The sequence below is a fragment of the Glycine max genome, chromosome 1, assembly GCF_000004515.6.
Source record: "Glycine max cultivar Williams 82 chromosome 1, Glycine_max_v4.0, whole genome shotgun sequence".
Classification (NCBI taxonomy): Eukaryota; Viridiplantae; Streptophyta; class Magnoliopsida; order Fabales; family Fabaceae; genus Glycine; species Glycine max.
Genome location: NC_016088.4, coordinates 26,250,259 through 26,322,347, shown reverse-complemented (window position 1 = coordinate 26,322,347; position 72,089 = coordinate 26,250,259). Strand labels below are relative to the sequence as shown.

Genomic DNA, 72,089 nt, shown 5'->3' with positions numbered 1-72,089 from the left:
CAATCGAGGCACGCTTTGCACCGTCGTTTTACAATGACCCCCGCGACGTGTTGTTCAAACTTTCCTAATGTGGATCGATGACTAACTACCTCACCGAGTTTGAGCGTTTGGTGAACCGTATCATTGGTTCACCTCCTCCCTTCCTCTTGAGCTACTTTATCTCTGGCCTCATACTAGAGATACACCGCGAGGTTCAGGTGCTATAGCCTTTATCTCTCCCTTAATTCACAATGCTCGCTAGACTCCAAGAAGACAAGTTGAATGATTGACGGAACGGTACCAGACCTCCTCCCTCCCCTTTTCCCTTCTTTGCCACCTCACAATCTCCTTTGCACTCTTCTTCCCCAAATGAAACCCTAACCCTAAACCTAAGCCCTCTTTTGTCCAACTCACCCCAGAGGAGATGGCCTTATACCGCGAGAAAGGCCTCTATTACAACTATGATGAGAAGTGGAGCTCCTCTCACCGTTGCAAGGGTCGCGTCTTATTGTTCATTGCTGACCCTGATGACCCTGATTGTGCCACCCTCAATAACCCAAGCCCTGCCCTACCTCCTTCCCCTAATGACCCTTGTCCCCTCGAGCCCACCCCAACCAACCCCCACATCAGCCTTTATGCCCTGGTTGGCCTTCCCGCTACTGATACTTTTCGTGTTTATGGCTACATTAAACACGCTTGTATCACTATTCTTATAGACAGTGATAGCACTCATAATTTCGTCCAACCATGAGTGGCTAAGTTCCTTAACCTTCCCGTGGTGGACACCATGCCCCTTCGTGTCATAGTCGGCAATGGCTCAGTCATGGATTGCCATGAGTTGTGCCATGAAACAGAGATACAAATCCAGAGTCACACTTTCACAATGATGTTGCGTATTTTACCACTCAGTGGAGCCGATGTCATTTTGGGCGTTGAGTGGCTTAGAACTTTGGGCCTAGTAGTCACTCATTACACATCCTTTGCCATGAACTTCACCCACTTGAGCCAACCCATTCATCTTCGTGCAGATGTTCACACGGAACCTTCCCCAGCCTCAGCCCAACAGATCCGACGGATGATCCATACCCATTCCACCTTAGCTTTATTCCATCTATCCTTGTTACCCACTCCCCAACCCGAACCACCCGTTTGCCCAATTCATCCTATTTTCGCCATTGAAGACCTTATACTCCAGTTCCACACCATTTTCCAAGCACCTACCACCCTCCCTCGTCCACGCCAAAATGTCCATCACATTAACCTCCCCCTTCCTCAAAACCCATCAACGTTCGTCCATACAGATACCATTATTTTAAAAAATCTAAGATCGAAAAGCAAGTAACAAAATTACTTCAATCGGGATTAATCCAACCCATTCGAAGTACTTTCTCCTCCCAAGTGTTACTCATGAAGAAGAAGGAGGGCACATAGCGCATGTGCATTGATTATCATGCTTTGAATCCCATCACCGTGAAAGATCGTTTTCCACTCCCGACGATCGACGAACTCCTCAACGAGCTAGGACATGCCTCCTGATTCTCTAAGCTTGATCTGCGCCAAGGGTTTCATTAGATTATAATGGTGGATGAAGATGTTGCCAAGATGGCATTTTGCACACACCAGGGTTACTGTGATTACCGTGTCATGCCATTCGGGCTCTACAATGCCCCTTCGACATTTTAGGCCGCAATGAACAGTCTACTTCATCCATTTTTGCGTAAATTTGTTGTGGTGTTCTTCGATGATATTTTGATTTATAGAGCCACTCTCTTTGATCATCTTCATCATCTACAATTGGTCTTTCATACTTTGTCACAAAGTCAATTCTACCTCAAGCGTTCCAAATGCTTGTTTGGTTAGAGAAAATTGGAGTACTTGGGCCATGTTGTTTCTGGCAGAGGGGTACAACCAGATCCATCCAAAGTTCAAGCTATCCTCGACTGGTCCATTCCCTTGAACCTAAAAGACTTACGCGCTTTCCTCGGCCTCACTGAGTTTTACTACAAGTTTGTAAAAGGATACACAGCCATAGCAGCTCCACTCACTGCCTTACTATACAAAGATGACTTCCACTGGACATCCACTTCTCAGATGGCCTTCGAGCAACTCAAACTCACCATGATGGCAGCTCCGGTTCTTGCTCTTCCAGATTTTAGCATGCCATTTACTCTGGAAACCGATGCTTCCGGCATCACCATGGGGGTTGTGTTGATGCAATAGGGCCACCCTATTGCCTTCTTCAGTAAGCCATTATGCCCCAGACTTTAACATGCATCCACTTATGTTTACAAGTTACACGCCATCACTATCTGCAAATGGTGGCAGTATCTGCTCAAACACAAATTCACTATCCTTACCCATCACCGGAGTCTCCACGACTTGATGTCACAAATTATCCAAACACCAGAGCAACAATACTATTTGGCCAAACTCCTGGGTTACGATTATGATATTCAATATAAATCAAGGGCCTCTAACGTGGTTGTGCACTCTCTTTCACGCATCAACCTTGTGCAAGGTGGTCAATGCCTCATACTCTTTGTCCCCAATTTTGTCTTTATAGACCAATTGAAACAAACCTTGGTGACAAGTTCCACATTTCAATCTCAGTTGGAATCAATTTGATTGCACCCTTCAGTCAATCATAATTAGTGTTGATGTTATTGTACCTCAGTCAATCATAATAAGTGTTGCACTTGGGCCTTATTAGGTCTTAGTCAATCATAATTGTTATAGTTGGGTCTTGTAAATCATAAGTGTTACACTTGAGCCTTATTGGACCATAATCAATCATTAGTGTTGCTCTTTGACCTTGTTGAGTCTTGGTCAATCATAAATGTTACACTTGGGTCGGTCAATTATAAGTGTAACAATAACATTTGGGCCTTATTGGGCAATAATCAATCATAAGTGTTACACTTTGGACTTATTGGACAATAATCAATCGTAAGTGTTACACTTGGGCCTTATTGGTCCATAATCAGTCACCAATATTGCTCTTAGGCCTTATTAGGCTTTGGTCAATCATAAGTATTACACTTAGGCCTTATTGGTTCATAATCAATCACTAGTGTTGCTCTTGGACCTTATTAGGCCTTGGTCAATCATGAGTATTACAATTGGGGCCTTATTAGGCCTTGGTCAATCATAAGTGTTACACTTAAGCATTATTAGGTCTTGATCAATCATCAGTCTTGCTCTTGGGCCTTGTAAATCATAAATGTTACACTTCAGCCATATTGGGCCCTAATCAATCATTAGTGTTGCTCTTTAACCTTGTTGGGCCTTGATCAATCATAAGTGTTATACTTGAGTCTTATTGGACCTTGGTCAATTATAAGTGTAACATTTGGACCTTATTGGACAATAATCAATTATAAGTGTTACACTTGAGCCTTATTGGTCTATAATCAATCACCAGTGTTGCTCTTGAACCTTATTGGGTCTTGATCAATCATAAGTATTACACTTGGATCTTATTGAACCCTGATCAATCATCAATTGACTTTATTGGGCCTTGGTAAATCATAAGTGTTACACTTGAGCCTTATTGAGACTTGATCAATCATTAATGTTGCTTTTGAACCTTATCCGGCCTTAGTCAATAATAAGTGTTACACTTGGACCTTATTAGGCTTTGATAAATCATAAGTGTTACACTTAAACTTTATTAGGCATTGGTCAATCATAATTGTTATAGTTGGGTCTTATTGGGTCATAATCAATCATTAGTGTTATGCTTGGGTCTTATTAGGGCATATCAATTAACGGTGTAACATTTGGGTCTTATTGGGTCATATTGTATTCTTAGCTTTATATTCTTATTTTTTTAACACAACACTTCATATTGTATTTCTAATGTTATATTCCTATCTTTTTATTACTTGTAATATATGGAATTTTTTTATATTTGTAGGTTTAAATTATATAAATAGTGTTTATCCACTATTAACATGACTACATGTAAAGTGATATATAAAATATATATTAAATAATTAAATAGTAGTAATCATGGAAAATTGGAAATAATAATATTAAAATAGCAACTGAAATTTAATCAGTTGCTAAATTGGTACAAACTCCATATTATCCTCTATGACAGATTCCCTTTTCGGTGGCTATCTTTAGATTCAAAACAAGCAAAACAGTGACCAAAATTAATTTGGTTGCAAGAAATAGAAAATGTTGGCGAACGATGACCAAAACACATGAAGTCGCTATTTCTAAGTCTCCGCGGTCGAATTTGAATCGATCGCGAAATCGAATAAGACTTCAATTGCAAAACCAATCATAATAGTTTCCAAAAAAAATTAAAATTTAAACCTTTCGGCGACAGAATTAGCAACTTCTTGTGGTGCCATTGAGTATGTTGATCGCAAAGGTGGTCACTGAATTATGCAAATTATAATTTTTGTAATCAATGGCTAATTCAGTCGTTGTTTGTCACCAATATGTTTCGATTGCTAGTTATTGTCGCTAAAATGTATTTTTCTAATTCAAGTCACTTTGAATGGTCAAGATGTGACTATGTTAAGGGATGTACTTGATATAATTGCTCAAGGTGAAATTTTTTGGGAGTAAAGAGTCAGCATGACCTAACATGGTAGTTAGATATGAGCATTTATAATTGTGACTTAAGAATGATGTGTTACTTGATGAGTGATGAAAATACTTTGATGTCTAATGATTGATGGAGTGATTGATGACAATGGTGTATGATTATTGAACCGTTATGTAATGGTTAATAAACTAATGATTATTTAGAGATGTCATGTTATGGGAATTCTAAGACATGTGCTTTATGTATGATTTCTTCATATTGTGTTATATATCTAATGATAGTAGATCATGCTTTAATTTTTAAGTTTTATCTCATTTTAGTATGTTTGTTTTTGGTAAGCTTACCCTAGCGTGTGAAACATGTGATTGTGACTGTGATGATCTTGAAGTTCGTGCTCGTGGGAGCAAATGATTAGGAGGTGGATCCTTCCTTTGGAGGCATCATGGATGGGCATGCTTGGATGTGAAGATATGGTCTTTCTAATGTTTATTTCTTTAAGGAGTTGTATATGTATATATAGATGTGCATTGAGTTGTTTTAATGTTTTGTGTTGAAGTTGATGCTTTTAGCTTAGGGGTTTTGAAAATGCAAAAAGTTCAAAAGTATTTTCATAAATAAATTAATACAAGAGATTTAAATGAATTAAAATAAGTCTTCCGATTAAGTTAGTTCCTAAGTTCATATAACGACGACGAGTTGTTGATAATTTATTTTCACACCTTATTTTGTAAGCAATTATCTTAACTTTTCTTTAGAATTTTTGTTAATAATTTTAGTTTTTTATTGGAAAATTGTATGAAATGGTTTATAAACTTTAAAAGATAGTTTTTGAAGTTTTGTGTAAATTTTGATGTTTCAAGAGTAGTTTCATTATCATCAAAGAATGAAGAGCTACAAAGATGATCTCGCCATAGCGAAATAAGCTTTTGTTGTAGCAAAATAGGACACTTAATTAGCTGGAACTAATAAAGATTCACCATGGCCCAGATGCACTTTGCCACAATGAATCCACAAAGTTGAAGACCTTGGAATTAAGAGAAACTCGCCACAGTGAGTTGTCCACCACCTTATCAGATAAAGGTCCACAGGCATGAAGATTAAGTGCAGAGTCTTTAGTTCATAGGTGTAGTTTGACAACGACAAATTATGCTTTCGTTGCAGCAAAAATCCTCTCAGGCATAAAAATTGAATGTAATCTCAACTCTATTTTAAAAGTTTGTAACATCATGTGTGTAGACTTTTGGTTCAATTGACAAATTTAGAAATAGAATTTCAAACTTTCACTCTTTATTCTTTCTTCTATCTCCTTTTTTTTTACTCCATTGTTGATCTTTTGAGGTTCTATTTAAATCTTTCATGATCCAAATGAGCTAAAATTCATAGTTGCTGAGTGATTAAAGTAGAATTCAAGTATGTAATCTCTAGTTTTTTTTAATCAATTCTTTTAGTTAATATGATCTTATTTTAGTTCTATGCTTAGATGCATGTTAGGAGTGACCAACCTAGCTTTCAAGTATTTGGATTGTGTGAAAACAAGTTCAAATCGTAGATCTAAATTGAAATTGTGCAAGGCCTTGATTGCCAGAAATGGATCAAATACTTGTATTTGTAGAGATTCACTGATCTTCTTATGAGTTTCTAGGTTTGAGTCACCTAAGAAATTAAGGATTTGACTTAGAACTCGAGGATTAAATGCTAAGGACTTAGGAATAGTCATTGTAGTTTGGACCTTGGTTTCATTGAACTAGGAGATTGATCAGGAACACATTTCATATGAAGAATTCTATGGATTTCATCTCAACAACGTTTTGATCTATTAATTTTGATTTCGCTCCAAAAATTATGTTTGAAAAACCAAAAACACTTTGATTTTGCCATAGCAAACTGATGCCTTGCTACAACGAAACACTTCTATTCCAAAAACTAAAACTTCACACATTCGCCACAATTGAATTGACAATTCATTACAACAAATTAGTGTAAAATTTTGTTAATTCCTTTATGTTGCACATAGTGTTTGTGGATATGATAACTTTTATACTTACTATTTATTTTCTACAAATTAAATTGGGTTCACTTGCCTATTATGTTTCAAGCACAACAATAGTTACATTTATGGTATTAGAGTCAGTTGTATCTTTTGGGAATAAACCTATGGGGAATAGGTCTGTTGTGTAGCTTTGGTTGTTTGTTTTGTTTTGGGTACCATGCCAAAGTCGAGTATGATGTTTTAAGGGTTCTGGTGTATGTTGGATCTCTAACTTGAGTTAGAACATCCTTTGTTTGTATTGTCTATTCCACTAGAAATGGCTACAAGGCGATTGTGAGACAGATCACCTCAAAATTGTGTTTGGGCACTAAAGGTGGGAGACAACAACTTATTGAAAAATATGTCCTTGGTCTCCTTTCTTGTGTGTTGTGAAATCATTTTCATGAAAGAATAATTGTTGCTTGTTGAAACATATTCAATTGATTCTTTAAGGAGATCATTGGTATGGTGTTTGTTGTGTGTTGAGTACAATTATTCCTAGGAGAGAATAAATGTAGTTGCGAGTATGTCGTACGATCTTAGTATGATCCCTAATTAGTTTGCGTCATAGACACTCATAGCAAGATAGAGGTGTTATAGTTCTTCGTGCGAGAACCCTTGAGTTTGTGATGTATTCATTAGATGGTTTGTGATAAATAAAGAATTGAGTGAGGCTAAGATTCCCTAGATTGAGAGTTAATCTCAGATACAATATGTCAAGGCTAGTAAACCTTAGGCCAGTGTTGTATGCTTAATGAGATTTCCTTTTTTATAACTTGTGATGTTTTATGATTTTTTTCATCGTTATTTCCCTACATTTATTCATTGTTTAAAATGTTCGATGTAGTTTAAAATTAATTTTCTTTTGAAAATGAAGATGTTTTATCATTTTCTCCAAAGTGGTTTTACAAAGGTTTTGGATTTATAAGTCTCATTTTCTATATATGTTGTTGTGTCTCCTTATGTAAACATGTTTTAACTTGTTTGATGTTGTTTAAAGTGATTTCTTCCTTGAGAATGAAGATAATGATTTTAACCTTGTTTGCTCAAATTGTTTTGTAAAGGTTTGGTGTTTAAACTCATTGTCCATTTATGTTGTTGTGTTTTCTCTCAATGGTAGCTTTTTGTTTTCAAAATCGGTTGGTTTTATTGTTTCAATTCCAATGTATTCCACTTGTTTCCCTATCCTTTTTATGCAAAGCAAACTATCTCTTTTGATGCATGATTTATGTTTTATAACCCTATATGTTCTGAAATCATTTTCTGAATTTGCTATAGTTTTCTTTTTTCTCTTTACATTACCTTTAACCACTTTTTGATTTGAAAGTTAGTTATGGTTTATGCGATGTTTTTCTATAAAATCTTTTAGAACTTAATTCGAAAGGTAGGGAAGCATTTTAGTGATTTCCTTATTTCTGATAGAAAGTTTTAGTGCTTCCTCATTGGTGGAAATCAGTTTTGAAAGGTTTATTCATTTGCATACATTTCTTCAATTTTAGAATTTTGTTTTTCTAAAATACTAAATTGAATTCAAAGTTGTTCTTAAAAACAAAAGTTTGTTCCTTTGGTCTTGTTTTTCTAAAAGTGGTAAGGCCTTTCTTAGACCTGTATCTTTGATTAAAAAAAAATGTGTTTTGCCATCTTTCTTTAGTGGTAAAATGGATGTTGAGGGTTTCGATAAAGTTTCATGTTGTATTTAAAAAAATTCATCATCCTTGTTTTCACATGAGCTACGGTTCAATGAACATTTGCATGTTTTTGTTCCTCAATTGTATCTTCTTTTCCTTTTTTGATGAAGTTTTATGCATAATCATTCTTTGTTGTTTTTCAACTAACCTTTATCTTAGAGGATTCATCTGTTAGAATTTTAGTAGGATGTTGTTGTGTTCATGAGGGAGTACGAGATGTTCTTGTCAAGAATACACCCATAGTTGTGAGATGATGTCAAGCCTTTGTTTCAACCAAGCTGAGTTAGAAACTTGTAAGACTTTGATCCTTAACCCTTAATACTAGATTTTGAAGTTAGTCATGAGATGATTCCATTAGTGGTGTAGTCTAGAGGGTAAGTGTGTTAACTTTTCCTAGTAGCTAGTGGTAAAAGGGGTCAATGCTTTGAGTGATGGCTAGAGCCCGGTAGTTTCTTAAGCTAAGATCTTATACCTTTGCAAAAGTTGGTATATCAATTTGGTGTAGGAATGGATACCTTAGTAGGGATTATGATTAGAAGAGTGAAAATAGTGTTTTGGGGTAAGACCTTATATGAGAAACTTGGCAAAGATTAGAATGAGTAGAGTTATAAACCTAGGAGGAAACCTTGTTATATCTAAGCAATGACCTACCTTTCCTATGTTTTTGAGAAAACATTTTGGGATGTTTGTTAGACATCTTATGGGTATGCCATTTGAAAACCTAGTGCAAAAAAAAAAAAAGCTTTGACGTCTTAGATCATGTTGAAAGTTTTGACTTATCTATGTCTTCATGTGATTTGAAAAATCTTTGGAAAATGGATCAAAACACGGTTTATGTTTTAAAACTTGTTAAACGTTTTGTGAGTGTAAGTATACATGATTTTGATGATGCCAAAGAAGAATCAAACAAGGTTGCTTCAAAGGATAAGCAATGCTTCAAGATTAATACAAGATTGCTTCAACAAACAAAGCCTTGTTTCAAGATTCACTAAAAATCAAGCCTTGCCTCAAAACAAAGTGTTTCCAAGACATCCAAGGCTCTAGGTAATGTTAAAAAAGGTTTTGAATTTGAATTTTGAACATGTAATCGATTACCAGTTGTTTGTAATCGATTACCAGCAACGAAACTCTTGAAATTCAAATTTAAAAGTCATGACCCTTCAAAATATAACTGTGTAATCAATTACTAGAAACCTGTAATCGATTACCAGTGAAGAATTTCAGAAAAAGCTTTTTGAAAAGACATATCTCTTCAAACCATTTTGAAAAGGCACGAAGGGCCTATATATATGTGTGTGTCTGACTTCAAAAAGAAAGAGAGAGATATTTCAAGAGAACTTCATTGCCAAATGCTCTCTCAAAAGAAACTCTTGGGCAAACACTTGCAAATCCATTAAGAGTTCATCCATGGACTTCAATTGTAATATCTTTCTCTTCAAGAGAGAATTCCTCATCTTTCTTCTTTATACAAAGAGATTGTTTAAGGGACTGAGGGTCTTTTAAGTTGTAAGAATTCCTGAACACAAGGGATGGGTTGTCCCTATGTGGTTCAGACTTTGTAAAAGAGTTTTACAAAGAGAAAGAAAAATCTCAAGTGAGTTGCTTAAGGACTGGACGTAGGCATGGGAAGTGGCCGAACCAGTATAAATTGAGTTTGAATTTCTCTCTTCCCTTATCTCATTTATATTATAACAATCAATTTTGTCTTGCATGTTTAAAGAACATTATTAAATTGATTGCTGCTTATACTTCTGCATTTTGAGCCTATCATTTAGAAGGGGGTTAAAAGTTTGTTAGTGGGAAATTAATTCACCCATTCTTAAGATAATTGAGGCCATTTGTCTAACACGTTTAAGTTCAACCCTTTTGTGTTTTAAAAGCTCTCTTTTAAAAAAATGGATTTGCATGCTTTATGACAAAATGAGTTTTCATCTTCATGAAGTTGTTTGATTCATGTTTTGGAAAAGAAAGAGATTTGTGGTAAAGATCATGGTTTTATGCAAAAAAAAAAAAAAGTTACATAGTACTAGCAAGATAGAAAGCTGGTTAGAGACATTCTATATGGTGAGAATTAAGATTGAGAAATTTGTGTGAATCACTCGATGAAAAGGGTGACTTGATCAAACGAAAGATCATGGAGGAAAGATCAAGACCTCCAAAGATGAAGGAGTTGTATGTTTGGTGGCAGGTTGTTACACAACTTAAGAGTTGTTCAATAATAAAAAGTTATGACGCATAAAACACCATTAATTGAATAGTAATATGCCCTTGCTAGTTTTCAAAGTATTGTTAAAGTTATAGGTTTTTATGAAAAGATCAAAAAATGGATTTTTCATAGTTAATGTTTATGTAGATGCCATAAATATAATTGGAACTCATGAAACTCTTGAAGAGTTTTACTTAAAAGAAGAGTTTGAGATAAAGGGTGTAGGAAGGACAAATTTCTACTTGGGATTACAAATTAAATATTAAAATAGTGTAATTTTTGTTCATCTAGAGACTCATATAACAAAAGTGCTTAAAAGGTTCTATTTGGAGAAATCACATTCGTTGGCATTCCAATAGTTGTAAGGTCTTTATATGTGGACAAAGATCCTTTTAGACCTCAAGAAAAGAATGAAGAACTACTTGATTTCGAAGTATCATATCTAACTGTTATAGGAACTCTAAAATATCTTGCTAATTATACATGACCTGATTTAACATTTTCTATCAATTTATTTACAAGATTTAGTTTTTCACCTACACAAATATACTAGAACAAAGTGAAACATATATCATAGAAGAATAATGGATATATATAGGATTATTTTATTCAAATTTTTCCAAGTCAAATATAATTGGTTGTGAAGATGCATGTTTTTTGTAAATATAATTATATGCATGTTATCTAAATGTGGATTGGAATTTTGTGATTTATCTTCAAGAAAAATGACATTGACAATTATATGTGAAAATAATGTTGCATGTATTGTTCAACTGAAAGACGAATATACTAAGGCAGAACATATTATTCCAAAATTCATTTCTGAACTACATGATCTTCATGGGAATGATGATATAAACAATCAATAGGTTTATTCAAGTGGAATATAACAAATCTTTTTATAAAGTCTCTGCCAAGGAGAACTTTTGAGCAACTAGTATACAAGATTGAACTTCATTGTCTTAAAGATGATTGTCTACATGAGGGGGGAAATGATTATGTTTTGGACTCTTTTTTCCTTCCCATGGTTTCTTCCTATTGAATTTTTTTGACTAGTTTTTTAATGAGGCAATATACAAAGACGTACTAAAGAATGATGTATTCTTTTTCCTTCACCGGGTTTTTGTCCTATAGTATTTTTCCTAGTAAGGCTTTAATAAAGTACATCCCGTAACTAATTGACATCCAAGGAGGAATGTTATTATGAATAATTATTAGTGTTTATCCATATTCTAGTGGCTATCCATATTCCATGCACATTATGAGCAATTATATTTCTCCTTAATTTTATTAAGCTATTTACAACCCTTTCATTATAATTTGTACTAATAAATAGGCTAAGCCTATTGCATAAATGAGACACAAGAAACTCATCTTTTCCCTTATTCTATTATTCTATCTATTCTAATTATTTTCTCTACTTTTAAATTCATTTAGTTTTAAGTTTACTTTTCATAATAAATTAAAACTTATAATTTATTTAACTCTTTTTTTCCCAAATGATGTGTAAAGGAAAAATATCACAAAAAGGGAGGTTGAATTATGATATTAGAATTTTTAAAAGTATTTTTTTAATGAAAAACAAAGTTATCATTTGAACTGTAACTTTGCAAAACAATTTTTTTTTTTGAAACAAAATCAAATTCAAACCTAGGTCAATTTAAAAGAGAAGATAAACATAAAAGTGTATATGACATAGAGATTTATTATTGGCTTGTCTCTATCATTGAGATTACATCTAGTTCTTGGCTACTAATCAAGTTCCACTAATTTCACAAAAATACTAGTATTATGTCACTTCCAACTCTACAACTCAAGCTTTACACCAAGCTTGAGACAACCCAAGATTCTTTGCCTTACCAAGTCATTGCTAGCTTTAATCAAATAAATTTTTTTTGAGATTTGTTTGTTGAGTGACTAACTCTTAATCATCTTACAAACGAATATGAAATCTAAGTTCATAGTCTTTTCTCTCAAGATATGCAAGGTGTTTTGAGAGTGTTTCAAACTTTATAAGAATATATAAAAGAATTTGAATGATAACGAACAAAGAATCATGTCCCAGTTCTTCAAAGCTTATGGTATTTATAAGCTTTCTTTAACAATGTTCGTTGTCTCTAAATGGACATATATTTATTCACATGCGTATGAATTTTATAGCCATTGGACGTTTAATATTTGCATTCAATGCAGATACTTCTTCATGTTAGAAAATTACTCTTGTTAACTTTCATGTAGAACACTTCAACAGAAAATCACTTCCTTTGCGTCAGAGCAGGTTTGTCATAGTAGGGCGTGTCTTTTGATACTTTTGATCTTCAAAGTGTTGAACATTCCTTTGTGCTTCTTACGATTCAACAAACCCTAGGAGAATACTATACTGTCTAAGAAAGTTCCTGCAAAACAAATTTCAAACACACAATATTAAATGAAGCTCTTACATGCACTTTTTAATGCTATATCAGATCATGGAGTGTCTCTGCTATCGTTTGGAAATACAAATGCATGAAGCATGACTTGATATTGCATAAGACATAACTTTAAACCTTTTGTATTTATTTACATCTAATTAAAATAATTAAGGATGTTGATTCATCTTTGTTGGACAAGTGGCCTCAATAACTTAAGAAGGAGGGGTGAATTAAGTTTCAAAATTTTTCCACTAACAAACTTAAACCCCCTTTAAAATGATAGACTTAGAATGCAAAAAAAGACGAAGAAACAATCAATTTAACAATGTTCTTTTAAATGCGCAAGACAAAGTAAACTGCAATAAAATAACTGAGATAAGGAAAAAGAGAAATGCAAACTTGATTTATACTGGTTCGGCCACTTTCCGTGCCTACGTCTAGTCCTTAAGCAACCCACTTAAGATTTTCACTAACTTTGTAAAAAAAACTTTTTTACAATTTCTGAACACCCAAGGAATCTCTTTCCCTTGTGTTCAGGAAACTCACAATTCAAGAAACAACCAGTCTCTTGATTACAACTTACTTTCTGAGATGAACAGAAAAATTTCTCTCCTTTAAAGTGGATAATACAATTTGATGTTCCTGAATGAACTCTCAATAAATTTGTAAGTGTTTGCCCAAGAGTTGTTGAGAGAGCATTTGACAATGAAGTTCTCTTAGAATATCTCTCACTTGCTTTTCGAAGTCAGACATACATATATATAGGCTCTCGTGCCTTTTCAGAATGATTTGAAGAGTTGTGTTTTTTCAAAAAGTTTTTTCTGAAATTCTTTACTAGTAATCAATTACAGGTTTTTGGTAATCTATTACATATTTATATTTTGAAGGGTCATGACTTTTCAAATTGAATTTCAAGAGTTCCATTGCTGGTAATCGATTACACATCAATGGTAATCGATTACAACTTTTAAAATTCAAATTTCAAACCCTTTTAAGAAGCTGATTTGCAAAATTGTCTTCTGATAATCGATTACACTGTCTGTTAATCGATTACGAGAGCCTTGTCATGTTGGAAACAATGTGTTTTGAGGCAATTACCAGAGCCTTGTCATCTTGAAAACAACTTTGTTTGATTATTCTGGCATCATCAAAATCATGTATTCATACATTCACAGTCTGTAAGGCAAATGTTTTTTAACATAATGGTATCTAATATTTTTTCTATTATATTATAAATACAAATTATTCAAGAATAGAGTTACATATTTTAATTCTTTCTATATTTATGATTCATCTCGTTCTATCATGTTTCAACTTTCAATCCATTTCATTTTCTATTATCAAGCCGTTACAAGAGACTAAATCAGAGGAACAAACTAGAAAATTAAAATATACATAAAAGACCATTTTATTTTAGCTTAATTTTGTTTCTTATATATTAGGAAACATATATATTTAAATAAATGCACGAAAGTTTTTATCCTTTCTTCTAAAACCTCAAAACCCTTCCATTTCCATTATCCTCTCCGACGTCTCCGTCAGTCACATACACATACTCTTCTTCTTCTTCTGCTTCCATGGCGCTCACTGCTTCGCTCGCTCACAACTCATTTCTGAAAATCCCAACAGCCATTCATAGCGAAGCCTCTCCGTTATGTTCATCCTTCATGGGTTCTCCGCCTACACTCTCGCGCTCTTCTACTCTTCCCGGTTCGTCAATTTAGAGTATATTCGTCTTTATTTTCTTTTTTTGGAACATAGATAAATAATTTTATTAAGTAAACGAAGTCTCTTACGAATGGTTTTGCGATGTGTTTTGCAGGGAACCAGTCGCTTTCGAGGAACCAATTCGTGGTTTTTGCGAGGAAGATTTCGGGATTGGAGGAGGCCATGAATATCAGAAGGTAATCCTATAATCCACCTGTGATGGAATTAAGCTATTGTTTTTGTAGTATTTTAGTTGTTTAAATTTGAAATTTTTAGTTCATAATGTAAGGCAAGAATCTGGATTTGGAGAAATGGGAACTTGGAAGGTTCTAAGTTTTTAGTATATGTTTTGTGTTCAAGGCTTTAAATTGTTGTTGCGGTTGTTTGTGACTGATACAGTCCACAGTCACAGCCAGATACGGTTGTGGCGGCCGCCATGACGGAAATGTTATTTAAAAAAATTATGATTGACATTTTAGAGTGTTGGCTTATTAGGGTTAAGCAAGGTGATTCTTTATTACAACAGAGTAATTTTAGTCTACTATAAATGAAATTGAAAACCCTTTTGGAAGATGGACTGTTAAAATCGACTGTAGTTGTAAATGATCTAGAAAGTAACATAACATGTATAACATGAATATCTAAAAAGTAAGTTTCAAAGGAACCAAGGTGAAATTTTGAGTACTAAAAGCCATAAGCAATAAGTAGCACAAGCCAACTGAAGCCAATGCCATCCTAGATATTCATTGAATTCTTTGTTAATTTTTTAAAGAAACCTGTCATCGTATAAGCAATCTGTCAGATTCTTATCACCATGGTCTCTAAATGATGCTTCTGTTATTTCTCGTCTGTCTGCTGTGGTCACATGCTCAACACAACCAAAATATCTATGCTTTTAATTGGCTGGGCACAAAACTGGGGAAAACCTAGTTACAGAAATAATAAAATAACTTGTGTGTTGGGGAAGTTCCAAATTCCAATACCTGAATCATTCTCTGCAGGATGATTTTTTTTTATTAGATCCAATCCATGAATCAAAATCAACCCACCATTTGTCGGTTGGGTTGAGTTAATACCCATTGATAGAGAGAAAAACAGATGCAAGAGATGTTGAAACCATGTATTGACTACAGAACAGAGTCCATTTTATATAAACTTAATGCAATAAATACATAATTAAATATAGGAGATAATATTCCTACTTATATGATACAATATGCCTATAATTACAAAGATCCTAATTAAATTAAATAAGGAAACAAATGATAAAATAGAAAATAAAAATAAATCCTAACAGATAATCTAGGATACTCTAAAATAGTCTAAGATATAAAAAATATATTATAAGATATTTCTACAAAACCCATGAGTTTTGGTGGTTAGCCCAAGCTAATGAATTTCCATCTATGATATTCTGAATTTGTAGTTTATGTACTGTGCTGGATGTTGAATTGTAATTCCGTGGTGTACCATATTTTGGTAGTAAAATGTTTGATAGATATTCTTATGAGTTCTCAATTACCTAAATGTGAACAGAAGTTCTCCAGTGTACAGGTATTTGGAAATCTGAATTTGTAGTTTTTTGTTTAGATGTTGAATTGTAATTGCATGGTATGCTGTACATGGGCAATAAATTTTTCTAGAGATCCTTCTTTTATAAAATAATGAGAGATATCAGGGTTGTACATTTTTTTCCTCTGTTCTTTCTCTTTAACTGCTCGATGTCTAGTTAGTGTCCTATCATTTAGATCATGGAATATGGGGGATAGATATCAAATCAGCTATTTATCCTTTCCTCCCCTCATTTCTTCTTTGCTAAGCAATATAAAAGTGCTTTCTTCAGAAAATAAATTTTTGAACTTCTTTACTCTTGCATTTGCTTTCTAGTAACCAAATAAAGGTTTATTTTTATTTAGAAGTAGAAAAAGTAGATGCAACTTTAATATAGATTCTTACTCATTGTCTGGTCGTATGTAGAGATCGTGAACTTCAAGTTGTGACAAAGTTTAAGAAAAGGCCTCCATTAAGGTGTGGGAGAGTATCACCACGCCTCCCTGTCCCTGATCACATACCAAGGCCTCCTTATGTAGGTTCAGATATACTTCCAGAAATTGCAAGTGAGCATCAAGTTCATGATTATGAAGGTATAGCTAAAATGAGGGCTGCAGGTGAGCTTGCAGCGCGTGTCTTAAACTTTGCAGGAACTATGGTTAGGGTAAAGTTTCCTCCTTGCCTACTTCCTATGTTATTTATTTACCTGGTGTATACTTTCTCTTGCAAGATAGAAGTCATTATCCATTTTTTTTAAAATTATTTCTCTATAATTTAGCACTTCTGGACAAATTTCTTTTTATGGTACCTTGACCATGTGTTAGCGTTTGTTTTATTAATTTGGTATGAAGGGCAGTGGTTTCTTCATACACTTAGACACTGGTGCTGATTATCATGACTACTTTTTTCTCTTTCTGCTAGAATCAATAACCAATTAACCATGGCTTTTGGTTAATAGTGATAGTAGTTGGCCAGTTAGTGGGAAAGACCAGTGGGTGAATTTGGTGGCATATGTTTAGCTTCCCTTGGTGGTGGGTCATGATGGAAAATGGTAATTAGCAGGTTATAGGTGGGGTAGGTGATGGAAATTTGGATAGTGGTTACAGCAGAATGACTGCTATTACGGCATATTTGACCTGTTTCAGGCAAGTGAATCATTTACAATAAAATGAGTTTTCAAAGATCTCTTCAAGGGCTATTTTGTAAACCGGTTGCTTCCTGCAAACTACTAAGTGTGCCACCCACATTATGTTTTATTTTTATTTTGACGGTAGAGGAAGGAGTTTTGAAACTTGAGATAACATCTATTTATCTCTACCCCAAGCCATATATATACTATACAGTATAAGCCATCATGTCAAACTGTTGACAGTTGGAAACATTCATCTGCAATCAATTTTTTTATTAATTTGAAAGGTGTGTGAAGTTCATAGCTTTGACCAAGCTTGTTCATCTTTCACTTGTCTTTGTTGGTTAGCTTCTTGGTTGAATTAGATTAATTAGTGGAAGTAGAAATTTGAGATGCATAGTCTACGCATTATGTAATATGCTGGTGATATAGAGTTTAGGTGGATAGAAGGAATATAACAATAATTTAATAGACTTTTAGCAATATGATATTTAGATTGATAGATATAATACAATTCTTAACCTAATGGTCCTATTTTTATACTAATAATTAGATCGAATCGAACACTAGCACTTAAAGAGGTTGAGAGAATTTGATAGAGAAGAAGAGATTGAGATTGAAGAAGAGAGATATTATTCAACCCAACTAATAACTGATTACAGATTGAAATATATAGCAGTTACAGTTGTTTAACTGCTAACTAACCAGAGTTAGTTAGTGACAGCTGCCTACTTACAACGATAAACTAACTACTGACTACAGTAGTCAGACTAAGAACTAACAGCTAGGAAGTAAAAATCTACTTCGAGTAATGTATACTCCTTATACCCCTCTGCAAGCTCATGAGGGGTTGGAAGAATGTCTTTCAACCACTTTGAGCTTGGGCCTGAAAGAAGTAAAAGAAGCTGGAGACAATGCTTTGGTCAGGATGTCAGCTAGCTGATCCACTGCAGAGATCCAACTTTTTCTCTGACAAAGAAGAGATCCAACTCCATGTGCTTTATTCTTGAGTGAAGGATAGGATTGTGAGCTAGAGAGACAGTGCTGGTATTATCACAGAGAATAACAAGAGTGGTGTAGGGAACTTGGAGTTCAGAAAGAAGAGACTGTATCCAAGTCACCTATGCTGCAATGAGAGCCATGCTCCTGTATTTTGCCTCAGTGTTGGATCTGGCCACGACAGATTGCTTCTTGGATCTCCAAGAGATTAGATTAGGTCAAGAAAGACAGCTGCTCCAGAAGTGGGCCTCTCCAGAAGTGGACCTCCTATCATTAGGATCAGAGGCCCAATCTGCATCACAGTAGGCATGAAGAGGAAAAGGTTGTCTAAGGGAAGCAGCTTGAAAGTGAAGTCCCCAAGAAACAGTACCCTTAAGATACCTTAGAATTTTCTTCACAGCTAGCCAGTGTTGGTCAGAAGGTTTGGACATGAACTAGCATACTTTATTGACTGAGAAGCTAATCTCTGGTCGTGTAGTTTGGTGAGAACTTTTTCTCTGACAAAGAAGAGATCCAACTCCATGTGCTTTGTTCTTGAGTGATGGATAGGATTGTGAGCTAGAGAGACAGTGCTGGTATTATCACAGAGAATAACAATAACAGGAGTGGTGTAGGGAACTTGGAGTTCAGAAAGAAGAGACTGAATCCAAGTCACCTTTGCTGCAATGAGAGCCATGCTCCTATATTCTGTCTCAGTGCTGGATCTGGGCACAACAAATTGCTTCTTGGACCACCAAGTATAGGAGTATTCAACTCCATTGTACAGTTTTATTTTTCTTACTGTTAACTAACCCTTTAGGTTTGTTATTAGTTAGTTACTTTACCACTCAGCAGCTGTTGTTAGTTAGGACAGTTAGACAGTTGGTCTTAACTATATATTCTTGCAAACTATATTATTGAATCATTAGGTTTTACAATTCAATAACAGAAACTCTTAACAGAGTTTTCCCAAACCTCAACTCTCTCTCTCTCTCTCGTATTTGTTTATGGTATACAGAGCAAGGTTCGATCCTTAGCTTTTGTTCATGGCTTCCGCGACCAACAATGGCACTTTTCTGCCTCCTCCCACACCGCCGATTGCAACTGGATCTTCTTCAACTCTGACGGCGTTTTCGCACACTGTTACTGCAAAATTGATTGATTCGAACTATCTTTTGTGGCGATCTCAGGTTCAGCCCGTGATTAAGGGCCATGGTCTTCTTAATTACATTCTTTCACTGCAAATTCCTTAGAAATTTGCTTCTGTTCATGATCGGGATCATAACATTGTTACACCCGAGTATCAGTTTTGGGAGCAACAGGATCAATTGATCCTCTCTTGGCTTCAATCCACTATCTCCGAGTCTGTTCTCCCTTGTCTGATTCCTTGTTTCACATCGTTGCACCTTTGGGATAAGCTCCATGAGCACTTTCTCTCCATCGCTCATGTCAAGAATAAGCAAATCCGAGGTGAACTTTGTTCCATTCCCCTTGATAATCGTTCGATTACGACATATTTGCTTCATATTCAGACGCTGCTTGATTCTTTGCTTTCGATTAGGGATTTTGTGTCAATGAACAAGCACATTGACATCATACTCGATGGCTTGCCCGACGAATATGAGACGATTGTCATTGTTCTTGGCTCTAAAACTGAGTCTTTGTCTCTTGATGAATTCACTTTTGTTAGGAAGTCCCACATCGCCTGCCTCAATTCTTGTGGTGCAGTTTATATATTTGTTGGGTAACTTCACTTAGTGCCAATTGGTTTTAAGTTGAAATCTAACATGATATCAGAGCCTATAGCCCATCTTAGTTCTTGCCTATTCTTGTAGGCTTGCTTGTATTGGCAGGCATTTGTGGAGGGGGGGGTTAGGAAGTCCCACATCACCTGCCTCAATTCTTGGGATACAGCTTATATATCTGTTGGACAACTTCACTTAGTGCCAATTAGTTTTAAGTTGAAATCTAACAACTTTGATGTTGCTTGCCCAAGAATCTAGCCTTGAAAAGTCTCGCAAAAAGAACCTAGGTACTGTGAATATGGCTAAAGGTACCTCCTCAATTTCTGAGACGCAAGATTCTGAAGCACATGTGCACCTTACACAAGCTTCTTCTGGTTCTGGTTATAATAACGGGTATAATAGTAATCAAGGCCGAGGTGGTGGTCAGAATTTCTCTCGAGGTGGCCAAGGTGGTGGCCGTGGCCATGGCGTGGCCGCTTTGCTGATGTTCAGTGCCAAATCTGCCACAAATATGGGCATGAAGCATCTTATTGTTATCATCATCATGATGATAACTGTGTTCCTTCTCAGCCTAAGTCTAATAATTCTCAGAATCAACACACCAATTCAAACCAGCTCACACAAAATCCCACTCCAAACAACATTTCTAAGCCTACCAACCAAACATCTACACCCTATCCTCCATCAAACTAACCTTACCCTTACTATCCATACTTTCCTTATATGCCACCGTTCTACTATCCTCCACCAAATCAAACCCAGCCAAACACTACCAACTCCAATTCTGTCCCTCAGGCCAACGTGGCCAGTGTTGCCTCTACTTATTCTAATAGCTGGTACCCTGATTCAGGGGCTTCTCACCATGTTACTAATGTCTCACAAAATATTCAGCAAGTGACTCCTTTTGAGGACCCGATCAAATCACTATTGGAAATGGTCAAGGTCTTAACATCAATTCCTCAAGTCTTGCTTCCTTTTCCTCGCCTTTTAATTCTTTTGTCTCCTTTCATCTTAAAAATCTGTTATTTGTCGCTTCAATTACTAAAAACTTATTAAGTTTCAGTCAATTTTGTAAGGACAAGTCAGTGTTTTTTGAATTTCATCCTTCTTATTGTGTTGTCAAATCACAGGCTTCTAAAGAGGTTCTCCTTAAAGGTAAGGTGGGACAAGATGGTCTATATCATTTTCCCAACCTTCTGCAGCCTTCAAGGAAGTCTGCTCCAGCCACTGTTTCTACCCCTGTGAATCCCACCAATTTGAGTTCTGTTTCTGTTGTAAATATAGCTTCTACTAGTGATGATTCCTATTCTATTTGGCACTCTAGACTAGGTCATCCTAGTTCTGAAATTCTAAAACATGTACTCAAATTGTGTAATATCTCTCCTATCAATAAAACAGATCTTGATTTTTGTTCCTACTGTTGTATTGGCAAGTCTCACAAATTACCTTCCTCTCCTTCTAATTCTGTTTACTCTAATCCTTTTGAATTGGTGCTTACTGATTTGTGGGGACCAGCATCCTATGTTTCTGATCAAGGTTTCAAGTATTATGTTACTTTTGCAGATGCTCACACTAGGTTCTCATGGCTGTATCTGTTGAAAGCCAAATTTGAGATATTAACTATCTTCAAACAGTTTCAAACTATGGTGCAAACTCAATTCAACTTCCCTATTAAACCTATTCAATCTGATTGGGGAGGGAAATATCGCCCCTTTACTAAATATCTTGCTAATTTAGGCATTGTACATTGCTTAATTTGCACACATACCCATCATCAAAATTGGGTGGTTGAGAGAAAGCAGAAACATATTATTGGAATGACACTTACTATGTTGTCTCAAGCATCTTAGCCTCTAACCTTTTGGGACTATGCAGTTGTTTCCAGTGTTTACTTAATTTATAGGTTGCCTTCTACTGCTATACAAGGGAGATTCCTTATCAGAGGCTGTTTAAGAAGCTGCTAGATTATAAGTTCCTAAAAGTCTTTGGGTGTTCTTGCTTCCCACTATTAAGGCCCTAAGGTGTCTTCTTGGGATATTCAATGTTCCACAAAGGTTATAGATGTCTTGCAGCTGATGATAAAATCTACATTTCCAAGGATGTTATCTTCAATGTGTATAAGTTTCCCTATAGTCATTTATTTCCTAGTGACACTACCTCCCCTCCCATCCCATCTACACTCACCAATCCTTTAGCTGTTCTAAATACCAACCCACCTACTATTTCTGAGCATACCATTGTTGCTCCTTCTGTTTCTTCTTACCCAGCCACTAATCCTATTGCCTCACCACAAGCCTCACCTCAATCTTTTCCTACAGAGGTTGCTGTTTTTGATTCCACTATTCAGTCTGGCAGCATCAACACCTAATTCTGTTTCTGAACCAGCTTCACCTATCTTACCTAATTCCCCTTCCATTGCATCATCTACCACCTCTTCAGTTAACTCTTCTAGTTCTGAAGTATTCTCACCTATTCCATTAGTCAGAGAAGATAACAGTCATCCTTTGACTACTAGAGGGCTGGAATTGTCAAGCTTAGACTTCAACCCACTTTGCTTCTCACACATGCTGAACCAAAGTCAGCCAGGCCAGCCCTCTCCAACCCCACTTGGCATGCAGCTATGCAAGCTGAATATGATGCTCTTATCAAGAATGGCACTTGGACCCGTGTTGATCTGCCTTCTTCTAGAACTCCCATTGGCTGTAAATGGATTTTTAGGGTTAAGGAAAATCCTGATGGGTCTGCCAATAAGTATAAGGCTAGACTTGTGGCCAAAGGTTTCCATCAAAGGTCGGGGTATGACTACAATGAAACCATTTCCCCAGTTATTAAACCTGTAACTGTTCGGATTCTCCTTACTCTTGCTGTGACAAATCACATGAAGCTATAGCAATTAGATGTCAACAACGCCTTTCTAAATGGCATCCTTGAGGAGGAAGTCTATATGACTCAACCTGTTGGTTTTGAGCACTTTAACAAGGACCTAGTTTGCAATCTCAACAAGGCAATCTATGGTCTAAAGTAAGCCCCAAGGGCATGGTTTGAAAAGCTCAAGAGCACTCTTCTCTCCTACAATTTTCAATCTAGCAAATGTGATCCCTCACTCTTTGTCTACAAGGATTCTTCTACTATGGTTTACATGCTGGTGTATTAGATGACATTATTGTCACTGGCAGCAATCCCATTTTCATCAAATCTTTGATCTCAAAGCTGAATTTGGAGTTTTCTCTCAAGGATTTGGGTGATCTTGATTATTTTCTGGGCATAGAGGTCAAGAGGCAATCCAATGCCTCTCTTTTACTTACTCAATCCAAATACCTTAGGACTTGTTAACTAAGACCAAAATGGATGTAGCTAATCATATATCTTCTCCCATGGTTAGTGGCTGCAAGTTATCTAAGACAGGTTCTAAAGATTTTTCTGACTCTACTCTCTACAGGTCAGTAGTTAGTGCACTGCAGTATGCAACAATTACTAGGCCAGAAATAAGCTTTTCTGTCAACAAAGTTTACTAGTTTATGAGTGCTCCTGCAGATCAGCATTGGCAAGTTGTAAAGAGAATTTTGAGGTATCTTAGAGGCACCATCAACTTTGGTTTGTTTCTACAACCTAATTTCTCCAACTCCCACTATTCTGTTCATGCCTATTGTGATGCTGACTAGGCATCAGATCCAGACGACAGAAGGTCTACATCTGGGGTTGCTATTTTCTTTGGCCCTAATTTGGTGTCTTAGTGGTCCAAGAAATAGTCTGTTGTGGCTAGATCCAGCACAGAAGCTGAATATAGGAGTCTTGCTTTGGCTACAGCTGAAGTGACTTGGATCAAGTCCTTGCTTGCTGATCTCAAAGTGCCTCATGCTCCTCCTGTCATTCATTGCGACAACCAAAGTACTGTGGCACTTGCTCACAATCCAATCATGCATTCCCGAACAAACACATTGAGTTGGATCTGTTTTTTGTTAGAGAGAAGGTTATTGGAAAGCATATTCAGGTTGTACATGTTCCAGTAGTGGATCAAAGAGCTGATATTCTCCCCAAAGCCTGTTCACCCTCTACTTTCATTGTGCATAGGTCCAAGCTCAGAGTGGTTGACAAGCCTTTGACCAACCCCTCGTGAGCTTGTGGGGGGGGTATAGTTGTATTCAACTCCATTGTACAGTTTTATTTTTCTTACTATTAACTAACCCTTTAGGTTAGTTATTAGTTAGTTACTTTACCACTCAACAGCTGTCATGACAGGTGTTGTTAGTTAGGACAGTTAGACAGTTAGTCTAACTGTATATTGTAAACTGTATTGAATCGTTGGGTTTTACAATTCAATAACAGAAACTTTTAATAGAGTTTTCCAAACCTCAAATCTCTCTTCCTCAACCGTAGGATTAGGCTCATCCATTTTAGTCTTGGCCAAGAGATCACTGATATACTTGGACTGGGTTAGAATGAGTGACCCATCCCTTTGTCTTTGAACTTCAATCCCCAGAAAATAGTCCAAGTCACCAAGATCCTTAAGAGAAAATACAAAATTAAGCAGACGTACAAGAGAATTAATCAACTTGGTGTTGTTTCCAGTGATGATTATATCATCTACATAGACAAGAATATATACAACAACAGCATTTTCAGAAAACACCAATAGTGAAGGATCAGATTTGCTGGAAACACTTAAAACTGAGAAGGGTAGTTTTGAGTTTGTCAAACCAGGCTCTAGTGGCCTGTTTTAGACCATAGATGGCCTTGTGTAACTTGCAAAACTTGCTGCTTGTTAGAAAACACAAAACCAGGTGCTGTGACATGTATACTTCCTCTTCATGAGTGCTATTAAGGAAGGCATTGTTAACATAGTTGTTGAAGAGGCCACTTCTGAGAGATAGCGAGAGAGATGATAACTCTAACAGTCACAAGCTTGATTACAAGAGAAAAAGTTTCCTTGTAATAAAAAACCCCAACTGCTGATGAAAACCCTTAGCAACAAGTCAGGCCTTGTACTTGTTGACTGAGCCATCAGGATTTTCCTTCACCCTAAACACCCACTTACATCCAATGGCTATCCAGAGTCCAAGTTCCATTTCTGACTAATGCTTCATGTTCAGCATTCATAGCTGAAAGCCAAGAAGGGTCAGTCAAGGCAGCTTTGGTAATGGTAGACTTTGGTTCAAGATGAGCAAGAAGAAGAGTAGGATTGATTCTGGGCTTAATGATACCAGACTTAGCACGAGTGCACATAGGGTTGACATTTGGAGGTCTGTCCAATGAAGAATCAGTATTGAGAGAAACTAGGCTGGTATTTGGGTGCTGATCAGTGATGAGATTCTGAACAGTATGGGTGGGATTTGGGTTCTAAACAGTATTTGTGGGATTTGGGTTCTAAACAGTATTTGTGGGATTTGGGTTCTGTATAGGGTTGGTGGGTGGGATAAATAAATTTTCAGGGCTAATAAATGGAGAAGCAGTTTGTGGGAAAGGTAGAGGAGGGGAAAGAGAGGGTGATGAAACAGTGTTACTAGGTACATGGGTGTTGGAATTGGTCTGAGAACTGGATAAAACAATATGAGTGGAAGGAGGTTCAGGTAAGTCAGAGGTAATTTGAAAGGAACAGCAGAAAAAAAATAACACAGCAACAGAGAATTAAAGAGATCAACAACAGAAAATTGTATGTAAGTGTGGTGTATAGTATTATTCACGATTTGATGTTAACACCCTGCTTGAATAGCGAGAGTGCCCCAGAGCTAATGCTCCTTTTCTGTTTCTATTTCTCAGATGTATTTTTCAAAAGTACCCCCCCTGCAACATGCTCTCTCTCTAATACCTCATAACCGCATCACATGGGTCCCTTGTCCACCTCACCAACTAATTTTCCCTTTCTACCCTTGACCCCACTTTTGTTTCTTCTAGTATATACTTTTCACTGAGTAGCAGGCCTATATTTTCCCACTAATTCAGGCCCATTAGACAGCACCCTATCACTGCCCTCCCCATCAGCTACAGCCTTGTCCTCAAGGCTGAAAAAGGGAAATTGACTTCTCAGCACATCTTCATTTACCCATGTAGTATCCTCTTCGGCTCGACCCTTCCATTTGACTAAAAATTGCCTTGTCACATCATCCCCTTCACGAATATCTCTAGTGGCCAAAATAGCTTCAGGCTCCTCCACATCCGCATCCTCAACTCCTAATTCAGCAGGGAGTTCTGTTTCCACCGTATAACTACCAACAACCTTTTTTAATTGAGAAACATGGAAAACAGAGTGAATTCTTGAAGATTCGGGCAACTTTATCCTATAAGACACTGCACCAACTCTCTCCAATGTGGGATAAGGGCCAAAATACCTCGGTGCTAACTTTTGGTTTATCCTTCTAACTACAGTTTGCTGCCGATGGGGTCTCAACTTCAAAATGACCCATTCTCCCACCTCGAAGGTCAAATCCCTCCTCTTTCTATCTGCATATTTCTTCATCTGCTGCTGAGCCCTAAGCAAGTGATGCTTAAGTTGCCTCAAAGCTTCATCTCGGTCTACTAACTCGGCAGCCACAACTTCAACCCTTGTTTCTCCTTGTGTAAAATGAATTATGGTGGGAGGTTTTCTACCGTAAACTACCTCAAAAGGTGTAGTTCCAATAGATACATGGTAGGAAGTATTATACCATAATTCAGCCCAAGACACCCAATACGACCAGTTTTTGGGCTGCTCCGATGCAAAACAACGCAAATAAGCCTCAAGACATCTATTCACCACTTCGGTTTGACCATCCATTTCCGGGTGAAAAGAGGAACTCATCTTCAAAGTTGTTCCTTGTAGCCGAAATAGCTCCTTCCAAAACAAACTAAAATAGAGGATCTAGGTCACTAACAATGGATTGTGGCACTCCATGTAACCAGACAATCTCTTTGGTAAACACCTCGGCTATTTTCTTGGCTGTATAAGGGTGCTTGAGGGGTATGAAGTGTCCATACTTTGATAATCTGTCCACAACAACAAAAAGTGCTTCAAACCCCTTACATTTAGGAAGACCGGTGATGAAATCTAGGGAGATGTCTTCCCAAATTTGGTTCGGAATTGGCAATGGTTGCAACAGTCCCGCGGGGGACATCGCAACATATTTTTGCCGCTGACAAGTGTCACAGCTTCGCACAAAGTCTTGTATAGATCTCTTCATCCCAACCCAATACAAGTTCCCCGCTATTCTGCGATAAGTTCTGAGAAATCCCGAGTGCCCCCCTGTTGGAGATGAGTGAAACTCTTGCAATAACAGGAATATACACTGAGTTTGCAGCCAACACCAACCTGTTATGGTAAAACAAGTTCCCTTTTTGCAAACTAAATTCCGGATGAACATTCGGGTCTTGTGACAACTCTTCAATGATTCTTTTTAATTCTTCATTTTCTCTTACTTCCTTTTGAACCTCTGCTAGCTGCAACCAAATCGGAAAAGTGGTAAGGCTCCTCAATTCACTATCTCAATGCAGCCTTGATAAGGAATCAGCTGCTTTATTCTCCAAACCGGGCTTATACACTACCTCAAATTGGTAGCCTAACAACTTGGCTAGTCAATTTTGTTGATCAGCTGTAGTAATTCTCTGTTGCAGCAAATATTTAAGGCTCTTTTGATCTGAATAAACAACAAACTTCCTTCCCAGCAGATACGGTCTCCAATGTTGCACCGATAACACTAAGGCCATCAACTCTTTCTCATATGCTGACTTCGCTAAACTTTCTTCAGATAAGGCCTTGCTGAAATAAGCAATCGGTCTTTTCTTCTGAACCAAAACAGCCCCAACTCCTCTTCCCGAAGCATCACACTCAATCTCAAAAGGTTGAGTAAAATCCGGTAGAGCCAAAACCGGAGAAGTTGTCATCACCCTTTTTAGTTCCTCAAAGGCTTGCAAAGCTTTCGGCCCCCACTTAAATCCTTCTTTTTTTGTGAGTTCGGTCAAAGGCTTGGCTATTTTTCCATAGTCCTTGACAAACTTTCTATAGTATCCTGTCAACCCCAAAAAACCCTTAACTCCCTTCACACTTTGAGGAATTGGCCAATCTACCACACTCTTTACCTTAGCCGGATCTACCGCTACACCCTTCTCTGAAATAATATGGCCAAGATATTCCACTTGAGTATCACCTAAAACACATTTCTTCTTATTGGCTACAAATCTCTTTTCTTGTAACACCTCTAAGATTTGCCTTAAATGCTGCATATGTTCACCCCACTCTCTACTATATACCAATATATCATCAAAAAATACTAGAACAAACCTTCTCAAAAAGGGCTTGAAGATTTGGTTCATAGTTGCTTGGAATGTTGCCGGGGCATTTGTCAAACCAAATGGCATGACTAAAAATTCATAATGCCCTTCATGTGTCCGGAAAGCGATCTTGTGCACATCCTCCTCCTTTACCCTTATTTGATGATAGCTCGATTTCAAATCGATCTTTGAGAAGTATTTGGCACCATGGAGCTCATTCAACAACTCCTCTACCACCGGAATAGGAAATTTATCCGGTATGGTTATTTTATTAAGTTCCCGATAGTCCACACACATCCTCCACGCACCGTCTTTCTTCTTAACTAATATGACAGGGCTAGAGAAAGGACTTGAGCTGCACCTAATAATGCCCTCCTCCAACATAGAGTTCACCTGATTCTCTATCTCGCTTTTGTGATGAAAATGGTATCTATACGGTCTCACATTGACCGGAGAAGCCCCTTGATGCAACTCTATGGAATGAACATTGTCCCTCTTTGGTGTTAATCCTTCTGGTTCTTTAAAAACTTCCTTATAATCAGCTAGCATGTGGTTTAAATCCTACTGTTCCTGCACCTTCAATTCACCACGAGGAGTCATATCAGATTCTATTTCACCCGCTTCCAACAAACTATGCATGGAAGAGTTTGAAGATTCAGACAAGGCTTTAATGCCTTGCAGTTCCACCATTTTCCCTTGCCAAGGGAAACTCAAAATCATGCCCTTCCAATCAAAGGTGACTTTGCCAAATCGTCTCATCCACGCTGCTCCCAAGATCACATCAAGATCTCCCAATTCCAACACAAAGGCATCTATTCGGGTCAAGAAATCACCCAATTCTAACTCCACATTTCTGCACTTTCCCATGGTCTTTACTCGGTGACCATCGCCCAATTTCACTCCTACTGCCGTTGTTGATTCAACTATTAATCCCAACGCCGTGGCCACCTTTGGGTCGATAAAACAGTGACTTGCCCCACTGTCCACCGATACTTGAATTTGGACCTCACCCACCTTCCCTTTAAGTTTCATAGTAGCTGGTTGACCCCTGGTGCTCATCATCTCTTTAGTTTCAAATAACCCCAAAGCATTACATTCAATAACTTCCTCATCCTCATCTTCTAACACTTCTACGGCAATCACTTCCCCTTCTTCATTAACCATTTCATCATCTCCTAGGATAAGCAATCGAAGCTGCCTCTCCTTACACTGATACAAAGGATGGAATTTCTCTCCGCAACGAAAACATAAGCCCTTGCTCTTCTGATCCATCTATTCAGAATAGGGCAAATGCTGAACCCCTCTGCTGCGGGGTCCTCCTTCACGATCCGAGTTGGCATGGTGGTAAAAGCTCGAACCTCCCATGGAGTTCTGAGAGTTCGAATTGCCTCCTAGGTGAGAGTTACTCCCAGACTGGACAAATTTTTGTGGAGAAACAGGCCCCGTAACACTGCTGCTGCGATTTGGGCTTGGGTTGTAAGTTGACCCGAATCCACTCCTTTGACCCGACTTAAAACCCGATCCCGTTCTCCCCCTTTCATACAAATGATACGATGCATCTCTTTCCTTTGTCCATCTTCTTCCAAAATCACTCAGCCTCTGCGAACGAAAACCCCTTATCTCCACCTCAATATCCTGCGCCATTTTCATGGCTTGAAGTCGGTTTTGAGGATTTAGGGTTCTGACCCTTACCCGAATTTCTGGTTTGAGACCTCCAACAAAATATCCCAAATATTGTTCCTCTGGCAAACAATTCACTTGAGAAGAGAGGAATTCGAATTCAGATATGTACTCTTCCACGTCTCCCTCCTGGTGCAAGTCTTTCAACTCTTCAAAAGGATTATCACACCTTCGGCCTCCGTAACGATCAACTATCATCTTCTTCAATTTATCCCATGTCAGATTATCCTCTGTTTCTTTCAATAAGTTGAACCAATGGATGGTAGCTCCTTCCATACATATCTTTGCCAAATGGATCTTCACATCCTCCGAAGAGCCATGTATCTCAAAGTAGGTCTCAGCTCTTGTGATCCATCCAACCGGGTCACCACCATCAAAAGACGGAAGTTCCACCTTCTTGACAGCCATTCTGAATTCAGAGTTCTCATCCGCTGACGCCAATGAAATCGATGGGTTTCGCATTCGAGCAAATTCCTCCATCATCACCTTTTGGAACTCCTCCATCCTCAGTCGGAACGATTCCTCCAGCATTAACATCCGTCCCTCCAAAGCGTCAACCCTCTCGTTCATTCTCGTAGTCATGGACTAGAACCACGCTAGCTCCTCCTCGTCAATATAATCTGGCAGGTCGGACCAGTTGAAAGGAACAGCAGAAAAAAAATAACACAGCAACAGAGAATTAAAGAGATCAACAACAAAAAATTGTATGTAAGTGTGGTGTATAGTATTATTCACGATTTGATGTTAACACCCTGCTTGAATAGCGAGACTGCCCCAGAGCTAATGCTCCTTTTCTGTTTCTATTTCGCAGATGTATTTTTCAAAAGTACCCCCCGCAACATGCTTTCTCTCTAATACCTCATAACCGCTTCACATGGGTCCCTTGTCCACCTCACCAACTAATTTTCCCTTTCTACCCTTGACCCCACTTTTGTTTCTTCTAGTATATACTTTCCACTGAGTAGCAGGCCTATATTTTCCCACTAATTCAGGCCCATTAGACAACACTCTATCATAATTAAGGAAGGTTTAGGCAAGAGAGTTGGATAAGGAAATTTATCTTCATTAAAAATCACATCCTTGGAGATGTAGATTCTGCCATCAGCAACTAGGCACTTGTAGCCTTTATGAGAGGGGGAATAACCCAAGAAGACACATTCCTGAGATTTGAATTGGAACTTGTGCTTGTTGTATGGTCTAAGAAAGGGGAAACATGAGCAACCAAACACCCTAAGAAATGAATAATCAGGAAGTTTGTTGAACAGTTTCTGATAGGGAGCCCCATTGTCAATAGCTGAAGATGGCAACCTGTTGATCAAGTAAATGCTGGAAACAGAGGCATGATCTCAGTAGTGTAGTGGTAGTTTGGCCTAAGAAAGAAGAGTGAGACCAAGCTCCACTATGTTCCTGTGCTTGCGTTCAACTACACCATTTTGATGGTGAGTATGAGGACAAATGAGCCTATGCTGAATACCATTTTGGGTTAAGAACTTAGTAAAGGGTCTGAACTCCCCTCCCCAATCAGATTGCACAGCCTTAGTGGTACAATTTAACGGATTAAAAACCATTGTTTTAAAAAGTTTAAAGGTCTCTAAGGTGTCAAAATTATTTTTGAGTAAATAGAACCAAGTAAACCTGGTATGAACATCCACAAAAGCCATATAATATCTGAAACCCGAGGGGGATGCAAAGGGTGCAAGACCCCACAGATCTTTGAAAACAAGCTTAAAGGGTTTAGCATACACAGTATTAGAAAGAAAAGAAGGAAAAAAAATGAGCCTTTCTGATACAACAATGATTGCAAAATCTGTTGAACTTTTATTAATATTTGGAAGATTATAAAGTTGTAATACAACTTTCATGGCATTAGCACTAGGGTTTTCTAGTCTAGAATGCCAAGTAGTAAAAGAAACAGCCTTACAAGATACTGTATTAACAATAGGACTAGCACAAGAAACAGAATTACATGGAACTGTAGTAGAAGAAACAGATTTACAAAAAGTTGCATTAACAACAACATGATTACAAGAAGCTGTATTGACAACAACAGTTTTATTTGAAGGAACATAATTAAAGACATTTGAAGGACCCTTGAGCTGAGACATGGAAGTAAGCAAAGTTGGGAACTGATAGAGTCCATTACTTCCCACAGGACCTTTAAGAAGAACTTGTTTAGAATTTTGTGATTTAACAACACAAAAGGACGAGTGAAACTCAAAAAACACATCATTATCTTTACAGAATTGACTGACACTAATAAGATTCTTTGTAATAGAGGGAACAAACAATAGATTACTTAGAACAAGAAAAAATTGAGGATTAAGAGGAGAGGAAAAGGTTGAAAGACCTAAGGAATTAATATTCAAACCTTGACCATTCCCAATGGTGATTTGATCAAGGCCCTCAAAGGGGGTTACTAGTTGAATATTTTGTGAGATATTGGTCACATGGTGAGAAGCACCAGAATCAGGGTACCAATTCTAAGTTGGTATTGCTAAAGAGCTAGCCAGAAACACTTGTGGAGGATGGGATTGTTGATTGAATATAGGTGCTGGGGTTGAACAGGTTGAGCATATCCATACGAAGGTGAGGATACCACATACTGAACTGGCTAAACTTCTTGTACTTGCTGTAAGGCCAAAACCGAAGGTGTCCACTGAACAGTTTGAGCTGTAGCAGTTTGGGTCTGAGCAGGTGCAAGTAAAACAGGTGGAGGAAGAGTAGGGACATAGTTCTCTTCCAACTTGTGATAGCAGAACGGTGCACCATGTTCAAATTTATAGCAAATTTGACACTGTACACTGAACAGGTTGGGCATATCCCTACTAAGGTGAGGAAATATTGAAAAAATCCAAGTTTCACATCGGCTAGAGATAAAGCCAAGATAGAGTATAAGTGAGGGACAATCCTCACCCCTTGAGTTAGTTTTTGGGGTTGAGTTAGACCTAAACTCACATTCTAAGAATTTAAGAGGAAACCACATACTGAACTGTCTGAGCTTGTTGTACTTGTTGTAAGGACAAAACAACAGGTGCGACCACCACGATTACTTTGGCCAATGTTCCAACCAAAACAAAGCACCATGTCCAACTTTATAGCAAATTTGACACTATACATCAACCAAGCGACCTTGAGCACCACCCCATGGCTTGAGGTGCAACCACCACGATTACTTTGGCCAATGTTCCAACCACGACAACCTTTGAAAAATCGATCTCCACTATAAACATTAGTGGAATTGTCACCAGAAGAGGGTTGAGTAGTCAAATAGGGATTAATAGAATTTTCCTCAGAAGAGGTGCCAGAAGTGAGATTAATCGAACCTAAAGCTCGCTTTCTGGACCTTTCAATTCGTGCTTCATACTCTTAACAATATTGTTCCTACTTCATCAATTGAAAGGGGATCAAAACAAGTACTAATAACTGAGATAGAAAAATCATACTCATCAGGAGTGTGATTGAATACTCATTTCAAAGCGCTATCAAACTCGAGCTGGAGTGAGCAATTGAAAATGTGATTGAATACATTTATAATGTGGGTTTCAGCCTAACTCGACCCTAAAAGCGAGCTCAAAGGGTGAGGGTTGACCCTCACTTATATACTCCTTCTTGGCCTTGTCTTTAACCAATATTGTTGGACCTTGTGGCCTCAATAATCTTAAGAGGGATAGGCTTAGAATGCAGAAGAAGCAACAACAATCAATTTAACAATGTTCTTTAAACATACAAGACACAATTGATTGCAACAAAATAAATAAGATAAGGGAAGAGAGAATGCAAACACAATTTTATACTAGTTCAACCACTTCCCGTGCCTGCGTCCAGTACTTAAACAACCCACTTGAGATTTCCACTATCTTTGTAAATTCCTTTACAAAGTCTGAACCACACAGGGACAACCCATCCCTTGTGTTCAGATGCTTTACAACAAGAGACTTACAATCTCTTAACCAATCTCATTGAATAAGAAAAATGGAAGAAGAATTCTCTCTTCAAGAGAAGAATATTACAATGAAGATCATGCAAAAATCCTTATAGATTTTGCAAGTGTTTGGTCAAGGATTTCTTTTGAGAGAACATTTGACAACGAAGTTCTTTTGGAATCTCTCTCATTGTCTTTTGAGAGGATAAAACATTTTTGCCAAGCAAAACTCTCTCTTCAATTTCGTCCCAAGTCACACATATATATAGGCCTTTGATGGCCATTCAAAATTCAAATGATAAGATGTGACTGTTGACGATATTCCTTGAAAATCCTCTCTGGTAATCGATTACACAGTTGTTTTTCTTGAACAGTTGTGACCCTTCATTTAAAATGTGAATTCCCAACGTTCAGAGTCTCTGGTAATTGATTACATATGATGTGTAATCGATTACACACTTTCAAACAATTGGTAATCGATTACATGTATTGGTAATCGATTACATGTGCCTTGAATGACTTGAAACCTTTCATTGTGAGACAAGACCTGATCTTGAAGAAATCTTGAATCAAGGCTTTGTTTGTTGAAACAATCTTGTATTAATCTTGAAGCAAAATGATCCTTGTTTGATTCTTCTTTTGACATCATCAAAATCATGTATACATACATTCACATTCTCCCCCTTTTTTATGATGACAAACATGTGATTTCTTCTCAACACCATCAAAGCTTGCATGATTTACATTCTCCCCTTTTCTCAAGCAAATTCTTAATTCTTCTTGACATCATCAAAATTTTCATGATTTACATTCTCCCCCTTTTTGATGATGACAACCACCTGTAGGTTAGGAGCAACAACAAAGAAAAAATATCTATTTGCATATAGTTTATTCCCCTTGGTTTTGCAATGATTGCTTATATGAGACAGTTGAAGATTTCATATTTTTCATATGTAAACAAATTGTCTCATAGACAATAGATAATTTTTCTTACTATTTTATCTTTTATCTTTCTCTCCCCCTTTATCAACATAAAAAACAAATCATGAATAGAGAGGAGAAAGATGTTACCACTTTTCGCAATGTATGAGAATCAAGTGATACCAAAAGGCATTAAAACAATCATTCAATATTAATCAAGCAAAAACAAGTACACTAACACATCAATCAAACACAATCAAATACAATCAATCATCAAATATTTAAAATCAAATTAATTAAATTAACAATCAACTAACTACACACAATAATTTCTATTAAAAAAATTCAAATTTCAAATTTCAAATTTTAAATTTTAAATACCAACTTCCAACTTCAACTTTTAGTAACTTCCCCTTCCAACTTCCAACCTGCATTTTCAACTTTCAACTTCCAATAACTTTCATTTCCAACTTCCAACTTCCAACTTTCATTTTTAACTTTCAACTTCCAATAACTTCTACTTCCAACTTCCAAATTTTAATTTTAAATTTTAAATTTTAATTTTCAATTTTCAAATTTAACTTTTCAAATTTCAATTTTCAATTTCAAATTTCAAATTTCAATTTCAAAATTTCCTTTTCTAAATTTGAAATAGTTTTCTTAAAACATGAAACTAATTTGAAAAAGTTTAATAGATTCTTTAAAAACAATCAAAAACTCAATCAGGAACAAACATCAAAGACAATACAATCAAACACACAATCAAAAATACATCAATCAATCATCAAACACAGTCAATCAAATTCAATCACAGTCTAAACTCAAGTAGAAAACAAGCATCAAAAGTAATCAATCAAAGACAAGTGACATGTTGGTATCATTTGATATTACTTGTTGGGGTTTTTGATCAAGTGACCTTTGTTTGTTGTCTCCATATATCGCATATTCACTTTTCTTGGGGAGAAATGTGGCCTTTGTTTGCTGTTTTCATAAATCACATATTCATTTATCTTGGAGAGAAATATGAATAAACTTTGATGCATGTCATGTGTTTGGAGAAATTGCTATCAATGTATCGACTTTGCTCTTCTCCATTTTCATAGTCTTTCGTCATGATACCCAGACTTATGATTTTCTTCTCTGAATCACTTAAATAATTTATGACATTATCTTCCCAAGTGATATATCCTTTCTTTTCTTTCTTTTCTTTGAAATTCATCTTGTCGGATATTTCCATTCTTCTTTTAAACACAGGACACTTGAATCTCATGTGCCCAAGTTTATCGCACTCAGCATTTTAGGGCTAAAGAGGAACATTCTTCTTTCTTCTTTCATCATCATCTTCTTTCTTCTCTAATTTTTTTTATGTAGTTGCATTTCTCTCTACAATTGTAGGAATAAATGAATCAAATTCAATGACTTCCCATATCTTTAGATCTATGGCTTCTATAATGATCTGCATTCGGGTTTTCCAATAATGATAACCCTCACCATTGAACATAAGAGCCTATTAGAAGTGATGCATTCTAAGCATTTAGAAAAGTGATGCATTCCAAGCATTTCTCTAGATATACTTGGACATTATTTATCACTAACAAAAGTGATGCATTCCAAGCATTTAGAAAACTTGCTAAAATTATACAAAACAAGAAAAATCTTAAGATTGCATCCATTAGAAGTGATCATGGGGTGAATTTGAAAACAAAGATTTTGAATCATTTTGTGAAGAACATGGTATTGAACACAATTTTTCTGCACCTAGAACCCCTCAACAAAATGGAGTTGTTGAGAGAAAAAATAGGTCATTGGAAGAAATTGCTAGAACTTTATTAAATGATATTTTTCTTCCAAAATATTTTTGGGCTGAAGCCGTCAATACTGCATGTTACATCATGAATAGGGCATTAATAAGACCCATTTTAAAGAAAACCCCATATGAATTATATAATGGTAGAAAATCCAACATTTCACATCTACATGTTTTTTGTTGCAAATGTTTTGTGCTTAATAATGGTAAAGATAATCTAGGAAAATTTGATGCAAAATCTGATGAAGACATCTTTCTTGCATATTCATTACAAAGCAAAGCATATAGAATATATAATAAAAGAACTATGAATATTGAGGAATCTATTCATGTTACTTTTGATGAATCTAATGTTATCTTGTCAAGAAAGAATATGCAAGATGATATTGCAGAATCTTTAGAACAAATGCATATTCATGGACAAGATTCTAAAGGAAAATGTAAAGGAAGCAATGAAGATCCTCCAGAAGAAGTCAAATCCAATGATGAACTTCCAAAAGAATGGAAAGCTTCAAAAGATCATCCCCTTGACAACATTATTGGTGATATCTCAAAAGGGGTAACAACTAGACATTCTTTTAAAGATTTATGCAATAATATGACTTTTGTATCTATGATTAAACCTAAAAATATAAAAGAAGCCATAGTAGATGATAACTGGATTATTGTCATGCAAGAAGAACTGAATCAATTTGAAAGAAACAATGTGTGGGAACTTGTAGAGAGACCTAAAAATTATCCCATCATAAGAACAAAATGGGTATTTAGAAATAAGTTAGATGAACATGGAATAATCATTAGAAATAAGGCTAGATTAGTTGCAAAAGGATATAATCAAGAAGAAGGTATAAATGATGAGGAAACATATGCTCCAGTTGTTAGATTAGAAGCCATTAGAATGCTCTTAGCATATGCATCCATAATGAATTTTAAGCTTTATCAAATGGATGTTAAAAGTGCTTTTCTAAATGGCTTAATTCAAGAAGAAATATATGTTATACAACCACCAGGTTTTGAAATATTGGATAAGGCAAATCATGTTTATAAATTGAAAAAGGCTTTATATGGCTTGAAACAAGCCCCTAGGGCTTGGTATGAGCGTCTAAGTAAGTTCCTTTTAGAAAAGGACTTTTCTAAAGGAAAAGTGGATGCTACTCTTTTTATAAAGAGAAAATCACATGATATTTTATTAGTTCAAATTTATGTTGATGACATTATTTTTGGATCCACTAATGAATTGTTGTGCAAGGAATTCTCCCATGACATGCAAAGTGAGTTTGAAATGTCAATGATGGGAGAACTTAACTTCTTTTTTGGATTACAAATTAAACAAATTAAGGATGGTATCTTTGTCAATCAATCCAAGTATTGCAAAGAGTTAATCCATAAATTCGACATGAAAAATGCTAAGCACATGGTTACACCAATGAACACTGCTTGTTATCTAGATAAAGATGAAACCGGTCAGTCAATAGATGTTAAGCAATATCGAGGTATGATCGGATCACTTCTTTATTTATCTGCTAGCAGGCCTGATATAATGTTTAGTGTGCGTATGTGTGCTAGATTTTAATCAAATCATAAACAATCACATCTTAGTGCTGTTAAAAGAATCATTAAATATTTGGTAGGCACTACAAACATAGGTTTATGGTATCCTAGAAATTCCACATGCACCCTAATTGGATATTCTGATTCAGACTTTGACGGTTCTAAAATAGATAGAAAGAGCACTAGTGGAACTTGTCAATTCATTGGATCTGCTCTAGTTTTTTGGCACAGTAAGAAACAAAATAGTGTTGCTTTATCCACTGCAGAAGCGGAATATATTTCTGCCAGCAGTTGTTGTGCTTAAATCTTATGGATGAAGCAACAACTGTTTGATTATGGAATCCTTCTTAACCATATACCTATTAGATGTGATAATACAAGTGCAATTAATCTCTCCAAAAATCCAGTTCAACACTCTAGAACTAAACATATATAAATTAGGCACCATTTTCTTAGAGATCATGTTCTAAAGGGAGATTGTGTATTAGAGTTTGTTGATACTAATAATCAACTTGCTGATATTTTCACAAAACCTCTCCCCAAAGAAGCATTCTTCTCTATTAGAAGGGAATTAGGTCTCTTAGATGTTAGTGATTTAGATAAATAAGGATTGATTGATTAATTTACTCTTATGATTAATTGTTTATGTTAAGTATGTTATTTTGATTGATTTTGTTTAAATTCTTGTTATTATGATAGAATTTATGAATTCCTGTGTGTTTTATATTTGAATGCTTGAATTAAGTGCATTAGTAGTGATAATTAATAATATTAGATGTATTTAGCATAGACATAGGTAATTTTTTTTAGAAACTAGCCTAGTTTATGCTCTGGTAATCGATTACCATCCAGTGTAATTGATTACACAAGAACAGGAAGCATGTAATTGATTACAACATCCTGTAATCGATTACCAGAAGGCTTATTAGTCCTGTAATCGATTACCAAGCCTTGTAATCGATTACAACTCGTCCTCGTCTATAAATACCCACGAAACCTGTGTTGCTGCACAGCCAAGGCCTTTCCTCGTGCCTCCTCCATCCCTAAATCTTCAAACTTTCGTATCTTACTCAAATCTTCACCAAAACACGTCTCGTAAAGCCCAATCTTCCTCTTTTTCACTCCTCTTTCACTTCCACCGATTGAAATCCACTAAAACTTCATCAAATGACATAACCATCGAAGAAGAGAAAGGGATCATCCTCCACCGTTGCTGCCCATCGCCGCCACGGACCATCCGAAGCACCCACAACACCTATTCATCCCTCTTTGTCATCTCCAAGATCATCCACGTTGTTTTCATCCGATGATCAGCGTCTACGGTACCTTTCTCAATTTTCTTCTAGGATCATCTTAGACCCTAAGTACCTAGACGTAGATTTCTTTAATGATAAAACGTTTGATTGCTATCAAGTGTTTCAGAATTCTGGCCTGGTTGATTTCATGTCATTAAAATTGTCACATTATCCTAAACTTGTAAAGGTCTTCTGCTGCAATTTAAAAATTCAGGATAACATTATTTCTTCTGAGGTGCATGGTATTCCTATGATCATTCATCAGTCATTGTTCTTTTCTTTAACTCATTTACCCAGTCAAGGTGCACCTTTAGAGGGCACCATTGCTGATGATTGGAAATTTGATTATTCTAGTCATGATGCTCGTCGTATGGTCTGCAATGACCAGGTTGAAATGACCGGTAGATTGCTGGCCGGGTCATTAGCATTTGATAATCGCATCATGCACTATATAATTGTTAGAATTTTGCTTCCCCGGTCTTCAAATTTGGCCCAAGCCTTTGAGGAGGATTTGATTCTGATGTGGGTTTTTCTTACCGGTCGTCAGATCGACTGGGCCCACTTGGTTCGGTACTGAATGCTTAAGACATTACCGACCAATGCACCTCTCCCTTACCCTCAATTGATAACTTTGTTTCTGCGGCATTTTTAAATTCCGCTTGATGATGAACCATTTGTTCAAGTCAAGCGTTCCTTTGCAATTGGTGCTGGTGCAGTGACTTCCTTTGGATACCGTAAGGATCGGAATGGTCAATGGCTGAAGAAAGACGCACTCCCTCCTCAAGATGAGCGTACTCCTTCACCTCTTTCTCAGCTAGATGATTTAGCACTCATGACTGAAGTTCTTTCCGAATTACGGGATCTTCGTTCTTATGTTGGTGAACGTTTCGACTCATTGGATACACGTTTTGCCGGCATGGATATTCGCCTCACACAACATGAAGAGGATGTGGGTTACATTCGTCAGAGTTTCGCTCTTCCACCACCACCTCTACCTTCTTAGAATTTAGTTTCTAATTCTATGTCTCTTATAAGCCGTGTATTTTGGTTATGCTACTTAGATTATTATGTTCAGTACTTTATTTATCTTGTAGTATTTGGATTTCAGACTTTTATGCTCTGATACCACTTGTCTAACAAGTCTATGTTAGACAAGTGGCCTTAGATATCTTAAGAAGGGGGGGTTGAATTAAGATATCACAAACTATTTCCCCAATTAAAGTTCTATTTCACTTTCTATTCAATTTACAAATTCCCTTAACAATGAACTTCTTAAATATTGATTCAAATAGAACAATCTGAATATAAATATAAAACAATAATAAATAAAAGAGTTTAAGGGAAGAGAAAGTGCAAACTCGGATTTATACTGGTTCGGCCACACCCTTGTGCCTACGTTTAGTCCCCAAGCAACCCGCTTGAGAGTTCCACTTTCTTGTAAAATCCTTTTACAAGTTCTGAACACACAAGGACTATCCTTCCTTTGTGTTCAGAATTCTTTTACAACAAGAGACCCTCGGTCTCTTAATCCCTTAGAGAATTAGAAAGAAGAGAAGAATGAATCTCTCTTGAAAGAGATAGATTTTACAATCTGAGCACTCAAATGATTCCTTAATGAATTGCAAGTGGATTGGCCAAGGAATTCTTAAGAGGATAAAACAATTTTGCTCTTTTGAGAGAATAAACACTTGTTGTTTTGAAAAAACTCTGAGCAAATTCGTGTTCTAAGTCACATATATATAGACCATTGGTGGTCATGTAAAAACCATTTGAGAAGTTGTGACTCTTAGAAATATTTTTCTGAAAATCTTGACTGGTAATCGATTACAATATTTGTGTAATCGATTACAGCTTTTAAAATTTGAATTAAAACGTTTATTAACTGCTGGTAATCGATTACCAATATTGTGTAATCGATTACACAGCCTAAAATTTGAATTCAAATATTTAATAGCTGTTGTAAATCATTTTTGACCACTGGTAATCGATTACATCCTCTGGTAATCGATTACTAGAGAGCAAATCTCTTGAAAAACACTTTTTAACTTAAATTACTTGGTCAAACCTTTTGCTACATCAATTAAGAATTCCCTTCCTGAAATACTAGTGATCATCTTGATGTTGTGGCTTGTATTCTTGGACCATAGTCTTGAATTTAAACTTGAAAAGCCCATTTGCATCAAATCATCATGATCATCATCAAAACACCAAAGTCATTTGCTTCTACAATCTCTCCCTTTTTTATGATGACAATATAAGTCCTGAAATCAAGATACAAGCAAGCAATGTATATATATAAAATTTGCGTTCACTCCCCCTATGTTTTGGAATTGATGATCACTTGATTTCTAAGCTTTTTCTAAGCCTTTATACACCCCATTTTTCTCCCCCTTTGGCAACATCAAAAAGCCAAAGTGTTTGGGAATTATCACAGATATAATAATGAAGTGGAAACAGAGTAATTACAAAGTATAAGGCATAACCAACCAAACTCATAAATAAGACATAACCAAACCAGAATCCAAACAGTTCAAAATTCAAAAACCACATAGTATCAAAGCATAAAAGTCTGAAATCCAAATACTACAAGATAAATAAAGTACTGAACATAATAATCTAAGTAGCATAACCAAAATACACGGCTTATAAGAGACATAGAATTAGAAACTAAATTTTAAGAAGGTAGAGGTGGTGGTGGAAGAGCGAAACTCTGACGAATGTAACCCACATCCTCTTCATGTTGTGTGAGGCGAATATCCATGCCGGCAAAACATGTATCCAATGAGTCGAAACATTCACCAACATAAGAACGAAGATCCCGTAATTCGGAAAGAACTTCAGTCATGAGTGCTGAATCATCTCGCTGAGGAGGAGGTGAAGGAGTACGCTCATCTTGAGGAGGGAGTGCGTCTTTCTTCAGCCATTGACCATTCCGATCCTTACGGTATCCAAAGGAAGTCACTGCACCAGCACCAATTGCAAAGGAACGCTTGACTTGAACAAATGGTTCATCATCAAGTGAAATTTGAAAATGACGCAGAAAGAAGTTATCAATTGAGGGTAAGGGAGAGGTGCATTGGCCTGTAATGCCTTAAGCATTCGGTACCAAACCAAGTGGGCCCAGTCGATCTGACGACCGGTAAGAAAAACCCACATCAGAATCAAATCCTCCTCAGAGGCTTGGGCCAAATTTGAAGACCGGGGAAGCAAAATTCTAACAATTATATAGTGCATGATGCGATTATCAAATGTTAATGACCCGACCAGCAATCTACTGGTCATTTCAACCTCGTCATTGCAGACCATACGGCGAGCATCATGACTAGAATAATCAAATTTCCAGTCATCAACAATGGTGCCCTCAAAAGGTGCACCTTGACTGGGTAAATGAGTTAAAGAAAAGAACAATGACTGATCAATGATCATAGGAATACCATGCACCTCAGAGGAAATAATGTCATCCTGAATTTTTAAATTGCAGCAGAAGACCTTTACAAGTTTAGGATAATGTGACAATTTTAATGACATGAAATCAACCAGGCCAGAATTCTGAAACACTTGATAGCAATCAAACGTTTTATCATTAAAGAAATCTACGTCTAGGTACTTAGGGTCTAAGATGATCCTAGAAGAAAATTGAGAAAGGTACCGTAGACGCTGATCATCGGATGAAAACAACGTGGATGATCTTGGAGATGACAAAGAGGGATGAATAGGTGTTGTGGGTGCTTCGGATAGTCCGTGGCGGCGATGAGCGGCGGCGGTGGAGGATGATCCCTTTCTCTTCTTCGATGGTTCTGCCATTTGATGAAGTTTTAGTGGATTTCAATCGGTGGAAGTGAAAGAGGAGTGAAAAAGAGGAAGATTGGGCTTTACGAGACGTGTTTTGGTGAAGATTTGAGTAAGATACGAAAGTTTGAAGATTTAGGGATGGAGGAGGCACGAGGAAAGGTCTTGGCTGTGCAGCAACACAGGTTTCGTGGGTATTTATAGACGAGGACGAGTTGTAATCGATTACAAGGCTTGGTAATCGATTACAGGACTAATAAGCCTTCTGGTAATCGATTACAGGATGTTGTAATCGATTACATGCTTCCTGTTCTTGTGTAATCAATTACACTGGATGGTAATCGATTACCAGAGCATAAACTAGGCTAGTTTCTAAAAAAAATTACCTATGTCTATGCTAAATACATCTAATATTATTAATTATCACTACTAATGCACTTAATTCAAGCATTCAAATATAAAACACACAGGAATTCATAAATTCTATCATAATAACAAGAATTTAAACAAAATCAATCAAAATAACATACTTAACATAAACAATTAATCATAAGTAAATTAATCAATCAATCCTTATTTATCTAAATCACTAACATCTAAGAGGCCTAATTCCCTTCTAATAGAGAAGAATGCTTCTTTGGGGAGAGGTTTTGTGAAAATATCAGCAAGTTGATTCTTACTATTAACAAACTCTAATACACAATCTCCCTTTAGAACATGATCTCTAAGAAAATGGTGCCTAATTTCTATATGTTTAGTTCTAGAGTGTTGAACTGGATTCTTGGAGAGATTAATTGCACTTGTATTATCACATCTAATAGGTATAAGGTCAAGAAAGATTCCATAATCAGAAGGTTGTTGCTTCATCCATAAGATTTGAGCACAACAACGGCTGGCAGGAATATATTCCGCTTCTGCAGTGGATAAAGCAATACTATTTTGTTTCTTACTGTGCCAAGAAACTAGAGCAGATCCAATGAATTGACAAGTTCCACTAGTGCTCTTTCTATCTGTTTTAGAACCGACAAAGTCTGAATCAGACAATTCGGGTGCATTTGGAATTTCTAGGATACCATAAACCTATGTTTGTAGTGCCTACCAAATATCTAATGATTCTTTTAACAGCACTAAGATGTGATTGTTTAGGATTTGATTAAAATCTAGCACGCATACACACACTAAACATTATATCAGGCCTGCTAGCAGATAAATGAAGAAGTGATCCGATCATACCTCGATATTGCTTAACATCTATTGATTGACCGGTTTCATCTTTATCTAGATAGCAAGCAGTGTTCATTGGTGTAGCCATGTGCTTAGCATTTTCCATGTCAAATTTGTGGATTAAGTCTTTGCAATACTTGGATTGATTGACAAAGATACCATCCTTAGTTTGTTTAATTTGTAATCCAAAAAAGAAGTTAAGTTCTCCCATCATTGACATTTCAAACTCACTTTGCATGTCATGGGAGAATTCCTTACACAACAATTCGTTAGTTGATCCAAAAATAATGTCATCAACATAAATTTGAACTAATAAAATATCATGTGATTTTTTCTTTATAAAAAGAGAGTAGTATCCACTTTTCCTTTAGAAAAGTCCTTTTCTAAAAGGAACTTACTTAGACGCTCGTACCAAGCCCTAGGGACTTCTTTCAAGCCATATAAAGCCTTTTTCAATTTATAAACATAATTTGGCTTATCCAATATTTCAAAACCTGGTGGTTGTTCAACATATACTTCTTCTTGAATTAAGCCATTTAGAAAAGCACTTTTAACATCCATTTAATAAAGCTTAAAATTCATTATGGATGCATATGCTAAGAGCATTCTAATGGCTTCTAATCTAGCAACTGGAGCATACGTTTCCTCATAATCTATACCTTCTTCTTGATTATATCCTTTTGCAACTAATCTAGCCTTATTTCTAATGATTATTCCATGTTCATCTAACTTATTTCTAAATACCCATTTTGTTCCTATGATGGGATAATTTTTAGGTCTCTCTACAAGTTCCCACACATTGTTTCTTTCAAATTGATTCAGTTCTTCTTGCATGGCAATAATCCAGTTATCATCTACTATGGCTTCTTTTATATTTTTAGGTTCAATCATAGATACAAAAGTCATATTATTGCATAAATCTTTAAGAGAATGTCTAGTTGTTACCCCTTTTGAGATATCACCAATAATGTTGTCAAGGGGATGATCTTTTGAAGCTTTCCATTCTTTTGGAAGTTCATCATTGGATTTGACTTCTTCTGGAGGATCTTCATTGCTTCCTTTACCTTTTCCTTTAGAATCTTGTCCATGAATATGCATTTGTTCTAAAGATTCTGCAATATCATCTTGCATATTCTTTCTTGACAAGATAGCATTAGATTCATCAAAAGTAACATGAATAGATTTCTCAATATTCATAGTTCTTTTATTATATATCCTATATGCTTTGCTTTGTAATGAATATCTAAGAAAGATGCCTTCATCAGATTTTGCATCAAATTTTCCTAGATTGTCTTTACCATTATTAAGCACAAAACATTTGCAACCAAAAACATGTAGATGTGAAATGTTGAGTTTTCTACCATTATATAACTCATATGAGGTTTTCTTTAAAATGGGTCTTATTAATGCCCTATTCATGATGTAACATGCAGTATTGACGGCTTCAGCCCAAAAATATTTTGGAAGAAAAGTTTCATTTAATAAAGTTCTAGCAATTTCTTCCAATGACCTATTTTTCCTCTCAACAACTTCATTTTGTTAAGGGGTTCTAGGTGCAGAAAAATTGTGTTCAATACCATGTTCTTCACAAAATGATTCAAAATCTTTGTTTTCAAATTCACCCCATGATCACTTCTAATGGATGCAATCTTAAGATTTTTCTTGTTTTGTATAACTTTAGCAAGTTTTCTAAATGCTTGGAATGCATCACTTTTATGAGTGATAAATAATGTCCAAGTATATCTAGAGAAATCATCAACTATAACAAGAGCATAGTAATTTTCTCCAAAACTCATGGTTCTAAATGGACCAAATAAATCCATATGCAATAATTGTAAGGGTTGAGTGGTTGAAACAATATTTTTAGATTTGAATGAGACTCTAGTTTGTTTGCCCTTTTGACATGCATCACATAGTTTATCTTTTTCAAATTTCAATTTAGGGAAACCAACTACTAAATCTTTTGAAATTAATTTGTTTAAGTGATCCATGTGAGCAATTCTTTTATGCCATAATCATGGATCATCATCTTTGCTAAGAAAACAATGATTGTTATCTAATTTTAGGCTTAAGTCTATCATGTATACATTGTTGACTCTATGTTCTACATGCTTTATATTAATGTCATGTTTATGTTCTATAAGACATTTTTGAGAATCAAATGATACTAGATAGCCTTTGTCACATAATTGACTAACACTAAGCAGGCTGTACTTAAGACCTTCAACAAGTAGAACATTTTCAATGGAGTTTGAAGAATTTGTACCTATTTTACCAACTCCAAGGATTCTACCTTTGTTGTTGTCACCATATGTTACATGCCCGCTTTTCTTGGGAGAGATATGTGTAAACTTTGATGCATCTCCAGTCATATGTTTTGAGCATCCGCTATCTATGTACCACTCCTTCCTCAAAGACACCTACATAATCAAGTTTTTGACTTAGGTACCCAAACTTTATTGGGTCCTTATGTGTGTTAGTGTAAACTGAGGATCCTTTTGGGACCCATATCATTTTAATGTTGCTGTAGTTTTTCTTAAAGTAGCAAGTAGATATGTCATGTCCTTTTCTTCCACAGTAAAAACAAGTGATAGAACTAGAATTATATTTTTGTGTGGAAGTAGAGAAGTTTTTATGAAATTTTTGTTATTTTTCAGATTTATATCCAAGTCCAGCCTTATTGGAGACATATCTTTGTTTTTCTAATATGACATCTAAATTATTTTTACTATAAGAAAATTTTGCAATTGAGTTTTTCAATTCTTTAATTTCTTTTTCATATTTTTCACAACAACTACAAGAATCTGATATTTTCTTGTCAGAAATAGTAGAGATATGAACTTTTACATTTGATTTAGAAATTGAGACTTCATTTCTAAGATGATCTAATTCTTTGTTTAATTTTGAAATTTCATTTTCTAGATTTGAAATTGTTTTCTTAGAAGATGAAACTAACTTTGCAAGTTTAATTGACTCTTTATGCAAATCAGCAAATGCATCTTGTAATTCATCAAAAGAAATAGATAAGTTATTTGAAGATGTTACCTCTTCATCACTTTCATAACTTTTAGCCATAAGGAAGATGTTTATCTCTTCATTTTCTGAATCTTCAGAAGATTCCATATCATTTTCATCCCATGTGATGTATGCTTTCTTCAATTTCTTTTCACTAAAATTTTTCTTTAAAGACTTCTCCATCTTTTTCTTGAAGATGGGACAATTAACCCTCAGATGTCCAGGTTGATTGCACTCAAAGCACTTTGGAGTAGAGGATGAAGTTTCTGTCCTTTTAGATTTAAAATTGGGTCGCCTTTGATTTCCTCTTACTTTAAGAAACTTGTTGAATCCTTTTAAAAAAGGCTCAGACTTCCCAATTTTTATATTTTGCGTTTGGTATGATAATCTACTTTGTGCTGCTATTTTAATCTAACTTAATCTTGGTTTAAATTGTCAGCCTTCTGTAACAACTAATGAGATTGATAAAGCAGTGCACCAGATGATAATTGATGCCGGTGCTTATCCCTCACCCCTTGGCTATGGTGGATTTCCGAAAAGTGTGTGCACATCTGTTAATGAGTGCATGTGCCATGGAATACCTGATTCTCGGCAGTTACAGGTTTTATGAGCCTATATTGCTATTTCTAACTTTATCTTTGGCATGCATTTTGCTCGTAACTGACGACAATGATCTCTTTTTGCAGAATGGTGATATTATTAACATTGATGTGACAGTCTACCTGGATGTATGTTTCTCCCTTACTAAAATTTTATTTAGGCTTAAGTGGTCACAAATATAGGTGTATTGTCGGTGTTATTTATACAATTATTTGGAGCTGTCTTATAAATTACAGTTTCATAATAATTTTCTTGTCTATATCTTATAACGCATGCAGCTAGAATGTTTAGTTATTAGGGTGCCTCTTATACCTGGAGCTGGTTTTCAGCTTATTTCTATTATTTTCTTCCCATGCAAACATGCTTTAACAAGAAGGAAATATTCATTGACTATGGATAAACATGCATTGGCATCGGTGCTGAAAGCTAAAATAAGCAAGTCGTTGCTACTTTGTTGATTATCAATAAGTGACTGTTCAATTTTTTTACATGATTTATGCCATTATATTTTGTATCAACTTGTAATATTTTTTCATCAGTTTTCCACTTAAAAATAATACATTTAAAGGAAATGATTGGTGAGTTATGATATTTCAGTTGGATAAAAAGCTTTTCTCTCCATTTGAGAAAGCATATACACAATTTTATTTATAGTCTTCTGAAAAAACAGCTGGAATCTGAGGGAGTAGGACTTTAATTTCTCATGATATTTTTTAGGATTTCTCTCATCATGTATATTAAATTTGATTGTGTGAATTTATTTTATGATGCTCTGTCTGGTAGTTTCTCTTTTTTTTTTCTATTTTTTTTCTAACAGATTAGCTGTGCTCTATTTATATTGTATTTTGGGTGCAATGCTGGTTACTAATAGTCTCTCTAAGATATTAATTTCTTAGTGTTAATGACCAATCAAATTAATGCCCTTCTATATGCTATATTAGGGATATCATGGAGACACATCAAAGACATTTTTTTGTGGGGAAGTCGGTGATGAACTCAAAAATCTTGTTAAGGTAAATAATTGTCAGCTGATTGTGGGGAAAAAGAAACTTCACTGTATTGTTAATTTGATTGTTGTGGTATGGGTTGTACTCTATTGACCAAATATTACTATCTTTATCTATTTGCTTTTTTCATCACATTAAACAATTTCAGTTGTTCAGTTGTTTAGATTATTCATTAAGTAAATCCTTTATCTGTTGGAAGGTAACTGAAGAGTGCCTGGAGAAGGGAATAGCTGCGTGCAAGGACGGTGCTCTCTTTAGGAAAATTGGAAAGAGAATCAGGTAAATTATCTTTGCATTATAATGACGAAAATGCCTACATGCTTGTAAATGTACTAGTGCCGACATTGGTCATGTCTTGCATGTGAATCTTGGTTTACTTTCCTTTAACTTGTAAAACTAGTTGCAGCTTTGCAATTGAATGAACCCATTAACATTATATGTATTATTAGCTATTCTTCCTACACCAAGCTGCAAGAGAAGATTTATATGCTGTATCATTCTTTGAAATTACTAATTACTAAACTATCCTGAAACAAAAATGGGTTAAAATTTTATTGTACATATTACTTTGCAGACTTTATTAGAGAAAGGACGAGGAATAAATAATCCTAGGCACTGTGTAATGAAGAGATGTCAAATCCAAGTCATACTTAAAATGCGGCAACAGCTCACAATCATAAAATACTTTCTTTTGTATTTGTCAATTTCCACGTTTTCATTCCAAGAATCCTAACTTAATAAATTACTTCTATACAAAACCATTGGAGCCAAGTATCTAAGAGTAGGCTGTTGTGATCATAAAAATGAATATTCTGCAATTCTATTGTACTTTTCACTCTGTCGACTATTCTGAGTTAAAATGAGAGCAATCACATAATCAGTGTCTTCATCTGCAGGATCGTTGAATACATTAGAAGTTAAAACATAAAATACTATGCATTTCACAAGTCCTCTCCATTGAGACAGGAAAAGTTGTTCATCTCCCATACTTGAGTGGGTCTAAATGCAATTTCTTCTTCATATTTCTGTTTCTATATCAAAAATAAAATGACGATACTATGATTCCCCTTGTAACACTCCCCATCAAATATAGCATGCTTCATCAAGTTATCAAAGGTAGTTAAATAGGGGAATTTGGAACGTTACATGTAGCCCATTTTCCCTTTCATTTGACCACAAGGAGTACTGACTGAAACCAATCTCTGACATTTAACTCATTTAATTTGAGTTCGATGATTTGGATGGAAGGGTTCTAGTCAATGGTTTGGAAAGGTGGGGACATGGAAGTCTGGTTTGAGTTTGACTTTTTGGGGGATGACTATTCAGGGTTTTCAGTGATGGGGGCATTAGCCATGAAGCTATGCCAAGTCATCACTTAACTGATGGCAGGAACTCGATACAAAAGTTTCGATATATTGGAAACTCAACAATGGAAAAATATTTTAGGGACCCAGAACAAAATTCGATCATTTATCCAGGACTTTAAACATATTTAATCCTAAATAATTTATATTGTGATAAACGATTATTTTTAACTATTGATAATTTTAAAATAAATAATTTAGAAATAAAGATGAAATGAATAGATTGAAAGAGATAAGAGGTTAAGAAAAATTCTTAAAAACACTTCCATTGAATAATAACTCCTAAAAATGCTCTAATTCACGATAACTATTCTAATTCATGTATATAGGGCATTTGAATTTTCTACATCTGTTTCTAGTTTCTGTATACAATTATTGTATATCTTAATTGATGATGTGATCTGCAATTGGTGGTTGCTTATATAGATTTTTTAAGTATTTGCTTTTCTTTTGAAACATTATCGCAGTGAGCATGCTGAAAAGTATGGCTATGGTGTAGTGGAGCGTTTTGTTGGGCATGGTGTGGGAACAGTGTTCCATTCTGAACCAATTATTATGCACAATCGTAAGTGACTAACTTGTATAATTTCTTCATCACATTGTTTTTCAATCATAATATGACTGTCTAAAATAACACTACATTAACTGCACATTTATTGCTTGGTTTTTCTATGTTATATGCTTAGAGTTGCCACTTAACTGGATTTATCGTAATAGAGTGTTCACCTAGGGGTGTGTGGTTTGAATTTTACGAAAACCGAACCAGACTGTTATGTACAGTTTATTTTGGAAAACCAAATCTGTTTTCCCCTCCCATTCAATTTGATATTTTTGGGAAATTGGTTCTAGATCGGTTTAAAACAAACATAAACCAGTTTGAAACCAGTTTTGAGCTGATTTTAAACTGTTTTTGGTTCAAAACCAGTTCAAATCCTGTTTTAAATTTGTTTCAAAACCAGTTTTTTGAACCTTTATTTTTCTCTCTCGAAATCCAATTTTAAAACTGGTTAACGGAACCAATTTTGTTTTAAAACAGACTTTTAATTTTATACCATTGCTTGACAGGCAATGAGAAGGCAGGTCGCATGATTGAAGGTCAAACATTTACAATTGGTAAGTGCATTGTTAATTTGTACGAAGAATCTGAGGTGATAATTGCTAACTTGTCTTTGACATATGGCTTCACATATTACTTTGTGGTATGTCTAGAACAATTGGAGTTATTGATGAGTGGTCATCCTACTCATAATCAGTAGTTTGAATTGACTCCTTGTTTTGGAATAATATATACGAGGGGAATTTCCTTGGTAGAAAGAAGAGGTAGGGATCTGTTTGGTTTTAGGAAATGTATTTGTTTCCGTTTTCTGTTTTCACTAGGAATTACAAATATGCCAAAAAAATTCCACTATCCATCATTCTTTGTCTTCTTTTCTACCTGAGGGCGGTAAAGCATTTTTTTAGATTCACCATCAGTTCTATATGGTTATAAAAATGCTACATCATAATTCTTAATTCTTAGAATATGGGTTTTTATTGGGAATGATTCCTTAAGAATTCTATCCAAATTGCAGAGCCGATTCTTTCGATGGGAAGCATTGATTCCATTACATGGCCTGACAACTGGACAACAATAACAGCTGATGGTAGTCCGGCTGCACAGTTTGAGCATACCATTTTGATAACTAAGACTGGAGCCGAAATTTTGACTAAATGTTGACATGGTAATTCTTTGTTTAATCCACATTGATGTTATGAAATATGAAGAGTTTGTGTCTAAGTTGTAAATATGTGCCCTGAAATTAATTTGCTTCTGGAATATTATGCTCTGGCTAGTAAAGATTGCCTTCAGAAGCTGTATACCAAATTCTCTAGTGCATAGAATTTTCATATATGATGGCACCAGATATAGAGAAAGATTCAACAGTACATGTTTCTATCAGAAAACAGAGTTATGGCAATGCATTCAGAGAGTCTCTGCTCAGATAACTGTCAAACTGAAAGTTGAAATGGTAGTCTAATTTAGTTCGCGAGAATAGCTTGGTTATTGTTCGTTGGCAACTTGGCATTTTCTAATTTTATGCTTTGAAGATATTGGGAAGAGTTTAAGCTGGTGATTTCATATAAAGTGGTGGACATTAGCCATTGGACGACTGATAAAGCTGGACTAGATGAGGAATCTCGAGTTGAATTTCAGATTGACATAGTGAATCTTCGAATCAGCAAAAGCTCAATCGTGTTAATAAAATAAGCGAAGTTCTGCTTGTCATATAGTAATAATCCTGTGGCTCAATCTAAAGAATATACATGCTTGCATAAAGTATGATAATCAATCTGCTTATCATATGGGATTGGGTTGGAAATAAGTTCAATCGAGTTTTGTTTTAAGTTGCATATCTTGTTTTATTGTTCTTTAATGAGTTTGAAACAAACTCTTTTGTAATGTTTTGCACATTATTAATTTAAAAAGGGCAACCAATCTCCTATAGAGCCTAATATGTTGACATGCAGTGACCTCTTCAACTTAAAAAGAGACCAAAACAAATCCCAAGTGTCGTGTGATGTTTTACGAAATTATGTATATTAGAATATAGGAATGCAGCCACACGTGAAGGGTCTTAAATTTTACTTCATATTGATTCAACTTCAAAAAAAAAAGACCATAATAAATCCAAGTGTCGGATGGTGTTATACGTATGAAATAATGTTAGAATATACGATAGCAGCCATACGTGTGAAGTGTCCTAAATTTTATTTTAAGTTGACTAGTAAATAAGGCCACTTGCACATATATAAATAATTGTACCAGTCTTGACTGAAGCGTTCGTTTTACTAGTTAGCTAGGAGGAAAGACCATAGCAGATGCTAAAGTTTTTATTTATCCTTGAGGAAAAGGGCCAGGGAAAGAAAAATCATTGATGGTAAAAAAGAAAAAGTTCCCGTTTGGGAAAAGAAAGCACTTAGAGCATCTCCAACCGGAGGTGCTTCCATGGTTTCTTATGTTAAATAATGATCTCTTGTGAGTTCTTCTACGCTGGAGCACAATGATATGACAGATTTGGTTTCTTCCGCAGCAGACTATGGATTCCTTATATAAACAACTATTTTTTATGAATAAAGGGACAAAAACGAAACCAAAAAAACGTGAAGCCGCTGTAGACCCACAACTAGATGACAAAGAGGATAGCGCAGATGAAATGGCGTCGTCGGAGACGTCGAGCATGGCGGACGTGACAACGTAGAAGAGGAGGAAAAACACGTGTTTCTTCCACACATGCTTGGCCTTGTTGATGTGGTTGTGGAGCTGCTAGTGGTGCTGGGGCTTGAGCGAAATGGCGTTGTCAGAGACGTCGAGCGTGACAACGCAGAAGAGGAGTACCCACACGTGCTTGGCATTGTTGTCGTGGTTGTGGAGCTGCTTGTGGTGTTGGAGTGTGGTGAAGCGCGTTTTGGAAGATGGTGTGGAATTGGGGTGGAATTGGAAGGAGAGAAGGGAGAAAGGGGTGATTGTTGTTGTTGGTGGTGCATTGGAACTCGAAGGAGTGGGTGGGTGGAGCGGAAAAAATTGAAAAACTCAAAAAAGGAATTAATTATTTTATTAGATAAAAAATTAAGTTATAATAAAATAATTTAAATGTTTGGATTTCTTGTATTGGAATAATATGTTATGAGTTTCTTATAAGTGACATGATATTGCGATAACCACAACAAATATTGTGAGGATCACAAAAAAATAATTAAGGAACCTAGGAAGAAACATGCTCTTATTGACCTCATTTGCTACTTACCGTCCACTTTCGTTTCACACGTCCCAAAATTCATCCACGTGTTAAAAGTTAAAACAAAAATTATTCTATAAATTCTTCCATTTATAAAGCTCCTTTAAGGAGGCATTCATCAATCATCACCATCAATGGCTTCCATGGGCTCTCTGAAGATGATTTCGTCCCTCAAACTCTCCCGTTCAAGTTGTTCTATCTCTCCCCTTCAAACCCAAAAGCAAGTAGGTTCAAGTCTCTTTCAATCCTTCCCAACCAAAACTTTAAAATTCTCAGCTACCCCTCAAGTATCTACATCCAGAAGAAGTACCAACAAGACCACTACCACTGCATTCTTCTTCAATAACCAAAAGCAGCATCAAGATTCCTCACAGCCAGGTAAGTTCTTTTCAGATCCCTTTGCTAGATCATACACACAAAACCCACTTCTCAATAAATTTCCTCATGTCAAAAATCACAATTTCCATATTAGAAACCCTCTTTTAGTATCATTCTCTAACCATAACTTACACAGAGCTATAGCATTCCTTATTCATGAATTTGTTCATTATTTATCTAGCCAAAGTTCAAGAACTCTTTGTCTACGAGATCAACGAACGCGACCGAGGAAGTCCTGCATACCTTAGGCTAAGCCAGAAGCCAGTTAACTCTCTAGGAGACTTAGTGCCATTCAGCAACAAGATATACTCTGGAGACTTGCAAAAGAGACTAGGGATAACTGCAGGCTTGTGTGTGCTCATCCAGCATGAGCCTGAGAAAAAGGGTGATAGATATGAGGCCATTTACAGCTTCTACTTTGGAAACTATGGCCACATATCAGTGCAAGGAGCCTATCTCACATTCCAAGACACATATCTGGCAGTTACAGGAGGCTCTGGAATCTTTGAAGGTGCTTCTGGACAAGTGAAGCTTCACCAACTTGTGTTCCCTTTCAAGCTGTTCTACACCTTCTATTTGAAGGGTGTTCCTGATTTGCCTCCTGAACTGCTTGGGAAACCTGTTGAACCTTCACCAAGTGTTGAGCCTTCTCCTGCTGCTATGGCTACCGAGCCTCATGCCTGTTTGCCAAACTTCACCAACTGATAATGATTATGATGATGCAATTGAGCCTTTTTTGTTTTTCAGGAAATTTTAGTTTTGAACCCAAAATAAAGTCTAGGTGTTGCATATTGACTGTATACCAAAATTCGCCAACTGATGATGATGCAATTGAGTCCTTTTCTTTTGCAGAAAATTTTATTTTGGACCCAAAATAAAATCTGGGTGTTGCAGATTTACTATATTATTGAATCTTGTTTTGCTTGTGTTGGACTAGATGTGGTAGATGTATTAGGTAAAAGCATAATTGGAGTGAGTTACATTTGTGCTAATGCAAAATCAATTTTACTTCAATTTTTTTTCCTGAACTACTAACTAGACAAGACTACAAAACGCTTACTATATGAAACACTATTTGAGCAGAACGTTGATTTGTATTTCAAACTTGATTATAAGTAAATTATTGAAAGGTTGCATTTGTCTTCATGTGGCCTTGTGAAATGAAATTATTCGTACATAATATTGGACTTAAAATAAGAACTGCACTCTTGGTTGATAGTAACAGCAAATGCTAGAAAAATCTTATTCAAGTGGAGAAACGTGGTTGGGCACGCTTTTAAATGTGGAGTAACATGCGGGCTGTGGCTACCAGAAACAACTTCGATGAAAGGAAAAAAGGAAATGACATTGAAGATTACCCTTGGTTGAATGCTACCGTAGCTAGAGTACACGACACATTTTTTTTAACACTCCTTTTAAATGGTTGAAATTTATTAAAACTCAAAATTTTGTAAGTTTTATATTTTATTTAATAAAATCTCTAGTGATATTATCTATAATAGGAGACATTGTATTAGAATATTTTCAAAGTACTAACATGAGTTGTTTAAAGTTAAACGTTATTTAACAAATTTTTGCATTGGAACATATTACTTAGGAGTGCATTACTGAAGTGAGTTGTTTAGATAAATAATCATTAATTGCTTAACTGATTTTATCAATAAAAAAAAAAAATCTTTTTTCAGTCACAAAATTTAATGTGACTCACGTTAGAGCTTTAACAACTTTAATATTAAAGTAAATTTTTGTGTAAAATTTTTAAATTTGTGGCATTTATAAAGTGCACAAAAATAAGATAAATAACTTATTTAAACATAATGTATTATAGGCATCATGGATCGTAGATGCTCTTAGCAAAAGTGGTGTGTTTCTAGAGCTATCTTACCACAAATAACTGGGTTACATCATCGTTGATAGATTCAAATATCATTTTATATTTGACTTTCATGCTATTAAATTTTATTTAAAACGGATCCAACGCAAGTCTAAAAAGGATAAATTTGAATTTAATATCTGTAATGAGACTAGGGAAATGGTTGTTATCAACTATACTCTCTCAAAAGTCTTGAGTCAGATCTTAGGAATCTCCTTTAGGATTAGATCTTAAGCCACGACCCATTCACCAACAACCATCTTGAAAAAGTAATTGATGTATGCTTGAACTCTTCATGATTATTATACATTTATACCTTTCATGTACAATAATTGTCATTCGTACTATTGAAAACTTTAGTCATTTTTTTTAAGGAAGAAAAAAACAAAAACCTCTATTTTCTTTTTGTATGATAATGGCATAAAGATTTGAAACTTAAACTTCATAACGTTTACCATTAACTCACTTTTAATGACATTATTTTTCAATCCTTAATTAATCTGTTTATATAGAAATTAATTGCCAAATGGCAAATCGACTACCACATCAAATTCACCACCAAGGATTCTAATAAACTCGTATTTTGTTATTTTTCTTTTTAAAAAGTTTTGTTTGAATAAGTTTCTTAATAAGTAATTATATATAAGAGGAAAAAAATAAGAAGATAAAAAGAATTAAGCGTTTTTACATAAGTTAAAATTAATGTATTATTTTCAATATTTATAAGAGGGTAAATATCTATTTTGATCTCTAAAAGTGTAATGATGTGATAAATTGATTTTTGAAAGGTTAAAATTCAAATTTAGTAATTGAATATGAAAAAAAGGGGACAGATTGATCCTACCGTTAAATTGGTGAGACCATTTTATCATTATGTTATAATGTTCAATGATTAACTTGATAATAAGTTACATTTTTTAGGACCAATTTGACATTAAGTTGAAAAATTCAGAGACAAATTTATCTGCAGGATCAATTTGTTGCATTTTTTACCCATTCGAGAATAAATTTGAGGTTTTTATCTTTCAAAAACTAATTTATCACCACATCATAATTTTAGGAACCAAAATAAATATTTATCCTATATAAGAACTCTCATTCAAATTTTAAAATTAATTTTAATTTATACATAAATTAAATTACTGTCGTAAAAAAAATTAACTTTAACTTACGTGGAGAAGCTTAGTTTATTTCACTTTTTTCTTATTTTTTTTCTCTTACAAATACTTATTGAAAATTTTCTTCAAATAAGATCTAATTCTAGTAGCTTATAAATTTCAGCATTTCTCCAAAAAAAACCCTCTTAAATTATCCTTTTTTCCTCCTAAAAAGAGTATAGAATATAATCCTTTGAAAACTTCATTTTATATCACTATCTTTTATATTCCCTTACACACGCTCTCTTTCACCTGGATAAATTATTGAATTAATGTATTTTTTTAGAGCAAATTATACTTGTACTCCTTGAGATTAACATTTATTACATTCTATTTCATTTTTTTTATCATACACAAGACTCTCTTATTTTTTTACTATCTATTACACTGTGATTGCTTAACTCAGTAACATTGTCAACGTTAACAAGAACTAGGCATGTGATTTGCACATGCCTCTAAATAATTTATTTTTTTCTAAAATACCCTTATCTTTTTCCTTGCAAACCCTAAGTGCCTAATTGATTTAGGCCACCATGTTCTTACTCAATGAGATCATTGGTTGTTGGTGAGGTTACCGCAACACTGGAAGAGGCCATAGATGGAGTGGAAGGAGACGGGGATGGTGAAGTTGGCAAAGGCGGCAGAGTTGATGAGGGAGGTGAGGAGCGAGTTGACGGTGCAAAGGGGTCCAAGCTAGGTGACCGCATGCGACGCACAACAAGAGCAAGGTTGTTGGCGAGGTTGCCGCAACATTGTAAGAGGCCATAGATGACATCAGAGGAGGCGAGGACGGTGAAGCTATTGTGGTTGGCGAAGGCAACGGAGTTGACGAAGGAGGTGAGGAGTGAATTGATAGTATTTTTGTAGGAGAAACCCGACGTGAACTTGGGCAGGGAACAAACTTGCACGAGAGTGATAGGGGTTCTTAGGACATTTCACAAAAAATTACACATTGTTAGTAATGATGACTAATTAAGGAAGACAAAAGAAATGTGATTTTAGGGAAGAGGTGTAAGTGTAATAAAAACTAACTTTACTCGGGACGAGTGTAATTTGCTCTTTTTTATTATAAAACTTATATGACATGCAAATGCAAAGGTATAAGATCGGCTTTATAAAAAAGGTATAAAAATATGATGTTTCTTATATTTTAAACTCCAATTCTATTTTTTAACCAGATGATCAAGTTTCATAGAATGCTCCATCTAATTTATAAATATCCAAATTGGCGTAGTGGGATAAGATCTCACTATGTTCACATGAGTGAAAACGATCTATTTAATGAGAAAATTTGATTCTCACCATATTCAAAAATCAAAATTTCCTTGGGTCTGCGACAGTCACGCACTCAAGCAAGATTAACCTATGACCTAGGAAAAAAAAACATTGTAGGTTCACCGACCACAAGTTGACAAATGTGGCTTTCCAAATCGTTAGTCTTAAATGCTTCGTTAAAACCAGTCGATCTCGTGAGCAAGAGGATTGTTAAAGATTAGAATTATTGATGTTTTAAATTAAAGTCTCACAATATTAGTGATTTTATGGGATTAGTTACATATCATTATCACTTCATTGATCATTGACAATTTCAAGCCTTTCTAAACCTCTTCCAACACTGAATGTATGAGTTTCATAATTTACATCCAGATCATCATTTTGAAAGATGGTTTTAAGGTTTCCCCTTTGGCATAATCATGTGGAGCATCTAACCAAGGAAGCAGAGTTTTTTTTTTTCTACATATGTAGGTCAGCACTAGAAAAGTAATTGTAAATTGGGTCTTACTTGATGCAATCCTACCCCCCAAAGGCATTGGATAGAAGACTCCAAGAAGATTGGACCAAAGATGCAAGAGAAGGCCCTAGGGTTCTCATGAGCCTTAGGGTAGATTTCGGGCCCATGAGCTAAGTATGTGCCCAATTATCTTTGTACATATTAGATTAAGGTTTCATTAATTTTGGGTCTTGTATTTAGGGCTCCATAATGTAGGTAGGGTACCCTAGAAATATAGGATTTTTCAGCCCTTGTATTTTAGGGCACCTAGACTAGTTTTTGTATTAGGGGTAGTTTTGTAATTTCACATGCACTAAGTGAATATTTGATGTGTGTGGTTGGAAATAAATTTAATTGAATTGGTAGAAGCCCAATCTAATTAAATTTTAGAGGGGGAGGTGAGCATTTGCTTACTACACCTCATTGCCACATCATATAGTCACACTTTGTGCATGTCCTTCATGCTTTACATGCCTCATGACACCTAAGCACACTTAGTGGAGAATCTTGGAATTGATCTTGGATTAGTGGGCTGAACCATAACTAAAATTCACTAATCATAATTAGTGAAATTTTGGCTCCAAAGTTTGGCTCCAAAAATTCAATTTCAAGTTCAAGTGAAATTTGAATTGAAATTAAAATTTCCCTCCAAATTTGTATGACACTTAGGCTATAAATAGAGGTCATGTGTGTGCATTTTTTTAAACTTTGATCATTTGAATATTAAACTTCAAATTTCAAAGCTCATTTGGAGCACAAAATTTTGTGCTCTTCTCTCCCTCTCCCTTCATTCATCTCCTTCTTCCTCCAAGCTCTTATCCATGGCCTCCTATGGTGGTGAGCTTCTTCTAGACTCATCTTCTCCTTGAAGTGGCGTCTCCTCTCTCTCTTCCTTCTCCATTCTGCTGCCATTTATCTTCCAAGAAGCAAAGGAATTCATTGATGAAGAAGATCCTAGGCCTACAAGCTCCAATGGAGCTTACATCATTACTAGCAAGGTATATTTTCGAGAGGCCCTTCTTATTCTCGCACAAAAAATTAACACACCAATAAATATATTTTTGCTGTGTTAATTTTTTTTCTTAAATTTAACACAATAAAAAAACGTTTTTGTTCTGATAAAATTTTTATAAAAATTAACACAGTGGTAACATGTTTTTGTTATGTGAATTTTTTTTCACAAAAAAATTAACACAAAACATATTTCGACTTGTGTTATTTTTTAATACAAAATGGAAACTTATTTTTGTCAAAACATATTTCGATCGATGTGTTATTTTTTAACACAAAACTTATTTTTTAATACAATGGACCTTTCTGTGACACTTAGGCCCATTCATTAGAAGTGAGGCATTATATAGCTAAACCTTGACGTTATTTATCATTGTCAGTAGGATTTTTTCTAATCTGTGTTTGGTTGTCAATGATGTCACAAGAATCGACAATTAATGGGAGAAACTACATAATATCAAGAGCTAGGGAAAACAATGTACATGTGTAAGGTACAAAGACTTTGGTTGAGTCTAGTCACTAAATTTAAGAATATACATTTGATAGATCATTTGCACGTTAAGATATGCATTTTTTATATAAAAAACATACATTTTTTTGAACTAAATAAAAGGAAACTTGGTTGATTAAAAGAAATACTTATTTAATAGTTTTTTTTTTATGTACAAGTGGGGCTAAAAAGCCTTAAACATTTTTTATTTGAGGAGCCTAAACAATTATCTTACACACATAATATTAGAATTATTTGCCAACAGAGCTAGAAAACTACAACTAACAACTTGAGAATGTTTTGCACCAACCCAAGACTAAGAATAATCGAGGCAGATTTAGGAGTTTAAAATGATCATTTGCAAGCCAACACTATTACAAAAAAAATGCTTTTCTTTGTCCTATTTTTACATCAATTGTTTACATACTGATGTAGAAAACGAGGAGGTGATATTTTCACAATTTAAGACAACTAATTTAAGTTGGTTATTGCTTAATTAGCTCATGTAGAAATGTCATTTTTACATCGGTTCAAATAAGAACCGATGTAGATTGACTTCATAAAAAGTCAAACCCTTTCAATTTCACCCTAGATGGCTTGCTTGTCACAACTCTTTTTATTCTTTAGAACTATTAGATTTCAAAAAATGAATGGTAAGAATGAGGAGTGACTCTTTTAAATTTACTCTTGAACTAACTTGATCCTTTCTCTCTAATGAATGGTAAGAATGAGAAATGACTCTTTTAAACTTACTCTTGGAGTAACTTAATCCTCTCTCTCTCTCTCTATATATATATATAGAGAGAGAGAGAGAGAAGAAATACCAAGTGAGAATAATTCTCATTTTAAAAATGTGAACTTAAAATTGGGACTATACAATCATAGACATTTTTATCCAAAAAATATTTAGCCGAACGATACACTTTATTGTTCATGTTGAGAAACCGTTCCTAGAGAACCGATTTCTCAACGTAAACAATATATTTATTTTAAAACAAAGTTTTCATAATGTGGTTTTTTTATGTTTTTGTTTTTTTAAAATTGTTTTTCTATTTTTGAATATTTACTTTTTTCATTTTTAATTATGTATATTTATGTTTAAATTGTTTAAACTAAAAGTAATTTTATTTTTTATATGTTGTTATTTTTTTTTGCATATTTTTTGTTTTATCATTTTTTAAAGAGATGAAATCCTTTTCAAAAGTGAGTGATGAAATATTGCTAATTTGAAAAATTAATATGAAAATAAATATGTTTTTATTCCTTATATCTTTATTTTGTAGTAATTTTACTAAAAACATAATAGTAACTAACAATAGTGACTAAAAACCCATAAAAATTACTCGCATAAAAGCTATAGAATATTTTGTTTGCATTAATTTGTGTTAATTTTTTTATTTTACCAATTTCTATATATTAATTTATAAAAAAATATAATTTATCTAGAATAGTATTTTTGAAAAAAAATTAATTATTACTTAAATGAAACCAAGTTTATCTAGATTGAAGTAGACGAAAAAAAAAAGAAGACGTAGATAATTAAAGAATGTTTGTCTAGAATAGGTGACTTAGATAAATAAACAATTATTCTTGTTTATGATATTTTTATCGATCGGATGTTAGTGTAATCCCTAAATATAAATAGTTGGTTAAATATAATTTTTATTAGCAACAAATAAATTTTAATTTTTTGTTAGAAAGATTAAAATATTTTTTTAAAGAATTTAAATGAAAAGAAAATGTAAAAAAATTATATAGTATTAATAGTTTTATTTTTTTTCATTTTAAAAAAACTTGTGGATGTAGTGCTATTTTACATGATTGAAGAAGAAGAAAAAAAAATAGGTAAACATCATAATCCTTTGGGAGTAACACGATGAAAATAGATAATCTTTTAAAAAAAGTAATAACAAAATTCTAATGATGAATTGCAAGTTTATTCTAAAAAAGTATCAATAAGTAGTTTGTGCAATGACAACTCAGATTCATCACGCATTAGATCACTGATCTCATCAAGCGTTCTTGGTTTCTTTGGTTTGTGCACCAGGACAAGAATTTCATTTGGAGAACGCCCAAAAGTTGCATTCAACTCAATTAAGTCTTTGGTACTAATTTCTGAATAGATGAAAAATATTTTTCCCACATCATCGTCGCCTTTGAGCTCCATACAATCGTATTCAACACAACTATCACCTACGTAGATTGGTTGATGGTAAAAAGGATGTATTAAAATTATGCAACCTCCGTTGGACTCAAAAATTCTTTTCCTTAAGGCAGTAAGCGACATGTCCTCACTTATTGTGATGAATTTAGGATCACCAGGGCATTCAAACACTATCCCTTCATATGATGGAATCACGTCACCATTGCAATACACAAGAGCGAATACATTTTCCATGTTCTAAGCAAGATGGTGAATATCAGACAAAGATGTTGAGTTGTGGTGTAAGCTCCATTGGAGCTTGTAGGCCTAAGATCTTTTTCATCAATGGATTCCTTTGCTCCTTGGAAGATGAATGACAGCGGAATGGAGAAGGAAGAGAGAGAGGAGATGCCAATTCAAGGAGAAGATGAGTCTAGAAGAAGCTTACCACCATAGGAGGCCATGGATAAGAGCTTGGAGGAAGAAGGAGATGAATGAAGGGAGAGGGAGAGAAGAGCACGAAATTTTGTGCTCTAAAAGAGCTCTGAAATCTGAAGTTAATATTCAAATGATCAAAGTTGAAAAAAATGCACACACATGACCTCTATTTATAGCCTAAGTGTCACACAAAATTGGAGGGAAATTCAAATTTCACTTGAATTTGAAATTGAATTTGTGGAGCCAAACTTTGGAGCCAAAATTTCACTAATTATGATTAGTGAATTTTAGTTATGGTTCAGCCCACTAATCCAAGATCAATTCCAAGATTCTCCACTAAGTGTGTTTAGGTGTCATGAGGCATGAAAAGCATGAAGGACATGCACAAAGTGTGACTATATGATGTGACAATGGGGTGTAGTAAGAAAATGCTCACCTCCCCCTCTAAAATTTAATTGGATTGGGCTTCTACCAATTCAATTAAATTTATTTCCAACCACACACATCAAATATCCACTTAGTGCATGTGAAATTACAAAACTACCCCTAATACAAAAACTAGTCTAGGTGCCCTAAAATACAAGGGCTAAAAAATCCTATATTTCTAGGGTACCCTACCTACAATATGGAGCCCTAAATACAAGGACCAAATATAATGACATCCTAGTCTAATATGTACAAAGATAATTGGACCCAACCTTGGCCCATGGGCTCAGAAATCTACCCTAAGGTTCATGAGAACCCTAGGGCCTTCTTCAGCAGCTTTAGCCCAATCTTCTTGGAGCCTCTTGCTCATGGTTCTAGTGACTGGTCCCTTCCTAGGGAGGATTGCATCAAGTTGCATCTAACTCCTATTGCTATATGTATGAGTTGATCAAGTGTTGTCTAGTGACTTATACCAATGGTTGAGATTACACTGACAATATAAACAGTTTAGATTGAGTCTTAATTAATTACGTTTGATTTGCGCAATTCAAAAAAAATAGTTATGTCAAATCGTTTCGTAGAAAGCATTGTCTAGTCACATCATCTCGAAACAAGCAATGTGTGATCAAATTGTATGAGAAAAAACAACTTGGGGTCGAATCGTCTCAAAAAAATCAATGTTCATCCAATTCGTATAAGAAAAATGCAATGCTCAGTCAATTAATGCATTGTTCGATGTTCATTCAATTAATAAGGGCAAACTAACAATCATCATAATAGGACATAATTAACAAGAGCAATTAATGTCATTTGTGTCCACTAATTCCATATCTGGGAGGTTGTCTGTTTCTTGCTGGCTATCAAGACACTCATCCATGTTCTTGTGGTTGAAGTTCTTCATCAGGAACAATAGGTTTTTCTTCTAGGACAAAGTCATTATTCGAAAAATTGTACGCAATACTTTGGTGAAATGATGCAAACGAAGATATGGGCATAGTTTGAATGTACACATAAGCAGACTCCGGTATTCGAAGATCTATACCTATGAGGTTGCTCATAAAGTCTTCTTTGCTAGTACTGAAGAACTGTGGATTGTACCCATAATCTTCTAGATGATGATGAGTTTGTAGTGTAAATTCATATGATTGAGGATGTGGTTGTAGTCCTTCATCATGTATGCTGGCAATGACTAGTGGGCTTTGTTGTGAAGGTTGTTGTTTATTATTCATGTCTGGAGCTGAGCAAGATGTGGCAACAACATTTGGATAAGTTGCAAACCGTGTTAGGAAAATTTTTGAATTTGCTCGATACCAACTCATGTAGTAACTCATATGTTCAATATTTCCTAGAATAGGTTGACCAATTAACACATATTTGTATATTTCCTTTCAAATTGCAATCCACTATTGATGTTCCTCTGTCCAATTTGTGTCACTATGTTCTCTCATGTCAGTATGATGGATTTTGTCAAGATTATGTGGTGGATTTGGTATGTCTTGACAAAGTCCAAATTAGATCATGACCCTGTCAGTTTGTTGCCATACTACCACTCGAAAATAGATTAAAGTGATACAAGCACTCCATATTTTGGAATCCTTGTATGCACGTTTTGGCATAAATGACTGCAACCCTTTGTAAGGCATCCAATGGAAATGATTAAATAACTTGCATTAATAATTTTTTTAAAAAATGTAATTAATGTTTATATAAATAAAACAAAAACCAGATGGTTCAACCTCCTCGTTACACATGTTGTCGAATCTTGATCTGTAGCCTATAACATCACTGTGTGGGATTCCAGAAAGCCATAGCCCTCAGCCGCTCCATCTAGTGAAATATAGTATGTTAATGTCTTATAGAGCACTTTAGAGGAACTTATTTGTGACTCTTTTTGGACATAGTTGACACAATTTTTATGCTTAGTATTAACGCATTGTCCGAGTTGTTGGTTATTGGGCCTAATTGGGCTTTGTTGTTAATCTTGTGTTATTTTCAAATTTAATCCTCATGGTGATGTTGTTGTCTTGTACAGGCCATAATTAGAGCTACAAAGCTTGGATGTGGGCAAACTTGGTGGCTATGGAAAAGCTAACACGAATATCTACAATTGTGTTTCTCATAATCTCAAACCAATTCAAACTTCTTCGGGGTCAAAAAGTCAACTCTAAGCTGTAGGCATCTCCACCTAATTTACACAAACATTTTTTTTTACTTGGGCCTAATTTTAGTTGTATTAATTTGTGGGCCTTATGGCCCATGAATTTTTGAGTTAGTCTCATTAGTTGTGAGTGTCAGTATATAATAGTTAGAGTGGGTTTAGTTATAACATTTAGTTCTCATTTTTTAGATTCTCACTTAGAGTACAAAGCATGGTTTAGTCTTCAATGGTGATTTCTATGAAAGGCTAAATCCCTCCATGAATTCAAAGTTCCAAGTACGGTTAGGTTTTGAATTCTCGATTTCTTTCCTCACGAATTCTAGTTGTGCTCTTTTTTTTTCTTTTCAATTCTTTATGTGTTTCATGATATTTTCATATTGAGGTTTGAATTGTAGCAGTTTTGAATTGATTAATCCAATCTAATCGAGGTTAGGTAATTGATTAATCGCCTAAATCAACCGTTAATTGTGCCTGAATTCACTTTAATTAGAGATTGCAATTGTGATTTCAATTTCTGTGAATGAATGTTAGAAGATTTTCTAATAGAATTCAATTGATATGAATTTTCATCTATAGGGAATTGTGATAAGTCTATCAAACGAAATTGGATCCTTGGGTTGATATTTCATAATTTTGTTAATTTTGTTATTGTTCATTACAATTCTGTCATAATTTGTGATTCTGTTTCATGCTTACAAAATCCTGATTTTCTAACTATTTCAATAGGATTGAATGCTATTTGTGTTTGTGTCCTTGAGAGAATGACTTAGGTTAGCCCTTGTACTACATATTTTAGGGAAAATCTAGTGTTTTTGGTGGCGCCGCGACAGTGCTATCAAATACATTACCAAAAATAGACTTTGCTTGAGTAAGAAATTATTGTTTACCTAGTTGCAAGTGGATATGATGATTGGCGCTTGACCCTTGGTTGAATGAGTGATATGCAATACCATGCCCAAGACTGCAACAACACTATACATCCTCCTATTTTTTCTAAAAACCAATGTTGGTAAGAAGAAAACAATATCGGTTTTTTATAAAACATCGATTTTTATAAAAAACCAATGTGTTTTTTTGCTAAAACAACATCGGTTTTTAAAAAATCGATATTAACGTTGATAGTTTCAACATCAGTTAATAATTGATGTAAAAAACCTATTTTCTAGTAGTGTAGGAGAGTCAACATGTTTTCTTTTAACCATTTTAGTTTAAGTGTATCCCACTAGTGCATTTTATGGGGGAACAACACCTATATATTCTGCACGCATTTGTTCTCAATCATAATATGTTGGGCTAGTAACTGGTTTTCCATCAACGTGTAAGCCCAGTTGAAGAGAAACATCTTCCAAGGTGATTGTGCATTCACCAATAGGAAGATGAAACATGTATGATTCAGGTCTCCACCTTTCAACCAAAGCAGCCACTAAAGTGTTATCGATTTGAATCTGTCTGAGCTTTGCAACATCTGAAATACCCAGGTTAAACCTACAAAGATTCAATTATGGGATTTGGAGAAGGCATAGCTTGATCATATGACTGGATTACATCATCTTTTACCTGCAGAAATCAAAATAATAACAACATTAATATTTGTAAATCATAACATAATTAACGTTCAACTAAACAAAATATATTACATACTTCTCTAGATCTATGAAGGTGTTGTTTCCAAAGAAAAGGAGTAGTTATAGATTCCATGGTTTAGGCTTTGGTACTAACGTAAAAAAGAAGTTAAAGAGAAATATATGAGAATGAGAAAAAGTGAGTCTATGAGTTAGTGTATATGATGACAATACATGCATTGTATTTATAGGAAAAATTTAATAGTAACACAATTCATTCAGTGGGATCTTGGCTGCTGATTTTGTTGATGGGATCATAGTCATTCAACATGCGTTGCTTCAATCAGTGATATCTAGGCCGTTGATTTTGTCAGTGAGATCTTGGTCGTTCAACGTGCGTTGCTCCAACCGGTTATATCTATGCTATTCATTTTTTCGGTGAGATCTTGGCCGTTCTTTTTGAAGTGTATGTGACATTCTAAATATAGTCTACACTGAGGCAGTCAGATCCATCATCACCTCAATCATAAACCTTACTGCTACCTTAAACCCTAAACCATGACTTCATCATTAGTCAATGCAATTATGTATTACAATGGCGTCATCACAACAACTAAACATGGTTCAACATTTGTAAGCGTTTCACCAAAGATTGTTCAACTTGACAACAAAATGTCTCTTGATGCCTTGAAACAAGCTATTGGAAACAAGATCAGTCTACCAAATGGTAAAGTGGTCAATGATATACATTTTCGATTACTTGTATCATTTTTTAGAAACAATTTATTGGAAACAAGATTAGTCTACTTTATGGTAAAATAATCAAGGATATATATTTTCAATTACCTATATTACTTGATGGTGATTGTGGCCAGTACAGGGCATGTATATTGCATTATGATGAGGACGTAATGACTATGTTTTCTATGTTCGGTCAACTCTCCAACCTCACATGCCTTGAGTTATATATTACCATCATAGACACACCCACACAAACACGTGCACATCCACCACCCATTTCTACAAGCTCTTTGAATTTGGAGGGTTTGGATGAATACCTCAATGAAGTAGTGAACCTTGAATCAAGTTTTGAAGAAAACCCTCCCAATTTATTTGATTGTTATTTTATCATTTAATGATTTTTTATCATCATGTGTGTTTTTCATTGTTGTATTAGTGAGTTGCCGTTATATGTGTTTTAATGCCAAAAGTTTGAAGTATAGATTGAAAACTTGATGTTTTAGTAATTTTTTCTTTTTTTTTGCCACTTCGTTAATGCATTTTAGGGCTGAATTGAGAGCCAAAAGTTGTCTTATTGGTTTCATTAGCATGAAAAATGTGGGAATGAATAATTATTTTAACCAAAATAATTGATACACATAGCAGTCTAAGTAACAAAAGTTGCCCTCATGGATTGAAATATTAAAGTTTCGGTGATTTTTTTTTTATTTTTGGCCACTTCGTTAATGTATTTTAGGGCCAAATGGAGACCCAAAAGTTGTCATATTGGCTTCATTGACATGAAAACTATGGGACTGAAACATTATTTTAACCAAAAAAACTAATACAAATAACAATCTAAGTGCCAAAAGTTTCCTTCATGGAATGAAACCTAATCTAAACTCTAATTATGTACCATTTTTACTAAGTCTGGCCCCTAACCCTAACTCTATCACTCATTTAGAGACACTTTTGCTTTACAAAAGTGCATTAGGGAATCCAATGCTTCAAACCCTAACCCCAACCCTAATCCTAGTTTGTAAACCCTAACTCTTGACCCTGGACCATATACCCTAGGTTGTAGAGTGGTGCTTGATTGGTCACAACATGGTGGCTAGCGTCGATGATGTTGTGATTGCATTTCATCTTTGTTCATGAAGAGGAGAGAGAACTTCTTTTCTTTGATCTTTCTTCTTGGAAATTATTTTTAATGAAAAAAAATTGTTATATGAATAAACTATTATTATATAACATTTTTATTGTTAGTTGGCAACAAAAGATGAAAATGTGATATGATTAAACTTGATGTGTGACAAAATTTTGTAGTCTTGCAAGCTGTCATATTCCAAAACAAATGCAATGTCACAAAAGAGAGCTGAATTAGGAAAATGTGAGTGAGTATCAAAGGATAAAGGAAGGCATGCAAGACTATTCAGTACTCACACAACAGTCAACAACTAGTTTGCATTCACGACTTCTTTTCTTCTTTTTCTCTCACTCATGGGTTCATAACCTCATACTCATCTATTCATGTCAGGGAATCCAATGCTTAAAACCCTAACCCTGGGTCGTAAACCCTAACCCCTATGTATAGAGGTCATATTCACCTTCATTTAACTCTTGAAGTACTACTATACGTTTGAGAAACTCAAGGAAAAGTTCGAGGAAGATCAGATGATTCATATAAGCCAAGAAGTCAACGACAAAGCCGATGAGTTGGCTTGGCAAGAAACTTCACCTAAACCTGGGCAACTAAAAATGTTCATACTTCATTTGGTTCTTGAACCTAGTGTCTCAGGAAAAGAACGTTTGCGAGTAGAAGAAAACCCTTCAGGATGGAAGAAAGAGATAGTTGAATGCTTGAGTCATGAGACACTCCCAACAGACAAGGGAAAAGCCAAAAAGCTAAGAACACAGACTACCAGGTATACCTTAGTGGCCGACGAACTATACAAGAAAGGGTTCTCCTCAACCCTGCTCAAATGTCTTGACCAAGACCAGGCTAACTATGTGCTCCAAGAGCTACATGAGGGCGTCTGAGGTATGCATTCCAGGGAGAGAACAATGGCCACAAGAGTGTTAACGATCAGGTACTATTGGCCAACTTTAAGGACTGATTGCTCAAGCTTTGTGAAGAAATGACTCCAATGCCAAAGGGATGGGAATTTAATACATCAGCTGGCCAAAGAACTGCATCCTATGGTCTCCCCTTGGTCGTTCATTGTTTGGGGAATGGATATTCTCGGACCCTTCCCCACAGCTCCAAAGCAAAGGAAATTCCTGTTAGTGGTAGTCGATTATTTCAAAAAATGAGTTGAGGCCGAACCATTAGCAAACATCACAATCTAGGATGTCCAAAAATTATTTTGGAAGAATATCATCACACATTTCAGAATTCTGAACACATTGGTCACAGACAATGGGCTATAATTCACAGACCAAAAGCTTAATGAGTTTTTGGGTGGCCTTAGTGTCAAGCATAGGGTGACATCAATGGAACATCCTCAGACCAATGGACAAGCCAAAGCAACTAACAAGGTAATCCTAGGTGAGCTAAGGAAGCGACTGAATGGAGCAAAAAGAAGATGGGCCAAAGAGCTTGCAGAGATCTTATAGGAATATAGGTGCACCCCAAAATCTACAACCTAGGAGACACCTTTCTGGCTAACCTATAGGATGAACGCCATGTTTCCGGTTGAGGTAGGAGAAGTATCTCTCCGAAGGTGCTACTTCATTGAAGCTAAAAACAATGAAGCATTGTGGATAGAGTTGGACCTCATCAAACAAGCACTAGAAGACGCAGTCATCATGACTGAAGCCTGCAAGCAGCGCATGACCCAATGCTTCAACTCTAAACTTGCTTCTTGTCAGTTTGAAGAAGGGGACCTAGTATGGAGAGCATGCAGAGAAACCTAAAAGGTCTTATAAGATGGAAAGTTAGCAGCTAACTGGGAAAGGCCCTTTAGAGTTCGACACAATTTGAAGAATAAAGCTTACAAGTTAGAAGAACTATCCGGGAAGGTCATCTCAAGGACTTGGAACACCACGCATTTTAAATTCTATTATACTTAGGTACATATTGTAATGAGTTTCATTGTCAACATTTTAATTATGTTAGGATTTACGCTGACCTAGTGTATTTGAATCGTAATTGTAGTACTGAACCGAAGCTCAAGTCATCTCCCAAGGGAATAGTGCAAGGATGAATATTCAAATTAAAACCCTTCAGATAAAGATATTTTTGTGTTTTTATATTTTAAACTACCTAAAACTAAAACTAATCAAAATAGAAAATAAAAGATATATTTTTCTAGAGAGATTAATGTGCTAAAATTTTAATAACATAAATTAAAAGAAAAGGTAAGAAGTTACTTGTTGACACGATAATAATTGTAGATGGAAACAATAATGTTGAAATGTTAAGATAGTACTTGAAATCCCCTTAAATTGTTATATCATTCATCCCCAATTCACTAATTTATTCTATCCCTAGTCCCTTAGGTGATAGACCCTAAATCATTTTCCCTAATTCTCAATCCCTTAGCAAATCAACACAAGCAATCAGCATTATCATTTGGGAATTAGCAAGCCTTAACCAATATTATTCTATCACTAGAGATAACCCTAATTAAGTATCCAATTCAGCTCGGGTTTCAACGAGACTCGCCAAAGTGCATGTCAATTCCTGGAATCATCTATGAGGTGCATAGGCTCACAAACCATTAAGTATAGAAAGTGAATAATGAACTCAAACAATATATTCATGTGAAAAAATTACATCAAATA

General features: G+C 35.4%; 2 protein-coding genes and 1 non-coding gene across 3 annotated transcripts; all 3 read left to right on the top strand.

Annotated features, from left to right (window-relative positions):
* The first annotated feature begins 14,338 nt into the window (after positions 1–14,338).
* Positions 14,339–52,666, top strand: LOC100776460 (methionine aminopeptidase 1B, chloroplastic). Its single transcript, XM_003516802.4, has 10 exons — positions 14,339–14,584; positions 14,697–14,778; positions 16,559–16,796; positions 47,869–48,030; positions 48,116–48,157; positions 48,971–49,042; positions 49,236–49,315; positions 50,868–50,965; positions 51,466–51,513; positions 51,972–52,666. Exons 1-10 carry the CDS (start codon positions 14,452–14,454, stop codon positions 52,115–52,117), a joined length of 1,101 nt encoding a protein of 366 aa, XP_003516850.1. The 5' UTR covers positions 14,339–14,451; the 3' UTR covers positions 52,118–52,666.
* Positions 43,145–43,214, top strand: MIR4993 (microRNA MIR4993). The gene has a single exon (NR_126608.1). It is a non-coding gene; the product is annotated as a microRNA MIR4993 (primary transcript).
* Positions 52,667–54,309: 1,643 nt separating the features above from the next.
* AOC1 (allene oxide cyclase 4, chloroplastic-like) lies at positions 54,310–55,488 on the top strand. The gene is made up of 2 exons (NM_001254432.1): positions 54,310–54,554; positions 54,736–55,488. Exons 1-2 carry the CDS (start codon positions 54,311–54,313, stop codon positions 55,257–55,259), a joined length of 768 nt encoding a protein of 255 aa, NP_001241361.1. The 5' UTR covers position 54,310; the 3' UTR covers positions 55,260–55,488.
* Positions 55,489–72,089: the final 16,601 nt, after the last annotated feature.

Excerpts from the sequence above, each read along its gene's own strand:
- LOC100776460 (XM_003516802.4), top strand. The coding sequence starts at position 14,452 with ATGGCGCTCACTGCTTCGCTCGCTCACAACTCATTTCTGAAAATCCCA. Across the intron at positions 16,797-47,868 it reads TTGCAGGAACTATGGTTAGG|CCTTCTGTAACAACTAATGA; the intron begins GTAAAGTTTCCT and ends TTAAATTGTCAG. Across the intron at positions 51,514-51,971 it reads AGGTCAAACATTTACAATTG|AGCCGATTCTTTCGATGGGA; the intron begins GTAAGTGCATTG and ends TCCAAATTGCAG.
- AOC1 (NM_001254432.1), top strand. The coding sequence starts at position 54,311 with ATGGCTTCCATGGGCTCTCTGAAGATGATTTCGTCCCTCAAACTCTCC. Across the intron at positions 54,555-54,735 it reads TCAAGATTCCTCACAGCCAG|CCAAAGTTCAAGAACTCTTT; the intron begins GTAAGTTCTTTT and ends TTATTTATCTAG.